The sequence below is a fragment of the Stegostoma tigrinum genome, chromosome 4, assembly GCF_030684315.1.
Source record: "Stegostoma tigrinum isolate sSteTig4 chromosome 4, sSteTig4.hap1, whole genome shotgun sequence".
Taxonomy (NCBI): Eukaryota; Metazoa; Chordata; class Chondrichthyes; order Orectolobiformes; family Stegostomatidae; genus Stegostoma; species Stegostoma tigrinum.
Window position 1 is genome coordinate 10608108 of NC_081357.1, and position 72089 is coordinate 10680196.

At 45.6% G+C, this 72089-nt stretch overlaps 2 protein-coding genes and 1 pseudogene across 2 annotated transcripts; 1 reads left to right on the plus strand and 2 right to left on the minus strand.

Annotated features, from left to right (window-relative positions):
- Nucleotides 1-5686: 5686 nt before the first annotated feature.
- On the plus strand, nt 5687-57649 carry sde2 (SDE2 telomere maintenance homolog (S. pombe)). The gene is made up of 7 exons (XM_059645160.1): nt 5687-5837; nt 10043-10160; nt 10696-10807; nt 12856-13025; nt 16037-16148; nt 22495-22867; nt 57252-57649. The coding sequence occupies exons 1-7, from the start codon at nt 5733-5735 to the stop codon at nt 57465-57467; spliced, it is 1206 nt and encodes a 401-aa protein (XP_059501143.1). The 5' UTR covers nt 5687-5732; the 3' UTR covers nt 57468-57649.
- On the minus strand, nt 5853-8012 carry LOC132209518 (basic proline-rich protein-like; annotated as a pseudogene).
- On the minus strand, nt 25377-33010 carry LOC125452166 (left-right determination factor 2-like). The gene is made up of 4 exons (XM_048530236.2): nt 32762-33010; nt 31401-31644; nt 27729-27965; nt 25377-25698 (listed from the first exon to the last, which is right to left on the minus strand). Exons 1-4 carry the CDS (start codon nt 32973-32975, stop codon nt 25377-25379), a joined length of 1017 nt encoding a protein of 338 aa, XP_048386193.2. The 5' UTR covers nt 32976-33010.
- Nucleotides 57650-72089: the final 14440 nt, after the last annotated feature.

Here is a 72089-nt window from a genome sequence, read left to right on the forward strand (position 1 = left end):
TTTCACATGTACAGGGTAGATGAAGGGAACAAGCAGATGTAATATAGAGATAATGGGAACTGCAGATGCTGGAGAATCCAAGATAATAAAATGTGAGGCTGGATGAACACAGCAGGCCAAGCAGCATCTCAGGAGCACAAAAGCTGACGTTTCGGGCCTAGACCCTTCATCAGAGCTCCCAAGGAGTTCACCGTGTTGGACATAGTGTATATGGAGGTTGGTTAATGGATAAAAGCTAGGATAAGGGAGACATTTTCAGGATGGCAAACTGTAACTCATGAATGAATGATTTATTTATTGTCACAGATGGAGCACCACAGGGTTCTTGGTCAACAATTATTTGCTATATATATGAATGACGTGAATGAGGAAAGTAAATGTACTATAGTCAGGTTTGTGAATGACACAAAAATAAATGAGAAGGCAAGAGGTAAGGCTGACACAAAGTGTATACAGAGGCATTCAGGTCAAATGAGTGGGGGAAAAACTTGGCAAATGAAATATGTTGTGGGAAAATGGAAAGTTATGCACTTTGGTTGGAACAATAGAAGAACTGAATATTATTTAAATAGAGAAAGGGTGCAGAAAGATACACATGTAGAGGGATTTGAAAATCAGGGGCAAAGTCTCCATAGTTTAGAATCATATCTAACCCAAAGGGAGATGGTTGTGGTTGTGGAGTCAGTCACCTCAGCTACAGACATCTTTGCTAAGTCTCTCAAGGTAGTGTCCTAAACCCAGTCATCTTCAGCTGCTTCATCATCTAACTTCCTTCCATCCACATGATTAGAAGTTAAACCCTTCCTCTGTTACATCGATGACTGTATTGGGACCTTTGCCTCTGCTGCATCTGCTCCCAGGATGAAGCATTCCATTACCGACCAGCTCAGTTGTCCTTGTTTTACAAGAGCCGCAACTTCCCTCCTCAGTGGTCGAGAACGCCCTCAACCGTGTCCCCCGTATTTCCCGCAACTCATCCCTCACACCCCCATCGCCGCAATAACAACCAAAACAATATCTCCCTTGTCCTCATGTGCCACCCCACCAACCTCTGGATCCAACGCATCATCGTGCGATACTTCCGTCATTTGTAATCCAACCCCATCACCAAAGACATTTTTCCCTCCCCACCCTTATCTGTTTTCTGCATGATTCCCTTGTCCGCTCCACACTCCCCTCTAGCCCCACCACACCCAATACTTTTCCCTGCAACCGCAAGAAGTGCTACACCTGCCCCTCACGTCCATCCCAGGCCCCAATAAGACATTCCACATTAAGATGTTCACCTGTACATCTGCTAATGTGGTGTACTGTATCCGCTGTTCCAAATGTGGCCTCCTCTACATCAGGAAATCAAGTGGAGGCTTGGGGACTGCTTTGTGGAACACCTACGCTCGGTTCGCAACAAAAAACTGCGCGTCCCAGTCGTAAACCATTTCAACTCCCCCTCCCACACCTTTGACAACATGTCCACCTGGGCCTCCTACAGTGCCACAACGATGCCACCCAAAGGTTGCAGGAACAGCATTTCATGTTTTGCATGGGGACCCTCCAGCCCAATGATATAAATGTGGACTTCACAAGCTTCAAAATCTCCCCTGCCCAACCACATTCTAAAACCAGCCCAGCTTGTCGCCACCTCCCTCACCAATCCTTCCTCCCACCTATCCCCTCCTCCTACCCCCATCTCCTACCTACTAGCCTCCATCCTCCCTGGACTAACCTATCGCCTCCCTAACACCCCACCTACACCGACCTTTACTAGCTCCACCCCCTCTTTGATCTGTCTGTCTCCTCTCCACCTATCTCCTCCTTTATCCATCTTCTATCCGCCTCGTCCCTCTCCCTTTTTATTTCAGAATCCCCTTCCCGTCCCCCATTTCTGAAGAACAGTCTAGGCCCGAAACATCAGCTTTCCTGCTCCTCTGATGCTGCTTGGCCTGCTGTGTTCATCCAGCTCTACACCTTGTTATCTCATGGTTAGAAGTGGGCATGTTTGCTGATGATTGCACACTATTCAGCACCTTTCAATCCTCCTCAGATAGCCAGGATTTGACTGTCAAGTCGCAAATATCATTCACATCTCCCAAGGGCCTGGCAATGACCATCTCCACAAGGGAGAATGTAACGAATGCCCCTTCACATTCAATGGTATAACCATGGCTGAATCTCTCACTACTAACATCCAGGCTCACCAAAACTAATGCACAAGTACAAGGCACACCATCCAGGGGAAAGCAACCCTGTTGATTGGTATCTGCTCCTCAACACATTCACTCCCCTCCACCACCAACTAAGAGAAGCAGCAGTGTGTGCCATTTCCAAATGCACCGTAGCAACTCACCAAGGCTTCCTTGATTACCTTACACTCCGCAAACCCAACAAACTAGAAGGGCAAGATTAGCAGATGCATTCAAACACCATCACATGACAATTTCTCTCCAAGCCTCTTACCATCCTGTTCCTTCAATGTTGCTGGGTCAAAATCTTGCAGCTCCCTTCTTAACAGCACTTGGCGAGTTCCGACATCATATGCACTATAGTGATTCAAGAAAGCAGCTCACCACCACTTTTGGTGATGGGTAATAAATGTCACTGCAGCTCAGATCCCACAAAGTACTTGAAGAACATGCCACAAAATGAAATCATTTGAAATAGCTTTAAGGCTCTAACTGAACTGTGAGCTGTGATGGCCTTGTGGTATTATCACAAGACTGTTAATCCAGAGACCCAGGTTTGAATCCTGCCATGGCAGATGATGGAATTTGAATTCAATAAATATCTGAAATTAAGAATCTAATGATGACCATGAATCCATTGTTGATTATCAGGAAAAACCCATCTGGTTCACTAATGTCCTTTAGGGAAGGAAACTGCCATCCTTACCTGGTCTGGTCTACACGTGACTACAGACCCACAGCAACGTGGTTGACTCTTAACTGCCTTCTTGGCAATTAGGGATGGGCAATAAATGCTGTCTAGCCAGCGATGCCCTCATCCCGTAAATGAATAAAGGAAAAAAAACTATTGGCAACAGATATGCTTGAGACAAATGGGATAATATCTCTGCTAAGTGAAGAAACTAACGCAAACACATTAGCACGTATGTTACTCGTTTTCAAGCAGATCTCTGCCAAAGGTAAGACTTATCTCCTGGAATAGATTTAGTCATGAAATAAAGTGTGAGAAAGTCACAAAATTGCTTCTCATCTCCCAGCTGGATCATTATAATCAACTAGTATCTGAGAACCCACAAAAAAACAAATTATAACTTTAAATGGCTTGGAAAGATGTAATGGAAGTATGAATGGGCGTACATATGATGACCTACAGTTATACTATGCCTTCATCGATTCCTAGAATACTACAGCATGGACAAAGACCAGTCAGCCTATTGTTTTGGATTTTTAAACGTGTTACCTAAATAATTCCACACCCTACCCTTTCTCCACAGACATGCAGCTTTTGCCATTTCAAGCATGTGTCCAATTCTCATTTGAAAGTTATAAAGGAACCCTCTAAGGTAAAACAACACAGCTTACTGTTCACCTCCTATTACGTTCACCAATGTCCTAACCTGAAGCACTTGATATGGGCTGTGAATTGTGGTGGAAGATTCCACAGACATATCCAAGTACATGACAGCAGAGTTTTACTTTAAAAGTAAGGGAGAGAAATAGCATGAGGTGTTGGGAGAGTTAGAGAGACTGGAGCCACAACAACAGATTAGTGGAATGAATGAGATTGGATGCACAAGATGTCCAAAATTGGCTTAGCGACAGGAGATAGATGATGATGTGGAAGGCTGCGTGTGAGACTGGAGACCATTGTTCAGTGGTGTACCACAGAGGATCAGTGCTGGATCTCTTATTGGTCGTTAAATGTATAAAATATATTGAGGATTATAATTAAGTTTGTGGATGACACAAATATTAGCCAGATGATTAATAGTGAGGAAGAAAGTCTTATGTTTCAGGAAGATATCGATGGGTTGGTTAGATGGGCAGATCAGGGCCAGATGGAATTTAACCTTGAAAAGTGTGAGGTGTTGCGCTTTGGAAAAAGGAACAAGACAACGAAGTCCTCAATGAATGGCAGGGCACCAGGAAAGCCCAGAAGAACAGAGGGATCTTAAGGTGCTTATCCAAAGATCCCCGAAGGTGGCAATACAGGTTATAAGGGTAATGAAGAAGGAACATGGGATGTTTGCCTTTGTTAGGCATAGCATAGCATAGACTATAAGAGTTGGAAAGTTATGTTGGAGTTTTACAAAACTTTGCTTATGCCAAAGCTGGAGTACTGGGTGCAGTTTTGGTCCTCTTGTCTGAAGAAAGATATACTGGCATTACAGTCAGTTCAGAGAAAGTTCACTAGGTTGATTCTGGGTGTGCAGCAACTATCTTACGGGGAATAGTTAAGTTGGTTGGACCTTTACTCATTGGAGTTTAGAAGGATGAAAGGTGATCTTATTAAGACAAATAAGATTCTTAAGGGATTTGACATGACATATGCAGAATGGTTATTTCCCCTTGTCAGAGAGTCTAAGATGAGATGGAACAGTCTCAGAGTATGGGACCATCCATTTAAGACAGAGATGAGGAATTTCCATGCTCACAGGTTACTGAACTTGAGGAATTCTTTATCACAGACAGCTGATGAGGTTGGGTCAAGGCTGAAACAGATCTTTTTGACCAAGTAACAGAATCAAGGGTTCTGGGGAAAAGACAGGAAAGTGGCTTTAAGGGGATAATTGGATCTGCCACAATCTCACTAAACAGTGGAGCAGACTTGATGGGATGAATGGCCTATTTGTGCTTCGATATCATGTTGGCGACTTACCTCTATGTGGAGCCCTCTCTCAGAAGTCTCAATGTTTGCAAGAATTCTCTTTGCAAAGAAAGATTTGATTTCCCTGTATGCCCTCCCTGTATACAGGACATGTTTTACAGCTCAGAAAGAACAAGGTGCGGATGCTGGACGAACACAGCAGGCCAAGCAGCATCTTAGGAGGAGGGAAGCTGACGTTTTCGGGCCTTGTTATCTCGGATTCTCCAGCATCTGCAGTTCCTATTATCTCTGATACAAGTTTTGCAGCTCTTATGTATTTGACTTTCGAGTTAGGACCTATCTCGCAGATTAATAAGCAATGGCCTGACACAGTCATACCTTACAGACAATGTCTCAGGCACCACCATCACTGGAAACGTCCTAAACCACTGGCAGGTCAGGAGCACAAAAGCTGACGTTTCGGGTTCATCAGGTGGTGGTGCAGTGGTTTAAGGTCAGGAGGGACTCATCCTCGCTGTTCTCAACATTGGGCTTCAGGCCCCATGAAGACCTAATCAGGGTGAACATGGGCAAGGAGTCCTCCTGCTGATTACCACATTGGCTCTTGAATCAATACTCCTCCATGTTCACTTTTGCCCTGTGTCAATAGGGTTGCTGCTAGGGAGTGGACTGCAAGCATTATTCAGGATCATTAACGAACTGATGGTTTCGTGAGAATAAAATTCTTCGTCGGGACGGAGAACTCAGAAAAGTTGCTGCTTCTCTCCGACGCCTCAAACCCACGTGACAGCTACGGCTTCTGGCACTTTCCACCGCCAGCGGTGTCACATGGCTCCGGCAGGTCAGGTGGTCGCGTGCGTCCGCGTCATCCGTTCGGTGATGTCACCGCGTCAGCCCATTGACGCCGCGCCAAGGCGTAGCAACGCCAGCCCGAGGCCGCCCCGATGGAGGTCTGGGTCCGGCCGCTGCGTCAATCCCGGCTCTCGCTCCTGGTGCTGCAGCCCGGCTCCTCCGGCCTCGAGCTCAAACAACGCTGCTGCCGTGGGCAGGTGAGCCGTTCAGTGTCACTGTCTGCCGGTGCGGGCATGGAGAGACTGTGAGCCCCCCGGGGTGGGGAGGGGAGAAGGGGCGCTGGCTGTGAGCCCGCGGGGGGTGGGGGCGGAGCAGGCCGGGGGCGGTGCGGGGGCGGAGCAGGCCGGGGGCGGTGCGGGGGCGGAGCAGGCCGGGGGCGGAGCAGGCGGGGGGCGGTGCGGGGGCCAGGCGGGGGGCGGTGCGGGGGCCAGGCGGGGGGCGGTGCGGGGGCCAGGCGGGGGGCGGTGCGGGGGCCAGGCGGGGGGCGGTGCGGGGGCCAGGCGGGGGGCGGTGCGGGGGCCAGGCGGGGGGCGGTGCGGGGGCCAGGCGGGGGGCGGTGCGGGGGCGGGGCGGGGGCGGGGCGGGGGCGGAGCGGGCGGGGGACGGGGTGGAGCGGGCGGGGGGCGGGGTGGAGCGGGGGCGGAGCGGGCGGGGGGAGGGGCGGAGCGGGCGGGGGGAGGGGCGGAGCGGGCGGGGGGAGGGGCGGAGCGGGCGGGGGGCGGGGGGCGGGGCAGGCGGGGTGGGGGCGGAGGAGGTGGGGGCGGAGCGGGCGGGGGGCGGGGTGGGGGTGGGGGCGGAGCGGAGCGGGCGGGGTGGGGGCGTGGTGGGGGCGGGGGCGGAGCGGAGCGGGCGGGGGCGGGGTGGAGCGGAGCGGGCGGGGGCGGGGTGGAGCGGAGCGGGCGGGGGGCGGGGTGGGGGCGGAGGAGGGGCGGAGCGGGTGGGGGGTGGGGGCTGAGCGGGCGGGGGCGCGGGCGGGGCGGGGGCTGAGCGGGCGGGGGGCGCGGGCGGGGCGGGGGGGTGGGGCGGGGCGGGGGCTGAGCGGGCGGGGGGGGCGGGGCGGGGGCTGAGCGGGCGGGGTGGAGCGGGGGCGGAGCGGGCGGGGGGAGGGGCGGAGCGGGCGGGGGGAGGGGCGGAGCGGGCGGGGGCGGGGCAGGCGGGGTGGGGGCGGAGGGGGCGGGGGCGGGGCGGAGGAGGTGGGGGCGGGGGGCGGAGCGGAGCGGGCGGGGGGCGGGGCCGGAGCGGGCGGGGTGGGGGCGTGGCGGGGGCGGGGTGGGGGCGGGGGCGGGGTGGAGCGGAGCGGGCGGGGGGCGGGGTGGGGGCGGAGGAGGGGCGGAGCGGGTGGGGGGTGGGGGCGGAGCGGGCGGGGGGCGGGGCGGGGGCGGAGCGGGCGGGGGGCGGGGCGGGGGCTGAGCGGGCGGGGGGCGCGGGCGGGGCGGGGGCTGAGCGGGCGGGGGGCGCGGGCGGGGCGGGGGCTGGGGCGGGGCGGGGGCTGAGCGGGCGGGGGGTGGGGCGGGACGGGGGCTGAGTGGGCGGGGGGGCGGGACGGGGGCTGAGTGGGCGGGGGGGCGGGGCGGGGGCGGAGCGGGCGGTGGGGGCGGAGCAGGCGGCGGGCGGGCGGGGGGGGCGGAGCGGGGGGGGCAGGGGCTGGGACAGGGTGGAGGGCGGCAGGGGGGGTGGGCAGGGTCAAGGGAGGCGGGGAGGGGGGGCGTGGGCGGGTGGGATTGACGCTGGCTGTGGCGCCCCTGGGGGCGGTGGGCGCTAGCTGTGAGCCCCCTGGAGGCGGAGAGGTGGCGCTAGCTGTCAGCCCCCTGGTGGCGCGGATGGGGACCGCTGGCTGTGAACTCCCTGGGGGTGGGGGAGTGCTGGCTGTGAGCCCCCTGGGTGCGGGGCCGGAGAGGGGGTGGGGGGGTGCTGGCTGTGAACCCCCTGGGTGCAGGGCTGGGGAGGGAGTGGGGGGGTGCTGGCTGTGAACCCCCTCAGGGTGCGGGTGGAGAGGCGGGCACTGGCTGTGAGCCCCGTGGGGGTGGAGAGGGGGGCGCTGGCTGTGAGCCCCCTGGAGGTGGGGGTGGGGGTGCTGGCTGACATGTTCTTGGGTGCGGGATAGCGAAAAGAGGTGGGATTCGAGCAGGAGATGTCTGAATGCTGGTCGTGTGAGCAGGTGGCTAGACTCCTGTCAACATCGCTGAAGGACCAATGTCTTTGTGACTGTCTTGTCCACACTTTCCCTTGGTATCTTGCCGTACAGAGGCAACACCTCTTTTGTCTGCTTCGCTCTAACCTGCCTCTTCGATAAAATATGAAGTGATTTACACTCGTGAGTGTGTTGTATTCACCACTCACCATGCACTCCCCGCTTCCCTTGGGGAGAACATGTGTAGGGTAGTTAGTTGCTTTGTGGAACACCTCTTAAGTGTGAAAACATGATCTTGTGCGTTCTGTTATCCAATTTTTCTTCTCTGACCCTCATGCTCTTCAACCTCCTACAGTGTTTGAATGTAACTCTACCGAAGCTTGCAGTGCACGACCTAATCTGTTGATAACATGCTCCTCAGTGTTCCAGACTCAGCATGGTGTTCTGCAATTTAAGATCACATAACGCTGCCTCATTTTTAAAAAATAGATTGGTAATTTTTCTCCCTCTTCATGGTGAAGTAAAGGTGTTGTTTGTAAAGCAGGGAATCCTACTATAAACCTTGCTTCAGTATTAGCTTCAGAGGTAGCAGGAACTGCAGATGCTGGAGAATCTGAGATAACAAGCTGGGAAGCGGGATGAACGCCGCAGGCCTTCCTGCTCCTCTGCTTCTTGGCCTGCTGTGTTCATCCAGCTCTTCAGTATTAGCTTCTTGTGATTTTACTCTTTGAATCCACATAACATTCCAGTAAACCAACACTGCACTCCCTCCAAATGTATCCTCACTAAGGTGTTGTGTTTGGAATTGTTCACAGTACTCCAGGTGGATGCCGACAAGGCCTTTGTAGAGGCAAAGCTTGACTTCAGTCCCCTTGTTCTCTTTCCCTCCATTAACCACCTACAGCCATACAGTCTCTCTCCCCTATCCTTTATCTTCTCTCTTTCTTCCCTTGAACGCCCCTCTTTTCTTGCTGTCTCGTATCTCTCAAGAACAATTTGTTTCTATTTAATGGTTTTAATATCATGAGGCAGACTTAACATCAAGGTGTCAAATAAGTGAGATATGTAGGTGACGACAGCTTGATCAAAGGAACAACTTAACTGAGGAAAGAAGGGAAGGTGATTGGAGTTTAGGTATTTTCTGATCCACCTGTTCAGAAATGTTATTACACACGTTGGAGCAGGTGGGACTCTAAGTTGAGTCTCTAGGTTCAGAGGTAGGACCACTACTGTTACATTACAAGGCCCCTTCCTGGATTTTTAAACATAGCCTGGCAGTTAACTGCCAATCAGCACTAATGGTTGCATTCTCCCTGGCAATACTTCTGCTAATCAGGGATAGCATGCCAACCAATGAACACTGCCCCCTCATGCAGTGAGTTCGTTTTCCCCTCAAATTGCGAATTGCCCAGCTGTGTGCAAGATAAAAAGCTTCAACAGAATAGATCATTTTTCAGCAATACTGAAGTTCATACTGTCATACCAAATGATAATTTAAATAGATATTGGGATATGTTTGTGTGCAGAGGCATGAGTGCCTATCTATATCGAGAGTCACACAGCACGGAAAGAGACCCTTTGGTCCAACCAATCCATGCCGACCATAATCCCAAGCTAAACTAGTCCCACCTACTTGTGTTTGGCCCATATCCCTCCAAACAGTTCTTATTTGTGTACTTAGCTAAATGGCCTTCAAACGTTTTAACTCTGCCTGCATCTACCGCTTCCTTTGGAAGGTCGTTCCACTTGTAGAAAATTAACATGCAAGTACAGAGCAATTAGGAAGGCAAGTGATATGCTAGTATTTGTTAGAAAGTGATTAGACTATAGAAGTAAAGAATGTTACTCCAGTTATGTTGGTGAGGCTACTTTTGGTATATGCAGTTTTGGTTGCCTTGTATAAAGAAAATCATATTTGCCCTTGAGAGAGTGCAATGAAGGTACACTAGATTGATATTTTCATCCCAGAAACCATTCAGTGACGTGAGATTGAGAAGAAAAGGCCCATAGTTTAGAAGAATAATTGGTTGCAACATGGCATTAAGGGATATGAGGAAAATGTGCAGGGATGGAGTTGAGATAGGTCAGCTATTATTTTGCTGAATTGTGGAGCAGGCTTAAATAGCCCACCTTGGTTATTATTTCTTATGTCCATAGCATGTTGAAGTATAGATCGGTAATCTGGAGTTTGGGAAGTGCTTTACCTTTTTGGTGCTTGTGCTGTTGTTACCTGGGTTTTAATTTTCTTTAAATTTAATTTTTGTAATATAGGGGCTCCCCATTGCAGATGTTTACCTGAAATATAATGGAAAGCTGGTCGATGAAGAAACTGAGCTGCAACATGGAGGAATTTACAGTCTGGAACAGAGACTTTTCGGAGGGAAAGGAGGTAATTCTTCCACATGTCTGTGCCTTCCTATATTTTATCATCTACATAGAGTTGGAGCCTGCTGTACGTACCCTTCTACTTAATATGGTGTCATTGTTTTTATGTATAGTCTGAGGTTGACTCCTGCATCTCTGCACCTCTCTATGTTAACGTGACTGGTAGGTGCTGCAGTGATGATCTGATCTGGGTGTGCATGTGTTTGCACACACACATCTAATCTCTTTACAAACTGTGTATCTGGTAGATGATGCCTACTCAGAAGCAATAAAATGCTTACGCTGTAATTGCTGTTTTTAATTTCAAATTATTTTGTATGACATTGCAAAACACAACATGTCAGGATAGCCATCGTTTACTTAGCTAACTTCAAGCTGTTGTATAAATATTCTCTGAATCTCTGCTTTTGTTTCCCCTCTAAGAATGTCACTGTGCAGTCTTTGAGGTTGCAAAGAAATTGAAATGAAGACCTATTGAGATTTTAGATGATGCAGACAGTGGAGTGGCTTGTAAACTTCTCAACTTTGTCATTGTTTAGGCTTTGGGTCGATGCTTCGTGCCCTTGGAGCTCAAATTGAGAAAACTACAAACCGAGAGGCTTGTCGGGATTTAAGTGGAAGGAGACTGCGGGATGTAAACCATGAAAAGGCGTAAGGCACTCGGCTCACCAACAGATGAATTGCTTTAAAGTGTACTTATTGACTATTGCACAAGTTTGTTTTCCAATGATGTGAGTTATTAGTCTAGTGAGACTGTAGGGAATCTGGCAGAGAAATTTCTCAGTGAGAACAGACAGCACTTCATTAGTGAAAAAATCAAAGCAAAATGAGTAAAAATAGTTTCCCACAACTAAGTTATGATCCGGAATGTTCCACCTGAAAAGCAGTTGGAGATTCAATTGTGCCTTTAAAAGAGAATTGAATAAAAACTAGGAGAAAGTATATTACGGATGTGCAGGGTTGCTTTTGCAGAGTGCTGGTGTAGGATGTACAGGCCAAACACTTGTCTCCTGGGAGGTAATGACTGTGTAATTTCACAAAAGACTCTCAGTATTAAACCAAAGATGATGTTCTGTAATTCGCTTAGACTGGGAACATATTGATTTATGATAGTGTTAGGCAGGTTGACCTTCAATAACTAAACAGTGTGCTGGGAATGATCTCCAGCTAATGACTTCCTCAATGGAGGAGCGGTCACACAGCCTAGTCTAGTCATAGGCTAGTTCAGTCATGGAACACAGTACCCAGCTATGAAAGTCTTCAGAAATAATACATGAGCTTGGGTTAGTTGGGCTTCCTTGTCAATTTTAATCTCCCTGTCCCTGTGTTGAGGGGCCTGACTTTGAGCTGGCATCTTGCTGTTGGACATTGAGGTGGAATGTACGGTCCATTGCTGCATTGGCAGGAAGATTTATGAAGAGCAAGCTTACCTTGTGATCCCCATAGTGCTTTTGAAGACCAGGCACTGGCCTGGTTTCCCACCAAGTGGCATAGAGATCAGAACGGACTTCTAGTCGACTGTTGATTGCACTGTGTGATCCAGTTAATATTATGCTGCTTCATATAGAAACCTTAAAAATGGATGCTGCTTCTGCATGGCCCGTTTGTAATCTGCAGAGTGAGATCAGCTTGCTGCATAGTCATGCAGCTTGAAAGGCATGTTGGTATTACTTTCAACTACACTCCGAGTTGATTAGGGAGTCAACCAGAATTCTTGCTTCTACACATACCAGCCTCTGGTTTTTAATGTGAGAGTAGACTAGGTTTAAGAATTTGCTACTAGACTGTGTTAGTGTGAGCTTTCTCACAGCTGGTAGCACTTTCATTTTTAAATTACAAAAATATATACCTTATTCATAAAATATCTTTGTGTGTATATATAGAATGTACATGCAGTCGCAAATGCAATTCTGTTCTGTACAGTAACATATCAACAAAACAAGCTTTGGAATTTGACTCCATCCAAAAACCTCTCTTACACATACAGTATTATATTTACGTACATTTGAGGCACCAGAAGGGTCTGATAACTGAACAGACCCTCAGTTACCTTCAGCAGGAAGACCTCAGACCGAGATCTTTCCCCAGTGTGCCCTAGCAGTTGCCGTCCCAAGCTTTTGACCATCCCTCGGCATGTAATCCTGGACCTTGTAATGGGCTAGTCTGCAAATCACCTGAGTCAGAAAGCTGTCAATTCAAAGACTTTGGTGTGAAATCTAGGCTGCCAATCCAGTGCAGGCTGCAGGAGATAATAAAATGTGAGGCTGGATGAACACAGCAGGCCAAGCAGCATCTCAGGAGCACAAAAGCTAAAGGCTGAAGGAGAGCTGCATCTTTGAGGCAAGACTTTAAATGAAGGCCTTGTCTACTCCTTTGTAAAGAACATGTACGACGCCAGGGTGAGCAGGGGAATTCTCCTGAGTGCCTCAGTCTTGTTAAACATATTATCACGTTGCTATTGTGACTTTACTGAATACCAATTGGTAGCTGTGTTTTTTCTCCATTATTATAATGACTCCTGTCTGATAAATACTTAATTAATAGTAACGCATTTTCTAATGTCATTCACTCATGGGACAGGTTATAGGCTAGAGGGCCACATTATGCAAAACTCGATAGGAGAAGAGGTAGCCTAAGCTGCTACTGTGACTGTAATGTTTGAGAATTTGAAACCTATGATACTTGCTGTTTTGGTACAGTATGGCTGAATGGATAAAGAAGCAAGCAGATCGGGAAGCAGAGAAAGAACAGAAGCGATTGGAACGGTTACAACGCAAGCTTGCTGAGCCAAAGCACTATTTCTCTGACCCACAGTACGAGCAACAATTGGATGAAATGTCTGAGCGCCTGGAGGATTCAGTGCTTAAAGGTTTGAGGAAACCATATCCACCCAGCAGTGTCACAGTTGTAGTTAATATTTCCTAACAGGATGCTTATATTCTGACACACATCTGGAGCAGGTGGGATTCGAACATGGACATTCTGGCCCAGAGGTAGAGGCACTACCACTGCACCACAAGGTCCCTTGCGTACTATGAGAACTGCTTTATGGAATGATTCGGCTATTCGCTCTCCCAAGTTGGGCTCTGGATCTTTGAGAGAGTAGGAGACTGTGTATAATGTTTTATAGTGGAGGAAGGGCAGTTCTTCACAAGTGATCAGAATCCGCTTCAGCCAGTCCTAAGGCCAACTGAGGACCTGGACAGATTGCTCGAGATTGGTGGATGGGATGGTCTAGCCTCCCTCCCTCCCTCCCGACTGCTGGAGTGAAACAAAATTAATTTATTCATTCATGGGATTTGGTGTCGCTGGCTGGGCCAGCACTACTTCTCAAGGGCAACAGGGGTGGGCAAGATAATGGTGAGCTGCTGCAGTAAATTTGCCATAGGTAGACCCCTAATGCCATTAGGGAGAGAATTTTAGGATTTTGACCCAGTGACACTGAAGGAACAGAGATTGTATTTCCAAGTCAGAAAGGTGAGAGCTTGGAGGATACTTGCAGACGGTGACGTTGCCATACACTTGCTGTCTTTATCCTTCCTGATGCTGGTGGTTGTGTTTGGAAGGTACAGTCTTAGGAGCTCTGGTAAATTTCTGCAGCTATCATGTAGTTGGTACACCCTGCTGCTATTGAGTGTCATTGGAGGGAATGGAGTTTGTGAATGTGGTGCCAATCAAGTGGGGAAATTTGTCCTCGATGGTACAAAAGCAGAAATTGCTAGAAAAGCTCAGTAGGACTGGCAGCATCTGTGGAGAGAAAACCGTTAACATTTCAGATCCAGTGACCCACCCTTAGAACCGGGATGGTGTCAAGGTTCTTGTGTTGTTGAGCTGCGCTCATCCAGTTAAGACTCCTTTACACTCCAGACTTGAGCCTTGTACATGATGAAGCAGCTTTGGGGAGTCAAGAGGTGAGTCACTCCCTGCAGAATTCCTAGGCTCTGACTTACTGTTCTAGCCCCTGTATTTTTATGGCTAGTAAAGTTCAGTTTCTGGCCAGTGGTAACCCCAGGATATTGATAGTGGGGCAATTCAGTGATAGTGCCATTGAGAGTCAAAGGGTGGAGATGGTCAATCCGACCCCACCACCCAAGACATTTTTCCATCCCCACCCCTGTCTGCTTTCCGGAGAGACCACTCTCTCCGTGACTCCCTTGTTCGCTCCACACTGCCCTCCAACCCCACCACACCCGGCACCTTCCCCTGCAACCGCAGGAAATGCTACACTTGCCCCCACACCTCCTCCCTCACCCCTATCCCAGGCCCCAAGATGACATTCCACATTAAGCAGTAGTTCACCTGCACATCTGCCAGTGTGGTATACTGCATCCACTGTACCCGGTGTGGCTTCCTCTACATTGGGGAAACCAAGCGGAGGCTTGGGGACCGCTTTGCAGAACACCTCCGCTCAGTTCGCAACAAACAACTGCACCTCCCAGTCGCAAACCATTTCCACTCCCCCTCCCATTCTTTAGAAGACATGTCCATCATGGGCCTCCTGCAGTGCCACAATGATGCCACCCGTAGGTTGCAGGAACAGCAACTCATATTCCGCCTGGGAACCCTGCAGCCCAATGGTATCAATGTGGACTTCACAAGCTTCAAAATCTCCCCTTCCCCCACCGCATCCCAAAACCAGCCCAGTTTGTCCCCTCCCCCCACAGCACCACACAACCAACCCAGCTCTTCCCCTCCACCCACTGCATCCCAAAACCAGTCCAACCTGTCTCTGCCTCCCTAACCTGTTCTTCCTCTCACCCATCCCTTCCTCCCACCCCAAGTCGCACCCCCATCTACCTACTAACCTCATCCCACCTCCTTGACCTGTCCGTCTTCCCTGGACTGACCTATCCCCTCCCTACCTCCCCACCTATACTCTCCTCCCCACCTATCTTCTTTACTGTCCATCTTTGGTCCGCCTCCCCCTCTGTCCCTATTTATTCCAGAACCCTCACCCCATCCCCCTCTCTGATGAAGGGTCTAGGCCCGAAACGTCAGCTTTTGTGCTCCTGAGATGCTGCTGGGCCTGCTGTGTTCATCCAGCCTCACATTTTATTATCTTGGAATTCCCCAGCATCTGCAGTTCCCATTATCTCGGGTGGAGATGGTTGTTGCTTAGCAATTGTATGGTGTAAATGTTACTTGCCAGTATTCAGCCAACTCTGGATATTGCCCAGGTCTTGCTCCATTTGGATGTGGTCCCCTTTGGTATCTGAGGAATTGTGAATGATGATGAATATTGTGCAGTCAATAAGGAGGGTAGTGCTTATATGGAGTAAAGAAACTAAGCTGCCAGATAGGGGGTAAAGAACTTTGGGTTCTGTAGTTTTAGTAACAATTTTGGAAGCTGAATTTAACATAATGCAAAATGAAGGAGGCCTTCAGTTTATTTTGGGAGAGTCCATAATTAGGATTGAACACATTGCAGATAAGCATTAATTGATTCCAATTCAGTAATAAAATGCGTATGAGGAGGTAATGATCTGGTGGCATTATCACCCATCTGTTAATCCGGAAACACACTCGGCTAATGAAGAAGGAGCAGCATTTTGAAATCTTGTGATCTCAAGTAAACCTGTTCGATTATAACCTGCAGTTGTGTGACTTCCGATTTTGTCCAGACCCACGGCAATGTGGCTGACTCCCAGTGCCCTCTGAAATGGCCCAGCAAGCCATAGTTCAAGGGCAGCTGGGGACAGGCAGTAAATGCTGGCCAGCCAGCAATGCCCCCGAGTGAATTTTAAAAAAAACTTGTTGGCAGGGAAGCAAGTGCAAATCTGCTATTTACCGGACAATTGTACTGAAAATTTTACAAAGCATTGTCTTTCTAAGAATCCTTTTTCCCTGTATAGATATTGGTGTATTCCTGTTTCTGTCCAGGTTTACAAGCATCGTCGAGTGATGTGGTGGCGGCAGAGAGTGGAGCTGTTCGAAAGCGTGCATTCCCTGCCACAAATACAGAGGCAAAGGGCAGAAAGAAGAAATGTCTCTGGTAAACGAGTAAACTTGTCTTGCCTTTCCTTATTTTCTGGGCTTCTACTGCTTCTACTTTGCATTTGTTTTCTCCACTGTCCACGTCCTTGCAGGTAGTTCCGTGTCTTTGCAGTCTTTTCCGTTTTGGACTATGGCAGAGAATGAGCAGTATAGCTCAGCCTGGATTTGTTTTATGCTGACCTGCGCAAAAGCTACAAGAGCACAGAAAGAATTGAACCAGGGATCTCCCTGAGTTAATGGCACTGCCATTAAAATATTTTAGAAACATGCTGTTTTCGAGTGCAGAGTGTAGGTAATGTGTACATCATGCCTATGTTAAATTTTTCAAGAATCAGTTAAGCCCCCTGGTAAAACTTTCCCTATTATCCTGCAAATTAGTCCTTGTGCTTTTGTGGAAGTTCCCGAAGCAATCTGATTTTCCGTATTTGCACATTTCAGATTTAATACTTCTGTGAAGAAATTTATCCTCATTTCTCCTCTTTATTTTAAATTTATGACCTTTGACTAAACCCTTTGCCGGGGGATCTCTCGAAGTCAATTTTAAATACATTAACCTGGCCTCTGCATGACTTTTTCTGCTCTAAGAACGTCCCACCTTTTCAAATCTTCACCTAACTAAACTCCCTCGTTCTTGCCATCAATTTGATGAAATACCTCCATATCTTCTCCAGGGCTTTGGTATCCTTCCTAAAGTGTGGTGCCAGGAATTATATATAATTAAGTAGTCAGTCAGACCAAATTGCAGAAATGTAGAGTGTATGAGTTTTTTTTGGCTGGGAGTTGTGTTCAAATGCCTTGTGTGTTGGACCAGTTGATACTTTTCACTGGATGGGAGCAGAAATACCATAATTTGCAGAGGCACAGTTGTTCAAATTTTTGTTCCTATCTTTACACAGGTGTAAAGATTTTTGGGCAACAGAAGTAAATTGGATTGAGATCCTTGTGTCATAATAATTTGTTGCATTAGGTTCACACATTTAAAAAATGATCAAGATAGGCATGCTGGCTCCCAGCAAAAGTTTGAAAGAGGAGGCGATATCAGATGATTTCACAATGAACAAAATGATTGTGGAAAGCATGCATATTGTTTGACAGAATAGGAATGATATGCGCATTCGTAACGTGCTTCACTTCACCTGTCCAACATTATCATTTCTCACAAAACCTTTCATTCTAAGTTGGTAATGTTGCCAATTTGAAGTGAGGATTTCTCATGTCAGATCACTGGTGGAAGTGAATGCCTTCTGAGTTTGGGATTGAAGTTGTCTGTAGGATGCCACCTCCACCCCAAAGTGAAATAATCTGCAGGCATTTACTATTGGGTTGAGTTATTCATGTATGAGACCTGTGAATGCCAGTGTGGATGTGTGTGTCCAAATGCCTTTGTGCTGGAAATGAGATGTAACAATTTGCGAACTCAGAGCTCGTGCCCCAGGTTCAGATGTAACAGCTTTCTCTCTCTCTCTCTCTCTCTCTATTTTTTGTTAAAAAGGCTTTCAGTTCCCTAAACTTGCCTACTACAGGTTGCTCTCCTATAACATGATTATTGCATTCTTGTGCAAACCCATGCTATAGAAAATTGCATTTTAGAGATATTACTATAGAAAATTGGTATACTGTGTAGTAGAAAGTTCTGTTATACAAAGTGTCCAGTATTCATCAGTTGCAGTACAGCTAATTTGCATTAATGAAACATGCATTATGGAAGAAATACCTGTAGTAATATTGAGTTACCCTAAATTAAGTACTGTTTTCCTACTATATTCATGTATTCATTCTTTTAGAACATAGAACATAGAACAGTACAGCACAGCACAGAACAGGCCCTTCAGCCCACAATGTTGTGCTGACCATTGATCCTCATGTATGCACCCTCAAATTTCTGTGACCATATGCATGTCCAGCAGTCTCTTAAATGACCCCAATGACCTTGCTTCCACAACTGCTGCTGACAACGCATTCCATGCTCTCTCAACTCTCTGTGTAAAGAACCCGCCTCTGACATCCCCTCCATACTTTCCTCCAACCAGCTTAAAACTATGACCCCTCGTGCTAGCCATTTCTGCCCTGGGAAATAGTCTCTGGCTATCAACTCTATCTATGCCTCTCATTATCTTGTATACCTCAATTAGGTACCCTCTCCTCCTCCTTTTCTCCAATGAAAAGAGACCGAGCTCAGTCAACCTCTCTTCATAAGATAAGCCCTCCAGTCCAGGCAGCATCCTGGTAAACCTCCTCTGAACCCTCTCCAAAACATCCACATCTTTCCTATAATAGGGCGCCCAGAACTGGACGCAGTATTCCAAGTGCGGTCTAACCAAAGTTTTATAGAGCTGCAACAAGATCTCACGACTCTTAAACTCAATCCCCCTGTTAATGAAAGCCAAAACACCATATGCTTTCTTAACCACCCTGTCCACTTGGGTGGCCATTTTAAGGGATCTATGTATCTGCACACCAAGATCCCTCTGTTCCTTCACACTGCCAAGAATCCTATCCTTAATCCTGTACTCAGCTTTCAAATTCGACCTTCCAAAATGCATCACCTCGCATTTATCCAGGTTGAACTCCATCTGCCACCTCTTAGCCCATCTCTGCATCCTGTCAATGTCCCGCTGCAGCTTACAACAGCCCTCAACGACACCTTCGACCTTTGTGTCGTCTGCAAACTTGCTGACCCATCCTTCAATCCTCTCATCCAAGTCATTAGTAAAAATTACAAACAGTAGAGGCCCAAGGACAGAGCCCTGTGGAACCCCACTCACCACTGACTTCCAGGCAGAATATTTTCCTTCTACTACCACTCGCTGTCTTCTGTTGGCCAGCCAATTCTGTATCCAGGCAGCTAAGTTCCCCTGTATCCCATTCCTCCTGACCTTCTGAATGAGCCTACCATGGGCAACCTTATCAAATGCCTTACTGAAGTCCATATACACCGCGTCCACAGCTCGACCCTCATCAACCTTTCTAGTCACATCCTCAAAAAACTCTAAGGTTTGTGAGGCGTGACCTACCCCTCTCAAAGCTGTGTTGACTGTATTTGATCAAGCCATGCTCTTCCAGATGGTCATAAATCCTATCCCTCAGAATCCTTTCTAACACCTTGCAGACGACAGACGTGAGACTTACTGGTCTGTAATTGCCAGGGATTTCCCTATTTCCTTTCTTGAAGAGAGGAATTACATTTGCCTCTCTCCAGTCCTCAGGTACGATTCCAGTGGAGAGCGAGGATGCAAAGATCTTCGCAAGTGGCGAAGCAATTGCATTTCTCGCTTCCCTAAGCGGCCGAGGACAAATCTGGTCCGGGCCTGGCGACTTGTCAATCTTAATGTTTGACAAAATTTTCAGCACATCAGCTTCCTCTATCTCTATCCATTCCAGCATGCACACCTGCTCTTCAAAGGTTTCATTCACTACAAAGTTCGTTTCTTTCGTAAAGACAGAAGCAAAAAACTCATTTAGGGCTTCCCCTACCTCCTCAGACTCCACACACAAGTTCCCTATGCTATCCCTGATCGGCCCCACTCTTTCTTTGACCATTCTCTTATTTCTCACATATGTGTAAAATGCCTTTGTGTTTTCCCTGATTCGTTCTGCCAAGCCTTTCTCGTGCCCCCTCCTGGCTCTCCTCAGACCATTTTTGAGCTCCTTCCTTGCCTGCGTGTAATCCTCTCTAGCTGAACTTGACCCTAGCTTCCTCCACCTTATGTAAGCTACCTTCTTCCTTTTCACAAGAAGCTCCACCGCTCTCGTCATCCAAGGTTCCTTTATCTTACCCCTTCTTGCCTGTCTCAGAGGGACATATTTACTCATCACTCGCAACAACTGTTCCTTAAACAGTCTCCACATGTCTATAGTGCCCTTACCATGGAACAATTGCTCCCAGTCCATGCTTCCTAACTCATGTCTAATCGCGTCATAGTTTCCTGTTCCCCAATTAAATATCCTCCCATTTTGTCAATCCTCTCCTTCTCCATTGCTATGTAGAATGTGAGGCAGTTATGGTCACTATCACCAAAATGCTCTCCCACCACAAGATCCGATACCTGCCCTGGCTCGTTTCCGAGCACCAAGTCTAGAATGGCCTCTCCCCTCGTCGGCCTGTCAACGTACTGAGTTAGGAAACCCTCCTGAACACACCTTACAAAAACAGCTCCATTCAAATCTTCTGCTCGAAGGAGGTTCTAATCAATATTGGGATAGTTAGTCACCCATTACAACAACCCTACTACGTCCACACTTTTCCAAAATGTGTCGACCTATGCTTTCTTCAATCTCCCTGCTGCTATTGGGGGGCCTGTAGTAAACCCCTAACGAGGTGACTACTCCCTTGCTGTTCCTAATTTCCACCCATACTGACTCAGTCGGCAGATCTTCCTCGACAATGGAAGCTTCTGTAGCTGTGATACCCTCTCTGATTAGTAGTGCTACACCCCCTCCTCTTTTTCCCCCCTCCCTATTCTTTTTAAATGTTCTAAACCCTGGAACATCCAGCAACCATTCCTGCCCATGAGAAACCCATGTCTCTGTTATGGCCACAACATCATAGCACCAGGTACTGATCCATGCTCTAAGTTCATCACTTTTATTCCTGATACTCTTTGCATTAAAGCAAACACACTTTAACCGATCCCTTGGTTCCTTCCCAGGAAAATCCTTCCCACTAGCTGGTCTACCTCTTGCTACTGCCTCACCTGCATCAACTCTCACCTCCGGTATACAGCTCAGGTTCCCACCCCCCCCTGCCATACTAGTTTAAACCCTCTCGAACTACTCGAGCAAACCTTCCACCCAGGACATTGGTCCCCTTCCAGTTCAGATGCAACCCGTCCTTCTTGTACAGGTCCCACCTTCCCCAAAAGGCATCCCAATTATCTACATATCTGAAGCCCTCTCTCCTACACCAGCTGCGTAGCCATGTGCTCAGCTGCGCCCGCTCCCTGTTCCTCGCCTCGCTATCTCGTGGCACCGGTAGTAAACCAGAGAACACTACTCTGTTCGTCCTGCTCTGCAGCTTCCATCCTAACTCCCTGAAATCACTTTTTATATCCTCAATCCTATTTCTGGCTATATCATTAGTGCCAATATGTAACACGATTTCTGGCTGTTCGCCCTCCCCTTTTAGAACCTTATACACCTGATTGGAGACGTCCCGGACCCTGGCACCAGGGAGGCAACATACCTTCCGGGAATCCCAATCCTGACCTCAAAATCTCCTGTCAATTCCCCTAACTATTGAGTCCCCTACCACGAGTACTTTTCTATTCTGCCCCCTTCCCTTCTTTGCCACAGTGTCAGGCTCAGTGCCAGAGAACTGACTACTATGGCTTTCCTCTGGTAGGTCATCCCCCCCCAGCAGTATCCAAAACGGTATACTTATTGCTGAGGGGAATGCCCACAGGGGATCTCTGCTCTGTCTGTCTGTCCCCTTTCCTCCCCCTAACTGTAAACCATCTATCCTTGTCCTGAGCCTTAGGAGTGACCAACTCCCAGTAACTCCTCTCAATTACCCCCTCTGCCTCCCGAATGATCCGTAGTTCATCCAGTTCCAGCTCCATTTCCCTAACACGGTTTTCAAGGAGCTGTAGTTGGGTGCACTTCCCGCAGATGTAGCCAGCGGAGACGTGTGCCACGTCTCCCAACTGCCACATTCTGCAGGAGGAGCAAGCAACTGCCCTGGCATCCATACCCCACTTATCTGAACACCCACTCAGTACTAAAGTAGAAAGCTTAGTTCAAGTTGCTATAAAATTAATAACAAACTTATATTCAATAGAGAAAGTTTAGAATGTACTTTACCTTATTATCTTCCAGTTTGTATCGTTAATACGATTCATTCATTAGCATTGCTTGTTCCACCTTACTATTAAAGGCTCTTTTTTGTCAAATGGAAGAGTGTCCATTTTCCAGCAATTAAATGGAGGAAAAAATTATAAACTGTGAATTGTTATTTTTCCCTCATTTTTACATTGCCTCAGCAAGTAAGCCATATTGAACAGTTATGAAATGCGCTGAAATCATCACATGGAAAGCGTTCATCTAGCCTAGCCTGTCCGTGCTGGTGTCTCTGAAAGTAATTTCTTTGAATCTAATAGCATATCATTCTGTTCCTTTATCAGTAATGGACTGATCTAGCTTACCTTTAAATACAACCTTGCTATTTGCCACAAGAGCTCCATGTGTGGCCAAACTGCCACCTAACCATTCTCTGGGAGAGAGAAGTTTCTCAAATACTTTACTGAATGTATCAAGCTGGTCTTCCTGGTTTGATCACCCACAAGTTAAAACTTCATGCAGAAATTTGCCTTTTGTGGAGGAAGATTTATGGGTTTTATTTCTTATAGGATGGGAGCAGTGGATTTAGAAGTATCTGGGAGTTCTGATGAGGAGAGCACAGCAGACAGTGAGTCCTCTGAGGTTCCATCTCACTCCAAGAGTCCTGTGGAATGCGAAAGTGTAAAGAATGGCAACGTTGACATTGTGAAGGACTTGTATCCTAGCCCCTGTGCTGACCCATCTGTGCCTGAGCCGATTTCGATACAGCAGGAAACTCTAAACCAAAAACAACTGGGAGTCAGCAGCAAAACGGAACCAACAACTTCAAGTTCGCAGGACAGCAGCGAGCTTGTAACAGAAGAGGGTGCCAGAGAGAGTTCTGAAGAGGTGGAGAAAGTCCCAACTGATACACAGGATGATGAGAATGCACCAAAAGCTGTTGTAAGTCCTAGTTTCTTTTATGGTTTCTTAATTTTTGTAATGGAGGTTATTTCAAAATAAGTGTTATGGTAAAGTAATGGATTGACGAAAATATTTTCATGCTTTTGAAAACTTCTGTAAATCACTCCTGCACTATTGGATTTGCACAACTTGAAAAACTTACTCTGACAGTTGGCTTCAGTTCTTCACTACTGATTTTGCGATAGCAAGACGACATTCATCAGCCAGCTCTCAGATAAGAGTGATCAGTGTTTTTGTGAATTGCATGAAGAACTTTTCATGTTTTCACATTTTTCCATCTAAACTTTGACATCTATTTGAGTGCTGAGTCATAAGGGTCTGAGCATCCTCCCTCCAGCAGAAGCCAGGCACTTGCATGAGTACAACAGCCCCTCATTACTGAGATAGAAAGAACTGCCAATGCTGGAATCAGAGATAAGTGTGGAGCTATAGGAGCACAGCAGGCCAGACAGCATCAGAGGAGCAGGAAAGCTGACGTTTCAGTTCGGGACTCTTCTGCAGAAGTGGGGGAGGGAGCTCAGAAATAAACAGGAGGGGTGGGGCCGTGGAAGGCAGGTGGGATGGTGATAGCTGAGTGCAGGTAGGCAGTGGTGGGGATTGGTCAGTGAGGCGGGAGGAACGGATAGGTGGGAGAGAAGACAGACTTTAGATTCAAAGTCTCCCCGTCCCTGACCTCATCCCACGAGCAACCCTCCCTCTCATCCCTACCTCCTTGACCTGTCTTCTCTCCCACCTATCTGCTCCTCCCACCTCACTGACCAATTCCCACCACTGCCTACCTGCACTCACCTATCACCGTCCCACCTACCTTCCCAGCCCCACCCCTCCTCTCTATTTCAGAAGTCCCTTTGCCCTCCCCCCATTTCTGAAGAAGTGTCCTGACCTGAAACGTCAGCTTTCCTCCTCTGCTGCCTGATCTGCTGTGTCCCTCCAGCTCCACTGTTATCTCAGCTCCTCATTACTGCCCAGTGATGTTTGCCTCAATTTCTCACAAGTTTGAATTTTAGGTGACTGAAGTGAATATTGATGATTTAGATTGTATTTATACTTAAAACATCATCAGTAAATACTTGAAATGCTTGAGTGATCAGGAACTACCTAAGGACAAAGAAAAAAAGTTCCATGCTTTTGAATTGCTACCTTTTCATCAGACAGGAAGACCCTGTTAATATACTGCAGAGTATGGTTGTTGACCTTAGCAAATTTAGCAGGGTGTTGACATAGGCTGTGACAGACTTGTGGGTTGAGTGCCAGGGACTTAGCTGAATATACAAGCAGTTCTCTGGTAAACAGAAACTGAGGTGAATGGATTGATAATTGACCTACTTCTTTGGGATAAGTACACAGGTTTGTCTTGTACAAATCTACTGGTGTTTGTCCATAAGCTTCGGTCATCTGCAGTTCACAGATGTGGAAAACTATCCCAGCACAGGGAGACGTGACCAGATGGCAGTCATAAACAAATACTTCTGAGTTGTTTTATTCCATCTCATAGTAAAAATGAAATATTTGCATTATGCATATTGGAAGTGAGAGTGTAACAATGTTGTGGTTATGGTATTTGGTTGAAAACCCAAACCCAAACTTAAAGTTCATGTTTAACTGTGGCAAGTTACTAAATTGAATTCAGTGAATCTGGTGATGTGTGGCCTAGCTCCAAGAAAGGAAATGAGAAAAGAAAGCTGTTGGGCCGTTAAATCATAATCAATTCAGTAGTTTCCTTCAAGGAAGGCAATCTACCACCCTCTGGCTTTGATTGGATATTCCATCAACTTCACGTTACAGCTAGACATGTTTTAGTAAATCATTCTGTCTTTTGGGTTGGTGTGAAAAATCCGAAGCACCTACCAATTGTGCTGTTCTATTTTGCATTAAGCTGCTGGTGCTGTGAATACACTCCAGCTGCCTTGTGACAAGAAGCTGGACTGGGGCAGGGCCGCCTAAATCGTGGAGTAATAAGCCTACCCTCGGTTTAAGCTTGTTTTATAACCCCTTTCATTGCCCCTGTGATAGTAAAATGTTATATATCTGCAAGTCATACATCCTATTGTCGTGAATTTCCTTCTGTAAATTTCTATCCACATGTTGCAAATTGTTATGCCAGCATTTCCTACTTGATGTAACATCAACTGTCATGCCTGAGGCCAGCCTAGGTTTCTGAAGCTCCCATCACTGCACTGTATGTAAGAAGACAAAAATGAGCTCAGGACATGGTCAGCAGAGGGTTTTACTGGTATTAGTACAAATTTTCACATGTCCTTCTGGTTCATTCCCCTTCACCTCCAAGGAACTATGACACAGACTAGTAACTGAGTTTAATATAATTGACATCAAATTGTTTCATCAAAGAAAAGGAAAAATAAAATAGTAAAATATACATTTTCAAGTTATGATATCTACATAAAGTGCTTCTGTATTGTGCATCTTTGCATTAAGAGTTTTAAGAGGACAGCATTCTCCAAAAAAAAGCTGGCCACAGGTGATGCTACTATATTAGTGTGACATTGTCCATAGTGCAGCCACACTTCTCAGTGATCATGTTGGGGAATTCAGCCACTTCAATCTCTGTGTAGTCCCCTTTCTTCACCAGGTACATCACAGGCAGGGAGGCACTCTCCACTGCAGCGCAGCTCCTCTCACCATAGTCAAAGGGCCACTGTGGCTGCTTGCAACTCCCCACACAGTGGAAGGCCTGGAAACCAGGGGGCTCGATGATCCAATGCTGGGTCCAAGTCAGCTCCCTGAAGTTGATGAAGTATTCCTGCCTGCAGCAGGATCCACTTTGTTTTGCACTGCAATCTCCAATACTCCTACACATTAAAACAGCAAAAATATATTGATCAGCATTGTCTGTATGAGGAAGTGGAAATAAATTGCGCAGAATTAGCTACACTGACTTGTTTTGATAGCTTGGTGTTTAAAAAGTAGAATTGTTAGTGACTACCTTTTTTGAGAAAATAACTTCCAGTTGTTTGATTTGAAGAAGTGGTCTTTTAATACCCAGAAATGCCCAATACACAGCTTAAATATTGAATAGTGACTGCTTTAAATAATCAAAAAGGCTGTAATTAAATAAGTTGTAAGAAACATCCCAAACCACAGGAGGGAAGATTTAGTAATTTGGACCTCTTAATTGGCTTGAAATAACTGAACTAGTTGCCTGCTGTTTTCTTGTGTCCAAATTTAATGTTATGTGGAAGGAAGGTAGAGATTTTGTTCTCTAGTCAGTGGCTGCTGGCAGGTGCTGAACACCAAACATGTGTGTTGTGTTCGCTCATTGTTTCAGTTGCATCTAATTGCAGTGAAATGTGTCCATGCTGCACTACAGATTAGTTATCCTAGTCAATTGTGAAAGGCTATTCCACAACACAATGGACAGACTTAGCCAACAGTCTGGAAGAATCACTTTAAAGTTAGCATACCATGTTTTATCGCTGGTATCTGTCAATTACAGATTGACCAAAGACACTCTTATTAGTGTTATTTGACCAGACACTGACTCTTATATATTTTGGCAGGAAAAGTGAGACCTTTTTTAATATTGCAGTCTCAAGTGCTAAGGATGAGGGAGGAAACAGCTGGTTTCTATCTGCAAAAATCTGACTTCATGTGTTCCATGTTTTGTTTCGACATTCCAAAATGTTTGTCCGTCAGCTGTGGCTGTCACTGGAGGTACTTATGTAGTAGTAATGTCAGTGAACTATCAATCCAGGCACCCAGGCTAATGTTCTGGAGATGAGCTCAAATCCCACTGAAATTCAAAATTTGAATGCAGTAAAAATCTAGAATTAATGACTACCATTAGGCTAGTTTTTATAATGGTCACTAATTATTGGAAAAACCATAACCAGTCCACTAAGACATAATGGGAACTGCAGATGTTGGCGAATCCAGGATAATAAAGTGTGAAGCTGGATGAACACAGCAGGCCAAGCAGCATCTCAGGACCACAAAAGCTGATGTTTCGGGCCTAGACCCTTCATCAGAGCCTCTGATGAAGTCTACGCCTGAAATGTCAGCTTTTGTGCTCCTGAGATGCTGCTTGGTCTGCTGCGTTCGTCCAGCTGCACACTTTATTACCAGTCCACTAATGTCTTTAGTTTATGTCTTAATGCAGAGACATCATGTGCCTCTGTGTGACTCTGGACCCACATCAGTGTGGTTGACTGTCAGTTGCTGCCTGGTTCTCTGGGCCATTTACAGTCAGTTCAAGGGCATCTCTGGATGAGCAATAAATGCTGGCACCCACATTCCATATACAATTTTTTAAAGTCAGACATTCATTTCCTAGATGACAGTCGAGTTAATTGCATTTTTTATTTGGACTGGAATCACCTCTAGGCCTGACCAGGTAAGGATGCCAGATTTACTCTGCTTTAGAATATTAGTGAGCCAGGTGGGTTTTTGGTTGTGTTGATTTTTTAAAAAATATATGTATCAGTCTACAGTTCTGGATTACTACTATGCCACGTATACTGAAGTGAAAAGAGTTGAACAGTAACCTAAACGTTTTCAAAGGTAAATTATTAAAACACCAGTAAAGCTGGTAGGAAAAGAAAGACACATCAATGTGAGAACATACAGTGTTCATTTCACAAGTGGGCTGTAACTGTTGCAATGAGTTAGTGAGTTAAAGGTGCATTTATTCCTGAGTTTGGTTTTATTTTGTGGTGGCTTAATGTGCTTTGCCATTCTAACAAAGTAAGACCGGATGCTATAGGAATGCACATTCTATTTAAATTCAGCAAAGTTAGTGACAAACGTGCAGGTGTAGTAATTGATTCTTTTGAAGTAGGTTGTATGGGAGGGGGAAAAAAACTGAATTTAAATGAAGGCGTACCCATATTCTTCCAGGTTGAGGGTGTAGAGGACCAATTCTGGTTTCCCTGAGATTTGATCATCAGGGCCCTGAGTTGTAAAGTGCACCAGTTTGGCCATTTCAGCTGCATAGCTCCCCATACGCTCTGCCTCAATCCAGATCTCCAGGTACATGGGCATTCCAGCAGTCTTCATCCAGTAATGCACAGCCTGAGTGACGTCCAGACTTTTCCACCCAGAGTCGAGGATCGGAATCAACCTGCAAATTGCAGCAAAAGTGAAAGCTGTTTAGTGGATTAATCCTCGTTTCTCGCCTTGCCATTTTGCTTCAAAAAAAGCATCCAGACTGCACCCAAATGCTGCACCAAATTATTGTGTCATTGAGAAGTTTCTGTCAATTAGGATTTTGCAACCGTGTGTTCCGTGACCATACCTAAAGTTGAGTAGCCGGACTACGTGGGGAAGCAAATGAGGGCAAGAAAAGATGGTTTAATTTCCACTCTTCATTCTGATTTTTTCATAGACTCTACTTAGGGAGGGCAAATGTAAAAGGGAATGCACAATAAACAGGTAAATACTGAGATGGGTGGATGAAGTGAGAAATCTTGTCGTGCAAGTGCACAGGTCCCTTAAGGTAGTAGAGCAGACGCAAGGTTTTAAAGAAGGCACTTGAAATGCTCTCCTTCCATTGGCAGAAGTATATAGTTATGGATAGGGATATAATGATGAAACTAAGACATTGGAGCCACAACTGGAGAATTGTATGCACTCCATGGCCACCACATCACAGGAAGGATGGAATTTGTTGGAGAGAATGCAGAGAAGATGTATCAGAGCATTGCCAGGGCTGGAGAATTGAAGGTAGAAGGGGAGATAGGAGAGAATGATGCTTTCTTTGGAACAAAGAAGGCTAAAAGGGCACTTTAAATACTGTAGCCTGAAGAGTAATGGGCCTTGTGCAGGAAGATGGGATTTGAAAGGACATCTAGGTGTCTTTGGGTTCACATGGACAAGATGGGCGGAATGGCCCCTGTCTGGGCTGTATCATTTCTATGGCCCTAATTTTATTGTGCAGAAGGAGCCTGTTCAAACCACTGTAAGCAGCCCACTTTGAAGATGCCACTCACTTCCCCGGTCTGTGTCGAAACCCTGCAGAATTTGTAATGTTATTCATTTCATTTTTAAATTTGTGATTTTAGTATGCTTCTAGGAGCCTTTTCAGGTGGCGAATTCAAGATCCTTACAAGAGACTAATGTTGAGAATAGATAGGTAAAAATTCCTTAGGGTAGAACAGGAAATGAGATGAGAGTTTTATTTATCTATTCTCAGTTTCTTCATCATCGGTTTACACTCACAACCTAATACCCTGCCTCATTATAAAGCAATAGTCGTAATTTACCTTGTCTCCAACTCTGTTTTTGTGGAGTTCTGCTGGACTTAGCCTCGGGCCCTTGCTGTTTGTAGTATAATACAATGATTTGGATTAAAATGTAGGTGCTATGATCAAGTTTGTGGATGAGATGAAAATTGTTTAGGTGGTAAATAGTGGCAAGCATTGCAGTAAACTGCAACGGGATAGCAACCAATTAATCAGCTGTGCAGAGTAGGTGCAAGTGAAGCTCAATGCAGAAGACTAAGAAGTAATGCTCTTATGGAGGGCTAACAAGGTGGAGATTACGCAATGAGCGGTAGGACTTTGGAAGTACCAGAGATCAGAGGGACCGTTTTTGTGAATATTTAGTACTGTGAAGGTCACATGGCAGGTAGATAGGATGGCTAACAATGCATTTGGGGTAAATTGCCTTTTAGTTAAGACACAGCACAAGAGGAATGAGATAATGATAGAACTTTGTAAAACACTGATTATGTTACAACTGATGTGCTGCTTGTAGTTCTGATCACCACTTTAAAGGATGGATGTGAGGTTTATCATGATGCAGCCTGGGCTGGAGGGTCTGAACTATGAGGAAAGAATGGAAAGATTGGGGTTGTTCTCCTTGGAGCAGCTAAGGTTTAGAAGGATAGAAGTGCTCAAGATTGAGGGGCATTGATAGGATGCACTTTTTCCTTTCTCATAGAGAGGTCAATAACCAGGGGACAAAGATTTAAGCTTAGAGGAAGAAGGTCAAGGAAAGGTTGACGTAAAAGCAACTTTTGCTAAGGATTGTAGAGTCTGGTACTCTGCCTGAAAGAGTGGTTGTGCCTGAAACCCCTTACAGCACTTGAGCAGTATTTAGTCATGGTGTTGCCATAGCCTATGGAGGTATGGGCCATGAACTTGGAAAGTGGCATGAGTGCAGTCCATGCTAGTTAATAATGGGGGCGGAATGGCCTCCCAAGTTACAAACATCTGAGTCAGAATCATATCTTGCAGTTTTAAAATCCTTGGCAAGGCCCAATAGATCATACTCATCTTTGATTTTGATTTTAAAATGAAAAGCTGTGTCTGCAAGTCTTTTGCAGTAGCTTCATGAGTGACTGTACCATCTTAAAAGAGTTGTTCGATTTGGATCAGTTAGCTGTAGGGCCACTGTTATTGGCCTAGTTTGGCACTGGGCTAGGGAGGCAAGTGTACTTGCCCAGAATTGCCATTCCTGATTGCTTTTTCATTGACTGCCCTTGGTAGGGTGGTCTTGGCTATCAGCAAGAAAGGCTGCTGTGAATCATAATCACTTGGGCAAGGTACGTCAGCCGTTCAGTTGCCTGATGAGTTGTTGCTTTCAAAGTTCAGGAGGTGAACATTGCATGTGACATTTTTAAAAAGTGTTGAGAGAACGAAATGAAACATGGAGCTTAATATCTAAGTTGTATGCAGGTAGAAGCAAAGCAGTTTGGCATTCCTGTTTTTGATCATACAGGGCTTGGGCACTCAATGGTGTTAGTTTCTTCCTTTATTGTTTTGCTTTATGCCACTGCCCCAATTTCAATGTTAGTTTCCTTGTCCAGCATACTTCCCTCTTCTGTAAATACTGGTGCATGACATCATCTAACATATCTGCTATTTTCATTGGCAATATCACCTTTATCTTTAAAGGGCTGACATTTTGCACCTCCGGGGTCCTAATACAATTGGAAAATTCATTTTTGATATCCCTGGAAACTCTGTCACGTGCCTTTTTGTAGTTTTCACTGTTATCCTTTCCTGCATCTTGTGTCTTCCCAATTACCAGAATTGTATCACTTGCTGCATTTTTGTGTATGGGTTTTATTTAGTTCAGTTTATTATCTATGGCTGCATGTTGTTTAGAAGGTTAAAGTATTGTCAGCGAGAGCACTCAAAAAATGGGGATACTACAGAAAGATAATGGGGGAGAACCTTCAATCAGCAGGCTTGAGGTCTACTGTATTTTATTGTACATTCCAGTAGCCAAGCAAATTCCTGGTTTTTAAATCGATTCCCTGCTGAAGCTGACTGTCCCCACTGCGACAACTAAGATAGGTGGCCATTTCTTTGATTTTTTTTAGGGGTGGACAGTAAATGCTACATCTGGAGAATAAATTATGTTTAAAAATGAACTTTCAAACACTGCTCAGTGCAGAATGGGAAACATCTGCTTGATCAGAATGTCCTCTGGCAGCTAAGAGGCAAAGATCATCTTTAATGTCAGTCAGTTTTTTTTAAACAAAAGTGGCCTTTAGTTAAAAGATTTACTGAAGACTAGATTATATGCCCAAATTTAGTTTAGTTTTTACCTGGAGTCAATGAGTGAGGTCCTGTTGCTGCCATCAGGCAGAGTCTTGACCCAGTGCACGCTGACCCTGGCGTTGTTGACTGGCCGACTGTGCCTCCTGAGAGGGAGCTCTCCTTTGTGAACGCCTTTCTTGAAGAGCTTGAGCTCTGCCATGGTCACCTCGCTGTTTTCAGGGATCAGCCCCTTCATATCGAAGACCAACGTCTGCCTAGCAGGGTCCGCAAAGAGGATGTCTCCCCTTGTATCTGGAGAAATGAGACAGAACACAGACAAGGCAGTTGACAATCTTGTTTCCATTTGAATGCCTGAGAATATTGGTCCTCAGAAAATTTCAGTGTATTTCAGACAGTTTGACATTGACTGCAGTCTTTATAATTTACAAAGCTGAGTCATTCATCAATTTGCAGCTGTAATCGTAAAATCCTTCCTCACCTCCCATGCCTCCACCTTGGGTGGCTCGGTGGCTCGGTGGCTCAGTGGTTAGTACTGCTGCCTCAGCACTAGGGACCCGGGTTTGATTCCAGCCTTGGGCAATTGTCTGTGTGGAGTTCACGTATTCTCCCCATGTCTCTGTGGGTTTCCTCTGGGCGTCCCACAGTCCAAAGATGTGCAGAGTAGGTGGATTGGCCATGCTAAATTGCCCATAGTGCCCAGGGGTGTTTAGGTTAGGTGGGTTAGACAACGGAAATGTAGGAGTAGGGGACTGGGTCTGGGTCTGGGTGGGGTGGACTTGTTGGGCAGAATAGCCTGTTTCCACACTAGCAATTCTGTGAAAACTGAGGAGCTCCTGAATAGCTCATTTGTTATCAACAAGTTGTAATCCTAACTGGTTTTTTATTAAAAAATGTAATCAAGTACACCCTTACTTTTGAATTTCCTTAAATTATTCCAATGTGTGGGGGCTCTCATCCTTTTATCTGTAGAAAACACGTAAGGACAGGGTTTGTTGGGATCCCTGTCACAGTAGCTGGAATGAATGGCCATGTGGGCAAGGTAACTTGGAAACTTTTTATTGCGTTGTCTAGTTCACACCACCTTTCACTTACTGATCCCTTCCTTACACTTCTTTACAGTTCTCAGAAGTGAGACATTATTGTACGATGCTAAGTGAGGGCCAGTGATAACTTTGTGCATCTGCTGAAACTGATTTTCTTACCCACGCCTTGCATTGTCAAGCTATGTCTGGGAGCCCACATCTTTATGTTGTGGAGTAGAAGTGACTGCGGGTCATGCTCCACAGCATAAACTCTAAACTGCATCCCCGTTTACTGTCTGTGCTGCTATAATACAAATCATTTCCCAGTGAGGGGGACAAGTTATTTCTTAATTTCAGAAACAAAGCAAGGAATTAAAATACTTTACCTGCAGTGCCTGTGATACCTCGTAAAATGCTGGCCAGTGTGGGTAGTGCTCTTCGCTTCCTCTCCTTCTCCTTGTGGATCTTTAGCATGGCAATGTACTTGTTCCTCATGTGAGCCGGGACCACCATGTTATCCACATCTGTCTTCTCAATCTGTGGCACTTCACTTAACCCCAGTTTGTGAAGCATGGTGTACTTAATGTTGTCCTGGGACATTGCTTCCAGCAAAGCAAGTGAATGCGCAAGCAAGACAAAGCCCAGCAGTGTGATGGTCGAGCTGTTGGTTCGGACCATATCCTTGGAGAATCCTGAGGGCTCCCCCCTCGTTTAGCTGCCAACTAAAGTGCGTGTTGCCTTCTCTTAGACTGATGGCTGCATTTGAGGTTTTTAAAGGAGCTGCTCTATTCCAGACAAAATGGATTACGAGACCAGACATAAGACTGTGAAGTCAGTCACACCTGTTAAGTTTGAATGACACCTTCTAACCTCTGGAAATCACAAACTATCCAAGGTAATGGGTTAATTTTAAAAAAACTCATTAGGCGTTTACAAAGGACCGAGAGAGCTTGTGTGAAATTATAACAAACAAAAATCTGTCTGTGTCTATTCCTTTTTTTTGTCCCTTTTTCCCTTGCTTTCATCTTTTTTTTCCCTAAAGGTGATGACTAGTGGTGAGTTAGTGATGTAGGGCCTGGCAGCCCTCCAGTCCCTTTAAGCAGCTGTGATCCATGTGTGACCTGTTTGGTGAGTGTGCAACAGCTGCTATGAAGGGGACATGGGAATCAAATTTGTCCCATCTGTATTTGATGTTAACTCACATACAGTCTCAAAACTGGTTTGTTGAAACATGTGATCAGAAGCAGGAGCTTGAGCTGTACTTGCTCTTCCCCTTGCTGACTGAGCCAGTTGTATTGTGATAGCCAAGATACGATAAACCTGGGAATTTGGTGACCGTTTCAAATTAGTGGGTAGGCACGAAGCACAGGAATGTGAGCACGCACAATTAAGAAGTTTTGATGGTGCGGAGTTCTGAAGTGGTCTCTGGCACTTGTTTATATTTTCCCTGCACAATGACTTTGTGATATTGCATTGTCAGTGGGCCGCACTGTAGAGGGGAGATAGTGGCATTGGCAAAGTCTCGGCCAGTATTTGCCCCCAACTAGAGTTCAAGCAGCATGCCCTGCTTTCTGCATAAACATTGATGTGAAAATTTTCACATCAAAGACAGTGGTTGTCCAGCCCCATCCAACACCGGCACCTTCACATCATGTCAAAGATGAATTGCAGAGCGTTCAGAATGTGCACTCTACCCGAGGTAACTGTGATCTGATGGACACTTGAAAGCTGGTTGAAGATGACAGCAGCTCGGTTGTTTTATCACTGCAGAGGACATGCAAATATCTTTCCAATCAGTGGTGAAGAAAATTCACTTCTCGTGCTGTTGGTCACTGAGGGGTTTTAGAGTTGCATGGAATTGTATTGGGTCCACAATGCTGATGTTACTGGAATTTCTACTCCACACCAGCCTCTGTGACATGTAATCCTATCAACATTACTTTTTTTTTTCCTCATGCTTATCAAGCTTCCTCTTAAATGCTAGTCATCTTAACTACTCCCTGTGATGGAAAATTCCACTGGGCAAGCCAGCTACAGATTCCATGGTGTCTGACCCTGAAGTGGAATATACAGCCACATATTCAGTCCATTGACAGCTGAATGTAGTGCTAATGTTGTCAGACTCTTAATGCTTCATTAAAATAATTAAATGTCGGGCATTGAATTAGGAAGTAGCAAATCAGTGCACTAAAATTAAAATTACTGCTTTAGACTGGCTACCAACTGTTCAAATATACATTTGTTAGAAAGGAAATGCCATCTTTTGTCAGTCAGGCACAAGTGATTGACACTGCAGTTAATGAAAGCGTAATAAAGACATGCTTAACAGTGCCAGTGGCTCTGGGTTTATCCAACAAGAGTAGATTGATTTCCAAGTCGACATTTTCTGCAGTACATGATCTCTGCTTGTGATGTAATCAGAGTGCAATGATTGACTCTGTACTGAAATCAAGAAATGCTGGAGGTCACAGCAAGTCAGGCAGCATCCATGGAGAGAAGGCAGGCTTCAGCTCTGAAGAGTCATGCAGACTCAAAACGTTAGCCTGCCTTCTCGCCATAGATGCACCTGACCCACTCTGCCAGCATTTTTTTGTTTTCAGCTCAGATCCCAGTATCTGTAATTTGCTCCTACATTGACTCGACAGCATTGAACTAGTCAGTGAGTGATCAGGTGAAGCAGTGAGGATGTGTGGAAACGAGCTCGTGTGTTCTGTATACCTCTGGTTGATCTACATTAGCTTCGAGTCAGATTTTTAAAATGCTGATCTTTTCTTTTCAAATCCTTCTATAGCCTTGCTGCACCCTGTATAACTTCCTCAATGCCCACAGCCTTCTCTGCATCCCTCTAATTCTTATCCCCTGTGCATCCCTTGATTTTTCATTCATTCCACCACCATGGCTTCAGTTGTCTGGACTGTTCAGTTTAGAATTCCTCCTCTAAACATCGTCTCCAATACCCCTCATAGTATATCTGAAACTCTACTACTTTTGCCAACCCTTTGATAATCAGCCTTGTTTCTCCTGTGTTGAATTTCATTTGAGTAACCCATTAAGGCATTTTACCATGTCAAAATGCAATATAAATTTAAATTATATGTAAATTAATGATGGTTTATGGAGGTACATCTGAAATTATGTTGCACCTGAGGTCCAAAACATTGAAAGGAAAGTATTTTTTGCAATTATAGAAGTGTGTTGGTGCAGAAGAAGTCCGCTCAGCCCATTGTGCCTGCAGCGGCTCTTAAAATGAACATCATTCCCTAATGCCAATCTCCTTTCTCCCCCATTCCCTTTCAAATTATTTTAATACAAATACCAGAGACAGACAATAAATGCCAGCCAGCCAACAATGCTGACATCCAACAGATGAAATTTTTTAAAAATTAGCCATTGCTCTCTTGAATGTCTCAATTAAACCTACCTCCCCACACTTCCACACTTCCACACAGTGCAATCATTATTTTAACTCCTTGCTGAGTGAGTTTTTCCTTACTTCACCTTACCACTTTTGCAGATGGCTTTAAATCTGACCTGCTGTTCCTTTCACAAGTGACAATAGATTCTTTGCATCTATTCTATGGGGAGGTGATGGCCTACTGATATTATCGCTGGACTGTTAATCCAGAGACCCAGATAACACTCTGGGGGATCCAGATTCAAACCCCACCATGGTGGATGATGGAATTTGAATTCAATAAATATCTGGAATTAAGAATCTATTGATTTTGTGAATCCGTTGCCAACTGTCAGGAAAAACCCACCTGGTTCACTAGTGTCGTTTAGGGAAGGAAACTGCCATCCTTACCTGGTCTGGCCTACATGTGACTCCAGACCCACAGCAATGTGGTTGACTCTTAACTGCCCTCTGGGCAATTAGGGACAGGCATTAAATGCTGCCTGGCCAGTGATGCCCTCATCCTCTGCATGAATAAAGGAAAAAACAATTCTATATTTGGTCTGCTTGTGATTTTGAAAAAAAACTCATCAAATCTCCTCTTAGGCAACGTAAAAAGTTTTTTAATTTTTTTGAAATAACTTCTTTTCTCAACCTGGATGTTATCCATTTGAATTTACCCAGCATGCAACAAGAAAAGATGGGTGAAGTAAGGTGGGAATAGTATCCTTTTAAAATATTGATCAAAGTGTCCAAAGCAAGACTGAGTATGTGGATTAGGTTTAGTGGAAATGATTTGAGGAATATCACAGCAGTATTGAGGGCATTCTGTGGTGTTAGAAGTACTGCCTTTTGGATAACATCTAATCAAGACCTTGTCCATATTTCCTGGCCAGTATTTATCTGTCAGCCATCATTTGTATTAGAATTTTAAAATTTAGGCTCATGAAAATTGGGGCGATTGTACTGACATGCATAGACAACTGGTAGACAAGAAACAAATAGTAAAAATATGTAGGTCACTTTGAGTGACAGGCAGTGAGATAGGGATCAGTGCTTGGCCCTCAATTGTTTATGATATATATTAATGATTTGGATGAGGGGCATAAATGTAAAATCTCCAAGTCTACAGACAGCCCACAACTGGGTGGGAAGGAGAGCTTTGAGGAGGATGCAGAATGCTTCAATTTGATTTGGACAAGCTGAGTGAGCAAGCAAGTACATGGCAGATGCAGTATAATGCGGATAAATAAGACATTATCCGTTTTGGTAGCAAAAACAGGCAGGCAGATTGTAGTGAATAGACTGAGTCTTATTGTGGGGGGAAAAAAACGTTCTTATTGGAGGTGGTCATTGCCTAGTTTTTGTGCAGTGTGAATGTTAGTTATCACTTGTCAGCCCAAGCCTGCATAATTAGCCACCACCTGACTCCCCAAAGCCTGTCCACCATCTACAAGGCACAAGTCAGGAAAATGATTGAATACACACTACTTGCCTAGATGACTGCAACTCCCAACAATACTCCAGAAGTCTGCCAGCATCCAGGACAAAGCAACCTGCTTGACTGGTATCACATCCAAAAACATCCACTCCCTCCACCACCAACTTGTTGTATTTGAACATGGACTGTTTGAATACCCGAGGAGTCACGAGTATCGTATTGAAAATTGTACAATCGTCAGTGCACGTTCCCACTTCTGACCTTGTTATGGAGAGAAGGGCATTGATGAAGCAGCTGAAGATGACTTATTCCTCGGACACGACCCTGAGGAACTCCTGCAGAGGTGTTTCTGGACCTGAAATGATTAACCTCCAACACCCGTAACCACCACCTTACATGCCAGGTATGACTCCACTGGAGAGTTTGCTCTCTTATTCCCATTGATTCCAGTTTTGCTAGGGCTCCTTGGAGCTCCGCATGGTTGAGCGTGGCCTTGATGTTAAGGGCTGTCACTCTCTCCTTGCCTCACCTCTGAAGTCCAACTGTTTTGTCCATGTTTAGACCAGGGCTGTAATGAGGTCAGGAGCTGAGCGGCCCTGACAGAATCCAAACTGAATGTTGCTGAGGACATGCTTAATTGCACTGTTGATAACACTGTCCACCACTTTACTGATGACAGAGAGTAAACTAATAGGGCAGTTATTGGCCAGGTTGGATGTGTCCTGCTTTGTGTTCAAGATACACCTGGGCAAGTTTCCACATTGCTCCCTCTGCCCTTGTGACCCTCAGTGATTCTATTGTGTTGTCCAACATGGAGTACTAATTCATCAGCCGAATGAGTGCGGTACATGATATTCAACTGAGGTTTCCTTGCCTATTTTTAACCTTGTGCCTCGAGGTCGGGAGTCAATTTTGAGGATTTGCAGGGTGACTCCCTCCCGACTATATATCACTGTACTGCCACTTATGCTTTGTCTGCCCTGCTAGTGGGACGGGATGTAATCCCAGAGTGTGTCTGGGTCATTGTAAGGTACGGTTCTGAGAGTATGCCTTGTCACTTGACTGGCTTGTGGGTCAGCTGCCCCAATAGCCCCCAGATATTAGTAAGGAGGACTTTGTAGGGTTGACAGGTCTGTTTGTGCTGTGTTCTCTTTCGGTGCCTAGATCGAAGTCAGGTGGTCTGTCCTGCTTCATTTCTTTGAGACTTGGTGGCATTTAATACAACAAAGTGATTTGTTGGGCTATTTGAGGGGAGATGGCTTTTAGCCACCGTGCTGTGGGTCTGGAGTCACGTAGGCCAGACCAGATGCGGATGGCAAATTTCCTTCCCTGAAGGATGTTACTTTGGTATTCTGTTATTTGAGCTAACTGACCCCTTAAGAGGTTGCTGTGTACAGATTAACTGTCACATTTTCTACTCTTGCAACAAGCCTTCAGAAAATACTTCGGTAGTCATCAGGCATTTTTGGGATATCCTGAAGTTGTGAAAACTTGATGGAAGCATAGATCTTTCTTACATGATGCTGATCTGTGTGTCTCTGAAACTGACTTGGAGCAAATTGCATTTTCTTTATCTATTTTAAAATTTTGGAAAATAATCTCCATCCATATTCATCAACTCCTGTCATTTTCTTGTCACTTGTGCCTGTGTGGCTTTTGACTGGGAGGTAAAGATGACCACTCCATGCCGTATTTTACGTGTGTAATGTATAAAAAGCATCAGTACAAACAAGCTTTTGCTAAAACAAGTGTTTTCCTAACTTGTCTAACAAATGGAATCAGAATACAAGAAGCACTAGTGGGCTTGACACTCACAGTAGGTAGGAGCTACATGATTATACATTCTTGACTTTGTAGTTTGCATTACAAACGGCCGCTTCTAAATCCTGCAATCAAAAAGGATAATCACTAGCCCGTGAAATCCTGCAATCCACATTCCTGCTGCTGGGAATTATCCCTGTCTATCTTGGAAGCTTATGGAATACACATCCACAGGCTGTACTTGTTTTTGATGAGAACCTGAGACATTAACAATTGGTCTGACATTTCAACTCTAACTATTCCTCCTTGACTTTGGGCTGCCGGGTTAAAGCTAACGTCCTGTACAAACAAGTGCCTGACAAAATAAAACAACTCTCTGACCATGGAAGGGCAGTTTCAACAGAAACCCATTGCAGTAAATAAGTTTGAAAGAATGGATAGAGAGCCTAGAGTGGGGTGGTAATGCTATTGAAGATCAAGGGGCAGTAGTTAAATAGCAATTGAATAACTATATAAAGAGAAATTTGCCTGGGAACAAGGTGGCTGGTTTGGAAATAGGTGAATTACTCCAGCAGAGAGCTCGCATCAGTCCAACAGACTGGGCCACTTCCTGTGCTGTAACCATTCTGTGATTCCATGACTTGCATAGAAATAGCTTCCGACTTGTTTGGGAGTTTTGTTGTGAAATGTCCCACATGCCTGGATATTCTTTGAGAGTCTTTTGGCAGCCATTTCAACTACTTTTGGCTACTGCAACTTTTGAGCTCAGCTCAGTCCCCTCACTTTTGCAATGGTTGAACAAATAAGAGGGTTGGGTAACTTCAACCTTGGAGCTTGCCTTTGTAATTTAAAAAAATTAATTCAGAACACCAGCAACTGTTACAGTTTGGCAGTGCTTCTAGTATCTGTAATGGCACTTGTTTGGGGGTCTGAGTTACTTACTTTCTGCCTGTACGACCTATAAATGTAATACCACAGTACATGAAAATGCAGCATCATGTTGTTAATTGCATTTGTTTTAACTGTCATGTTTGTAGGAAATGCACCAGGGCCAACTTAATATGAAAGGAAGCTACTGATAACTGCCCTTGATGTTCCATCTTGGAGATGTTTGTGATAAGTTTAGTGGCTATTCTTCCACAGTTGTGTTGGTTAGTGAGGTGTTATAAATGAACGTTTATTCATTCTTGGCATTTATGCATGTGTTTTAAGTTCCTGGGTATTGACCACTGGTTTTCATACACTATGTTTGACCTTTCTGCCTTTCAAAGCTGTAATTATTCCAGATGCCAAAATGGCCACGTGCAGGCAGGTCAGTGACTTCACTTTGCCTCAAGGGTGTGTGTGTGTGAGATTCTGTATTGGAATGACCACTGCAGCAGAATGTGAAATGGCTGAGCATTTCAGTGAGCTGTTGCTGAGGAATTTAATGCAGTGTGGTGCAAAGATTAAATGTGCTGGGATTCTACACACTGGAATTTAGGAGAATGAAAGGTAACCCCATTGAAGCATATGGGATTCTTAAGAGGCTAGACAGGGTAAATATTGATGTCTCCTGTCTGGGACAGTCTAAGACCAGATGACTGATTTAAGGCTGAGATGAAAATCTGCTTGGATGGATTTCGAACATCAGAGCATCAGGAGCAGGAGTAGCCCTTTGAGTGCACTGCACCATTCTGGTAAGATCATGGCTGATCTTTCCGTGGCCTCGGCTCCACTTACCCATCCTCTTGTTGTAACTCTCGTTCCTTTTAATGCTCAAAAAATTACCTATTTTAGCTTTTAAAAACATTCAGTGAGGAAGCCTCAACTACATACTGGGCAGGGAATTCCACAGATTCATAACCTTTGGGTGAAACAGTCCTCCTCCAACTCAGTCCCTCCTCAACTCAGCCCTAAATCCACTCCCCCCTAATTTTGAGGCTATGCACTTGGGTTCTAATTTCACCCGCTAGTGGAAACATTCTCCCTGTTTCTATCTTATCTATTCCCTTCATAATTTTATGTGCTTCTATAAGATCCCCTCACTCATTCTAAATTCCAATGAATATAATCCCGGTCTCTCTCCAAAAACGAACCTCCTCGACTCCGGACTCAACCTAGTGAATCTCCTCTGCATCCCCTCCAGTGTCATTACATCCTTTTTCAAGTAAGGAGACCAAAACTTCATGCAGTACTGTAGGTGTGGCCTCACCAGCACCAGTTGCAACATAACCCGCCTGTATTTAAACTCCATCCCTTTGGCAATGAAGGAAAAAAATTCTACTTGCCTCCTTAATTATCTGTTGTACCTGCAAACCAACCTTCTGTGATTCATGCACAAGGACACCCAGGTCTCTCTGCACAGCGGCATACTGCAATTTTTGTTGTTCAAATAATTGTCATTTTTTTTACTGTTGTTCCTTCCCAAAATGGATGACTTCACATTTATCAACATTGTACTCCGTCTGCCAGACTTTGTCCACTCATTTAAACTATATCTCTCTGCAAACTGAATTCTCTGCACACTTTGCTTTGCCGCTCATTTTTGTGTCATCCGCAAACTTTGACACACTACGTGTGATCCCCAACTCCAAATCATTTTTGTAGGCAGCACGGTGGCTCAGAGGTTAGCACTGCAGCCTCTCAGCACCAGGGACCCGGGTTCAATTCCAGCCTCAGGTGACTGTCTGTGCGGAGTTTGCACGTTCTCCGCGTGTCTGCGTGAGTTTCCTCCGGGTGCTGTGGTTTCCTCCCACAGTCCAAAGACGTGCAGGTTAGGTGGATCGGCCATGCTAAATTGCCCGTAGCGTTCAGGGGTGTGTGGGTCATAGGGGGATGTGTCTGGGTGGGATGCTTCAAGGGGCAGTGTGGACTTCTTGGACCGAAGGGCCTGTTTGCACACTGTAGGGAATCTAATCACTTGGACGAGGGAATTGAAGGATGGGTCAGCAAGTTTGCAGACGACACAAAGGTCGGAGGTGTCGTTGACAGTGTAGAGGGCTGTTGTAGGCTGCAGCGGGACATTGACAGGATGCAGAGATGGGCTGAGAGGTGGCAGATGGAGTTCAACCTGGATAAATGCGAGGTGATGCATTTTGGAAGGTCGAATTTGAAAGCTGAGTACAGGATTAAGGATAGGATTCTTGGCAGCGTGGAGGAACAGAGGGATCTTGGTGTGCAGATACATAGATCCCTTAAAATGGCCACCCAAGTGGACAGGGTTGTTAAGAAAGCATATGGTGTTTTGGCTTTCATTAACAGGGGGATTGAGTTTAAGAGTCGTGAGATCTTGTTGCAGCTCTATAAAACTTTGGTTAGACCGCACTTGGAATACTGCGTCCAGTTCTGGGCGCCCTATTATAGGAAAGCTGTGGATGCTTTGGAGAGGGTTCAGAGGAGGTTTACCAGGATGCTGCCTGGACTGGAGGGCTTATCTTATGAAGAGAGGTTGACTGAGCTCGGTCTCTTTTCATTGGAGAAAAGGAGGAGGAGAGGGGACCTAATTGAGGTATACAAGATAATGAGAGGCATAGATAGAGTTGATAGCCAGAGACTATTTCCCAGGGCAGAAATGGCTAGCACGAGGGGTCATAGTTTTAAGCTGGTTGGTGGAAAGTATAGAGGGGATGTCAGAGGCAGGTTCTTTACGCAGAGAGTTGTGAGAGCATGGAATGCGTTGCCAGCAGCAGTTGTGGAAGCAAGGTCATTGGGGTCATTTAAGAGACTGCTGGACATGTATATGGTCACAGAAATTTGAGGGTGCATACATGAGGATCAATGGTCGGCACAACATTGTGGGCTGAAGGGCCTGTTCTGTGCTGTACTGTTCTATGTTCTATGTTCTGTGTTCTAAATTATAACCAATTTGCGGTCCCAACACTGATCCCTGAGGTATACCAGCAGTCACTGATCACCAAACAGAAAAGCACTCATTTATACCCACTCTTTGCTTCCTCTTAACCGATCCTCGACTCCTGCTAATACATCACCCATAACACCATGCACCTTAATCTTATGCAGCAGCCTCTAGTGTAGCACCTTGTCAAATGCCTTTGTAAATCTAGATATGCTACATCTACTGGGTCCCTGTTGCCCACACGTTCTTAATGACTTTATAGAGTTCCAGCAAATTAGTTAAACATGACCTGACCTTCTGCAACCCACTCTGCATGTGCTGAATGGGACCGTTTCTATCTTTACGTCTTACTGTTTCTTCCTTGATAGATTTAAGCATTTTCACCACTACAGAAGTTAAGCTAGCTAACCTGTAATTTTCTGAAGGGTCTAGGCCCGAAACATCAGCCTTCCTGTTCCTCTGATGCTGCTTGGACTGGTGTATTCATCCAGCTCTACACCTTATTAACTATAATTCCCCATCTTTTGTCCACCTCCTGTTTTTAAACAGTGGCATCATGTCTGCGGTTTCCTAATCTGCTGGAATTTCTCCAGAGTCCAATGAATTTGGAACATTCCCATGAGCACATTTTGCAACTTCTCCCGTAATCTCTTAGTACCCTAGAATGCATTCCATCAGGGCCAGGAGACTTGTCTAAATTTAGCTTCATTAGCTTGCCCAACACTACCTCTTTTGTCCACCTCACCAGCCTTAGGTCTCCTTGGCATGCTGTTAGTGTCTTCCACTGTTGAGACCGACATACAATACCTGTTCAATGCCTTGGCTATTTTTTCATTTCCAGTTATTAAATTCCTCTTCTCACCCTCTAAAGGACAATGTTTACCTCAGTCACACTTTTGGTTTCGTTTTATGTATTTATAGAAATTTTTAAATTGAGCCAGTTTACACTCTCAATCTATCTTTTCTTTATAGTTTGTTTTTGTGGCTTTCTGTTGACCTTAGGTTTTCCCAATCTTGTAGTTTCCCACTTGTCTCTTACCTTGTATGCCTTAGCTTGCAATTTGATAGTCTCCCTTATTTCCTTAGACACTCATGGCTGATTACCCCTTCACCACTTTTCCTACAGTTTGTCCTTTTTCACTGGTATATACTTCTGATGAGCACTTTGAAAAATTGCTTTGAAAGTACTCCACAGTTCATCAACCGTCCCACATTAACCGCCTCAACCTCTCCACCCCTCTCACCCACTCCAACCTCTCCCCTGCAGAATGGGCAGCCCTCCGCTCCAGCCCCAAACTCACCATCAAACCCGCTGACAAGGGTGGCACAGTGGTAGTATGGCACACTGACCTCTACATCGCCGAGACCAAACGCCAACTCTCCGACACCACCTCCTACCGCCCCCTCGATCATGACCCCACACCCGAGCATCAAACCATCATCTCCAATACCATCCATGACCTCATCACCTCAGGTGACCTCCCACCCACAGCCTCCAACCTTATTGTTCCCCCAACCCCACACCGCCTGCTTCTATCTCCTTCCCAAAATCCACAAACCCGCCTGCCCTGGTCGACCCATTGTCTCCGCCTGCTCCTACCCCACCGAACTCATCTCCTCCTGTCTGGACTCCATTTTCTCCCTCTTGCTCCAGGAACTCTCCACCTACATCCATGACACCACCCACTCCCTCCACCTCCTCCAGAACTTCCAATTCCCTAGTCCCCAACACCTCATTTTCACCATGGACGTCCATGGAATACACCTGCATTCCGCATGCAGATGGTCTCAAGGCCCTTTGCTTCCTGTCCCCCTCCACCAACACCCTCATCCGCCTAGCCGAACGCGTCCTCACCCTCAACAGCTTCTCTTTCAATTCCTCCCACTTCCTACAGACAAAGGGGGTGGCCATGGGTACCTGCATGGGCCCAAGCTATGCCTGCCTCTTTGTAGGTTACGTGGAACAGTCCCTTTTCCGCACCTACACTGGCCCCAAACCCCACCTCTTCCTCCATTACATTGACTGCATCGGCGCCGCCTCTTCCTCCCAAGAGGAGCTCAACAGTTCATCCACTTCACCAACACCTTCCACCCCAACCTCAAGTTCAACTGGGCCATCTCCAACACATCCCTCACCTTCCTGGACCTCTGTCTCCATCTCAGGCAACCAGCTAGAAACTAATGTCCACTTCCCACAGCTACCCAGAATACATCCCCCACCCACCCTCCTGCAAAAATTCCATCCCCATTCCCAATTCCTTCCTCTCTGCCGCATCTGCTCCCAGGATGAGGCATTCCCACACATCTCAGATGTCCGTGTTCTTCAAGGACCACAACTCCTCTGCCACCCCCCACCTCCTCACAGTGGTCAAGAACCCCTGTGACTGTGTCTCCCGCATTTCCTGCAACGCATCCCTCACACCCTGCCCCTGCAATAACCGCCCAAAGAGAATCCCTCTAGACCTCACAAACCATCCCACCAACCTCCGGATACAACGCATCATCCTCCGACACTTCCACCATCTACAATCTGACCCCACCACTCAAGACATTTTTCCATCCCCGCCCTTGTCTGCCTTCCGGAGAGACCACTCTCTCCGTGACTCCCTTGTTCGCTCCACACCCCCTCCAACCCCACCACACCCAGCACCTTCCCCTGCAACTGCTGGACATGCTACACTTGCCCCCACACCTCCTCCCTCACCCCCATCCTAGGCCCCAAGATGACTTTCCATATTAAGCAGATGTTCACCTGCACATCTCCTAATGTGGTATACTGTATCCATTGTTCCCGGTGTGGCTACCTCTACATTGGGGAAACCAAGCAGAGGCTTGGGGACCGCTTTGCAGAACACCTCCGCTCGGTTTGCAGTAAACAACTGCACCTCCCAGTCGTGAAACATTTTAACTCCCCCTCCCATTCCTTAGACGACATGTCCATCCTGGGCCTCCTGCAGTGCCATAATGATGCCTCCTGAAGGTTGCAGGAACAGCAACTCATATTCCGCCTGGGAACCCTGCAGCCCAATGGTATCAATGTGGACTTCACAAGCTTCAAAATCTGCTCTTCCCCCCCCCTCACCTATCCCCTCCTTCCACCTCAAGCTGCACCTCCATTTCCCACCTACTAACCTCATCCTGCCTCCTTGACCTGTCCGTCCTCCCCGGACTGGCCTACCCCCTCCCTGCCTCCCCACCTATACTCTCCTCTCCAACTATCTTCTCCGCTATCCACCTTTGGTCTGCACCCCCCCCGGCCACTGAAGGGTCTAGGCCTGAAATGTCAGCTTTTGTGCTCATAAGATGCTGCTGGGCCTGCTGTGTTCATCCAGCCCCACACATTGTTATCTTGGATTCTCCAGCATCTGCAGTTCCCATTATCTCTGTCCCATCCTAAAGTCAGCTTCCAGTCTACTTCAGCTGCCCCTGCCCTCATCCTATTGTAGTTGCTTTTGTTTAAAGCATGGGACCCTAGTATTGGATTTTATCTTCTCATTTTCCATCTGTATTCTAAATTCGCCATTCTGTGGTAGCTTCTTCCGAGAGGATCCCTAACAATGAGATCGTTGATTATTCTTGTCTCATTACACAGGACCAGATCTAGGATAGCTTGCTCCCTCATCGGTTCCATTGCGTACTGTTCAAGTAAACTATCGTGTAGGTTAAAATACCCCATGATAATTGCTAAGCAATTTTAACAGGCGTTAGTTATTTCTTTGTTTATTGCTTGTCCCAATGTGATGTTATTATTTGGTAGCCTTTAGACCACACCTATCAGTGACATTTTCTTCTCAGAAATTCTAATTTCCACCCAAATGGATTCAACCTTATTTTCCACAGAGCCTATATCATCTCTCACCACTTCCCTGCTGTCAACCTCAAATATCAGAGCTACACCCTTACCTTCCTGACTGCTTGGGAAGCTGATAGGTATTAACACGTAGAACATTAGAGCACAGTACAGGCCCTTCGGCCCTCGATGTTGTGCTGACCGGTCATACCGATCTCAAGTCCATCTAACCTACACTATTCCATGTACGTCCATATGCTTATCCAATGACAACTTAAATGTACCTAAAGTTGGCGAATCTACTCCCGTTGCAGGTAAAGCGTTCCATTCCCTTACAACTCTGAGTAAAGAAACTACCTCTGACATCTGTCCTATATCTTTCACCCCTCAATTTAAAGCTATGCCCCCTCGTGCTTGCCGTCACCATCCTAGGAAAAAGGCTCTCCCTATCCACCCTATATAACCCTCTGATTATTTTATATGTTTCAATTAAGTCACCTCTCAACCACCTTCTCTCTAATGAAAACAGCCTCAAGTCCCTCAGCCTTTCCTCATAAGACCTTCCCTCCATACCAGGCAACATCCTAGTAAATCTCCTCTGCACCCTTTCCAAAGCTTCCACATCCTTCTTATAATGCGGTGACCAGAACTGTACGCAATACTCCAAGTGTGGCCGCACCAGAGTTTTGTACAGCTTCACCATAACCTCTTGGTTCCGGAACTCGATCCCTCTATTAATAAAAGCTAAAACACTGTATGCCTTCTTAACAGCCCTGTCAACCTGGGTGGCAACTTTCAAGGATCTGTGTACGTGGACACCGAGATCTCCCTGCTCATCTACACTACCAAGAATCTTACCATTAGCCCTGTACTTTGCCTTCTGGTTACTCCTACCAAAGTGCATTACCTCACACTTGTCTGCATTAAACTCCATTTGCCACCTCTCAGCCCAGCTCTGCAGCTTATCTATGTCTCTCTGCAACCTACAGCATCCTTCGTCACTATCCGCAACTCCACCGACCTTAGTGTTGTCTGCAAATTTACTAACCCATCCTTCTACGCCCTCATCCAGGTCATTTATAAAAATGACAAACAGCAGTGGACCCAACACGGACCCTTGCGGTACACCACTAGTAACTGGTCTCCAGGATGAACATTTCCCATCAACTACCACCCTCTGTCTTCTTTCAGCAAGCCAATTTCTGATCCAAACTGCTATGTCTCCCACAATTCCATTCCTCCGCATTTTGTACAATAGCCTACTGTGGGGAACCTTATCGAACGCCTTGCTGAAATCCATATACACCACATCAACCAGTTTACTCTCCTCTACCTGTTTGGTCACCTTCTCAAAGAACTCAATAAGGTTTGTGAGGCACGACCTTCCCTTCACAAAACCGTGCTGACTATCCCTAATCAATTTATTCTTTTCTAAATGATTATAAATCCTATCCCTTTATAACCTTTTCCAACACTTTACCAACAACTGAGGTAAGGCTCACTGGTCTATAATTACCAGGGTTGTCTCTACTCCCCTTCTTGAACAGGGGAACCACATTTGCTATCCTCCAGTCATCTGGCACCATTCCTGTAGACAATGACGAGTTAAAGATCAATGCCAAAGGCTCGGCAGTATCCTCCCTGGCTTCCCAGAGGATCCGAGGATAAATCCCATCCAGGCCAGGGGACTTATCTACCTTCACCTTCTGTAGGATTTCTAATACCTTTTCCTTGTGAACCTCATTCCCACCTAGTCTAGTAGCCTGTATCTCAGTATTCTCCTTGACAACATTGTCGTTTTCTAGAGTGAATACTGTTGAAAAATATTCATTTAGCGCTTCCCCTATCTCATCTGACTCCACACACAACTTACCACTACTTTCCTTGATAGGCCTAATCTTACTTTTGTCATTCTTTTATTCCTTAAATACCTATATTTTAGGGTTTACCCTGATCCTATCCGCCAACAACTTCTCATGTCTCCTCCTGGCTCTTCTGAGCTCTCTCTTTAGGTCTTTCCTGGCTACCTCGTAGCCCTCAAGTGCCCTAACTGAGCCTTCACATCTCATCCTAACATAAGCCGGCTTCTTCCTCTTGACCAGAGATTCCACCTCCTTCGTAAACCACGGCTCCCGTGCTCTACAGCTTCCTCCCTGCCTGACAGGTATATACTTATTTAGGACACACAGGAGCTTTTCCTTGAATAAGCTCCACATTTCTAATGTGCCCATCCCCTGCAGTTTCCTTCCCCATCCTATGCTCCCTAAATCTTGCCTAATCTCATTGTAATTGCCTTTACCCCAGCTATAACTCTTGCCCAGTGGTATACACCTATCCCTTTCCATCACTAAAGTAAACATAACAGAATTGTGATCGCTATCACCAAAGTGCTCACCTACTTCCAAATCTAACACCTGGCCAGGCTCATTACCCAATACCAAATCTAATGTGGCTTCGCCCCTTGTTGGCCTATCTGCATACTGTCAGGAAGCCCTCCTGCATACACTGGACAAAAGCTGACCCATCTGTAGTACTCGAACTATCGTGTTCCCAGTCAATATTTGGAAAGTTGAAGTCCCCCATGACAACTAGCCTGTCTCTCTCACTCCTATCGAGAATCATCTTTGCTATCCTTTCCTCTATATCTCTGCAACTATAACATAGTTCATACATGGATAAATCCTCTAGGCTAGATCTCCTACTGCTGAGGAGATTGTAGTCGCACTGGTGGTGATCTTTCAGGAATCACTGGAGTCAGGGACAGTCTCTGAGAACTGGAAAAAGGCAAATAATACACCCCTGTTTAAAAAGGGAGGGAGGAAGAAGACAAAACTATGACTGAGGTCAGGCTAACCAGCCTAATGGTAAGATTTTAGAGCCCAGTATTAATTGCGGCGTACTTGGAAATGCACAGTAAAATAGAGCTGAATCAGCAAGGCTTCATAAAGAGGAGATCATGCCTGACAAATCTGTTAGAATTCTTTCAGGAGTTAAGGAGCAAGTTAGACAAAGGAGAGTCAGTGAATGTGATCTGTTAGGATTTCCAGAAGGCCTTTGACAAGGGGCTGCACGGGAGACTACAAAATTAGATAGGAACCCATGGTGCCTTGGGGCAAGGTTCTGGCATGGATAGAGGATTGATGGACTGACTGGCAGAGTGGGGTTAGGAGAGCTTTTCAGGACAGCAATCAGTAACTGGGGTTCTGCAGGGATCAGTGTTGGGACCATGCTGTTCATGTTACGCATTAATGATCTGGGCAAAGGAACTGAGGACATTGTTGTTAAATTTGTAAGTGACACAAAGGTGGAGGCACAAGTAGTGTTGAGGAAGCAGGGATGCTGCAGAAGGACTTAGACGGGCTAGAATAGTGGGAAAGAAATAGCAGATGGAATACTATTTGAGAGTGTAAAGTTAAACTCTTTGGGAGGGGAGAAAAGGGGCAAAGTTTTTTTAAACTGAGAAGGCTTTGGAAATCTGAAGCACGAGGGGATTTGAGAGAATCCTCAACTAGGACTCTAAGGTTAACATAAAAGTGCATTTGCCTTCCTAACTGCCAACTGAAATGTGAGCATTCATTTCAAGAGGGCTCTAGCACAAGCGCAGAGATATACTGCATTACACTCTATTCCAAATGCAGTCCGACCATTGAGAGCAATTTTGGGCCCTGTATCTAAATGTGCTGATGTTGGGGGGGGTCTGGAGGAGATTTACAAGAAGGATCCCGGGGATGAAGGGCTTGTCAAATGAGGTACAGTTGCGGACTCCAAGTCATTGCTGGGTGGAGTTTAGAAGAATGAGAGTGTGTCTGATTGAAACTTACAGAATTTTGAGAAACCTGAACTGAGTGAATGTGGCAACGATGTCTTCTCTAGTGGAGACTAGGATCTGAGGACACAACCATGAAATTTTTTTTAGGAGAGTGGGTGGTGACCATGTGGAACTTATTGCTGCAGAGGGCTTTGGAGGCCTGGTTGTTAACTGAGAGATCCCCTTGGTAAGGGGATCAAGGATTACAGGGAAGTGGCAGGAGAATGGGATTGAGAAACATAATAGCCATGATCAAGGGTTGGGGACAGACCTGTTGGGATGAATGGCCTAATTCTGTTCTTATAATCTTTATAGCCTTATAAATTTCTTCTGAGGGTTGAGTGTCTTTCCAACTTCTTGCTAGAGAGGGCTGCGGGGGCAGAGCCCTTGTGTATATTTAAGGCTGAGCTTTGGGATCAGTTGGAGAGTAATGTAATTATGGAGAAAGGGGAGAAAAATGGACATGAGGAATGTCAGATCAGTGATGATCCTATTGAATCCTCAGTTTGAGGGGCTGAATGGCCTACTCCTCTCTATCTGTTGTGGTCACGGGCAGCTACTGCTGCCTTGCCAAGCTGTGTTCAAGCCTGTGCTGTCACTGCACCACCTAGTGGTAGCATTCACACTAAGCAGCCCATGCAACCATGTTAAGGGCCCACCCTCAGTCCAAGGCCGCATTCTTTGATTATACCTTAATGCCCAATGTCAGCGAGTGCATCCATCAGTCAGATGCCTGAAAACTGCTTTACGTTTCGTGGGGAGGAAAACTTTTTTTAAATAAATATTAATTTTAAAACATTTTCACGGAAGCCAATGATCTAGTGGTCTTATTGCTGGGCAAGTGATCCAGAGACCCATGTAATGTTCTGGGAACCTGGGTTAAAATCCCACTACAACAGATAATCGAATTTGAATTCAAAGCCTGGAATTAAAAGTCTAATTGTGACATGAAGCCATTGTCAATTCGTTCATTATTGTCCTGTAGGAAAGGAAATTGCTGTCCTTATTTGGATTGGCAAACCATTTACTTGCATCAACTGCTGTCAGCAGATCAGAGCCAGCCGAGGTGGTGGCCTGGATGGAGTTGCTCTGGGAGTTCTCAACGTTGTCTCTGTGCCCCATGAAGTCACGTGGCATTGGGTCCAACCATGGGTGCATTGAAAGTGCTGAGGGAGCATGGCAGCACCACTGCTGACCATCAGGCAAAGTCCTAAAGGATGCTTTTGCTAGATTGGGTCTGCACCAGATGATGAGGAAGAACATACTTGATGCTATCCACATCAATCTGCCAGCTGCAGATACATCTGCCCAAGACCAAGTTAGGTGGATTGGCGGAGCTAAACTGCCCATACCGTCCAGGGATATACAGAATAGGTGGACTAGCCATGGGAAATGCAGGTGTAGTTTAGGGGTGGGGGCGTCAACTCAGCATACTCTTCAGAGGGTTGGTGTGGGCTGAATGGCCTGCTTCTATACTGTAGGGATTCTGTGATAGTATAAGTGAGAGTGACCATCATGCAGTCTTTGTTGAGAGTCCTGCCTTCAGATTGAGAATACTCTCCATCCATGCTTTGTGGCACTAACACTGTGCACAGTGGGACAGACTTGGAATTGATCTAACAACCAAAGATGGGCATCCATAAGAGATAGTAGGAACTCCTAGTGCTGAAGTCTGAGATAACAAACGTGTGGAACTGGAGGATCACAGCACGCCAGGCAGCATCAGAGGAGCAGGAAAGTTGACATTTCGGTTCTGGACCCTTCTTCAGAAATGGGGGAGGGGAAGGGGACTTATAGGCGGGGGAGGTGATGAAAGAAGGTGGATAGTAGAGCAGATAGGTGAAGAGAAGGTGGACAGGTCAAAGAGTCGGGGATGAAGCCATTAAAAGTGAGTAGGGAGTTGGTATAGGGGTGATTCAGTGAGGAGGGATGGGCAGGTGGGTGGGAAGGAAGACGGACAGACCAAGGAGGCAGGGGTGAGATGTGGGGCTGGTCTTGGGATGAGGTTGGGGGTGGGGAGACTTTGAAGCTTGTTAAGTCCACATTGAGATCTTTGGGTCGTTGGGTTCCCAGGCAGTGAGGTGCTGTTCCTCCAGTTTCCGGGTGGCATCGTTGTGGCACTGGAGGAGGCCCAGAATGGATATGCCCTCCAGGGAGTGGGAGAGGGAGTTGAAGTGGTTTGCGACTGGGAGGTGTTGTCGTTTTTGTCACGAACCGAGCGTAGGCGCTCCACAAAGCGGTCTCCAAGCCTCTGCTTGGTTTCCCCGATGTAGAGGAGACCACAGCGGGAGCAATGGATACAGGATGCCACATTAGCGGATGTGCAGGTGAACATCTGTTTAATGTGGAAAGGTTTCTTGGGGGTGTGAGGAGGGAGCAGTAGAGGTAGGTGTAGCACTTCCTGCGGCTGCAGGGATAAGTGCTGGGGCTAGTGTGGAGTGGAGAGGGGCGAAGCAGAGCAAGCGGTCCCTCCAGAAAGCAGATAAGGGTGGGGAGGGAAATATATCTTTGGTAGTGGGGTCAGACTGCAGGTGGCGGAAGTGGCAGAGAATGATGCATTGGATCCGGAGATTGGGATGGTTTGTAAGGACAAGGGGAATTCTGCCCTTGTTATTGCGGGGAGGGGGTGTGAGGGCTGAAGTGCGGGAAACACGAGATGCGGTCGAGGGTGTTTCGACCACTATGGGGGTGGGGTGGGGGGGTGATATTGTGGCCTTTCCATACGGTGCTGTAAGGCCATCAGCAATCTTCACCCAGAGAGTGGTGGGTACATGGAACGCTCTGCCCCAGAAGGCAGTGGAGGCCAACTCTCTGGATACTTTCAAGAAAGAGGCAGACAGAGCTCTTAAAGATAGTGGAATCAAGGGTTATGGGGATAAGGCAGGAACAGGATACTGACTGTGGATGATCAGCCATGATCATAATGAATGGTGGTGCTGGCTCGAAGGGCAGAATGGCCTACTCCAGCACCTATTGTCTATTGTCTGTGATCAAACCTAATCTGCAGCCTCATTGCCTGGCATGTCCCATTATCATCAAGTCATGGGATCAGCCTGATTGAATGAAGAGTGCAGGTGAACATGCCAAGAGCAGCACCCTACTTAAAAATGAGGTGGCATTCTGGTGAAGCTATCATACAAGACTACCTGCATGCCAAACAGCATATGCAGCAAGTAAGAGACACAACTAAGAAATTCCGCAACCAAAGTTTTTCAGATCTAAGCTCCATAGTCCTGCCACATCCTGTTATGAATGGTGGTGGGCAGTTAGCCATGGAGAGATACAGCACAGAAACACACCCTTTGTTCCAACTTGTCCATGCCAACCAGACATCCTAAATAAATCTACTCCCATTTGCTAGCATTTGGCCCATATCTCCCTCAGCCCTTTTTGTTCATATACCGTCCAGGTCCCTCTTAATTATTGCAATTGTTCCAGCCTCCTCCACTTCCTTGAGCAGCTCATTCTGTACATGCACCGCCCTCTGTGAAAATGTTGCCCCTTAGGTCCCTTTAAAACTTTCCCTTTCACCTTGAAACCTCTGCCATCTAGTTTTGGACCCACCCCCACTCCATCTCTGGGAAAGACCTTATCTCTTTATCCTATCCATGCCCCTGCTGATTTTATAAACTTCTCTAACATCATCCTTCAGCCTCTGACGCTCCAGGGAAAATAGCCCCAGTCTATTCAGCCTCTCCCTTTAACACACACCCGCCAAGCCTGGCAACATTCTTGTAAATCCTTTCTAAACCCTTGCAAGTTTCACAAAATCATTCTATAGCAGGGAGACCAGAACTGTATGAGGTATTCTAATAGTGGCCTAACCAATGTCCTGTACAGCTGCAACATGACCTCCCAACTCTTATACTCAATGCACTGACCAATAAAGGCAAGCGTACCAAACACCACCTTCACTATCCTATCTTAGTTACTCCATCTTCAAGGAACACTGAACCTGCAGTTAAGTGACTAGCTGAAGGAGGAATCTCTAGAAATAGCCCCATCTGTGGGAATGCCCAGCACATAGAACAGCACAGCGCAGAACAGGCCCTTCGGCCCTCGATGTTGCACCGACCTGTGAACTAATCTAAGCCCCTCCCCCTACACTATCCCATCATTATCCATATGCTTATCCAAGGACCGTTTAAATGCCCCTAATGTGGCTGAGTTAACTACATTGGCAGGCAGGGCATTCCACGCCCTTTTACTCTGAGTAAAGAGGAAAAGTTAAGGCTGAAGCATTCGCAACAGCCGTCAGCCACAGGTGCCAAGTGGATGATCCAGCTCGGCCTCCTGAGCTCGTGACCATCTCAGATACCAGTCCTCAGCCTTGTTTCTGGCAACCTTTGATTTACTTAATAGTCATAAGCAAGGTTGATAAATTTTGACGTTTTGAATTGGCCTCACTTGTTGTTTTCAATAAATTGAACCATCCTAAGGTGTATATTTCTGCTCTGCTCAGCTCCCACTCATTCCATTCTTCCACAAAGCTGAATGTAATGAGTAACACTGCAGTTATTCTTTTAACTAAATCATAGAGGAAGAGGGACCAATAATATAAAATTCTGGAGCCATTTGCTTGGTATTCAGGATAGTTCCCATATGGATCGTTCACTCCTTACTATCCTTTCTGCCTTGTTAATGCACATTTGAGCATCATTTCCCTCTAGGCCTATATGCAGATTGATGCGGACAGAAGTAGACCCATCAACAATGTTCATTGAGGACCAAGAGTGGTATGTGATCATGTCCCGTGCGTCATTCTCCACACGGGGTGTCGAGGTGTTTGGTTTATTGCCAGTTCCTCTTCTGGTGTTCACATGGTTGAGTCGAGGAATTTACCCAAATGAGAGCATGTGAATTGAGTTCTGCTAAATTCTCCTCGCGTGCCTCAGCTTCTTTGACGTACCACATGGCAGAGGCACTAACAAAACTAATATGGTGCCACTCCTGTCTACTGGAAATGCAAAACAGTTCTGTGGGGGTTTCTTCCGCAGTGGAAGAGGAGAAATTTCCTGGAAGGAGACTGTTGTATGGTCCCAGGATTGTAAGAAAAGTTCCCTCTTAAATAATCAAAATACACTCTCAAAGAAATTTGAGCAGGACCCCTCAAGTCCTGTGTGTAGCTTTGCCTGTACTGTAATTTAAAGGGGCAATTTGTAGGTGACTTGCAGAGCTGTGCAACTTCGAAGGGATGTCGGTTGCAAATGCAATTTTTGTAATCTATTTACTGTTCTGAAGTTGTCATTTCCTGGGCTGCAGGAAATTATACATTGTACTCTCCTGTAACTCATTTAAACTGGTCTGTCTTCATATGAGTCTAGCCGGTGATGGTTGCTAATTATTCACATGTGGAATGCATCATACGATCTCATCTGTCATTCTGCAAGGTAAGCTTGTACAAGGTCTTATGCAAGTTTCTTTTTAAACAGGTCATTATTTAGGAAAAAGCAGCAAGTGGCCGGAATCGCTTACTTTGATTTGAAACATAACTATGGCAAACTTTTCTATATGCATCCCTGATAGACCACAGGCATCTAGACCTCTTTGTAATTGGAAAAGCAGCAGCCGATATCTTCAGGATAGAATTTGAAAGGTGCAAGATTTATTATTGGGGGAGCTTGGCAAGTTTCTTCTCGAATGAAAATAACATGCTGGCAATCAGTGGCTCTGACAGTATCCAGGAAGAGAGGACAAGCTGACATTTTGAGTCTAGATAGCACTCCAGGACTGAAGTGAAGTTTATTGTCAGTTTCCCCACTAGGTGGTGGTGTGCACTGCAAGAGCCCATAGAGAGGTCTGGCCTGGCTCCTGATGTGTGCAACTCAGCAGTAAAACCCAAACTCCTTCAAAAGCAGCTGGGCTGGAAATTTGACCTAGCTCCACAGGAACTCAGCCATACTGCCCCAATGCATTGCCTCCTATTGACACAACTGCTACATGGTTCTTTGTATAGAGCAACTGCACTCGATATTGTCTGTATTATCAACCTTTGCATTAACTGAATGGGCTTTCAGGTAAGATTGAGAGCAGGGGTCCCAGATGTGTGTTTTTAATTCATTCTCTCGTGCCCTGCAGTGTACTTCAAGTTTCCAAAAGTAGACTTGCCACCACCACGACCCTGGGTTGAGCTTGGCTAATCACCATAGGAACTGGATTGGATTTGGAGCCTTCCTGGTCCACAGGTCCAATGTTGTGTATCGTTCTAAGATTATTCCATCTATTTACATGATTCCTTTCATCAGCTGATTTCTACTGTGGGCTCAGTTCACATGAATGTGCCAGCAACCTATCTGAAACCGTGCTGACCATCGGATTGATGTTTCCGTGTTTCAGCTGGTTTAACTTCTGATACAGTTCACTGCCAAAGTATCGGCCAAGGGTCAATGGATGAGTAGCATCTCACGTCCTTGAGTCACCTGGCTTGTAGAAGTTCAAGCCCACCACACTTCCAAGCTTTTAAAAAAAAACTAGACTGAGACTCTAGTGCAGTTACAAAGGTGTGCTACATTGTCAGAGGTGCTATCTTTCAGATGAAATTTTAGAACATGTCTGGCTGGAGGATTTTTTAAAAAAATCCACTGCATCTGTAGCCTCATTGCACCACCAGTGAGCTGCTGTGTTATTCCACAGCACTTGATGGTTCTGAGGCTATGCACGAGTTTGTAGAGGTGACTATATTAATCCCTGCAAAAAAAAATCCAGGAGGCTTCCCTGTATGTTCCATTGTGCAAATGCAGATTATTTTCAGTTCTTTCAGGCAGCACTAGTGGCTTCCCTTCATTTCAATCAAAAATCCAAGGTTTTAGGATCTGATGCTTTATTTTTCCTTCCCCCAACACAGGAGCCTGCGTTGAAGATTTGGACAGCGTTTAACTCTGCGGAAGAGCTCCAGTGTTTGGGACTGGACAGACTCAAGAGTGAACTGATGGCACTTGGATTAAAATGTGGGGGTACCTTACAGGAGCGCGCAGCAAGACTTTACTCTGTGAAGGGACTGTCGAAGGATCAGATTGATCCAGCGCTGTTTGCCAAGCCAGCTAAAGGAAAAAAGAAATGAGCAAATTGCTTCTATTTTTTTTTAAAAATGTTTTCGTATTTTCTTACTGGGGTGTCCTGAATAAATGACCATTAAAGGAAGAAAATAAATCTGATTTTTTTTCTCACATCAAAATGCATTGACATTATTGGGAATTTGGAATACTCTGGTTTTCTGAATAAAGCTCAATGTTGAGAATTGGATTGATGACCATGTAGCCTGTAGTTTTGCTTGCTCTGTGTACTGGGCAGTTAGTGTGAGATTACTGAAACCCTTTGCCTATGTTACAGACAGGGCGCACAAACTGATAGCCTGTCTGAATGCTGTAACTTACTTGCTGTCATCCCAATGACCATGGTGTCTTGAACTCAATTCAGGTGAAAGCTATAGGCTAAGACTTTCATGTCACTTTTTTTTTAAATCTCGTATTAGAAAAATGCTGAAAGTAAAAGATTTTCTCGTTTCTTTTCTTTTCTTTTTTACCCATCACTGCTGCTCAGTTGATTCCTAGCAAGGTGTCCGCTATGCATATTGAAGTGTAGTCCCCTGGTCCCAACTACTAATGATTCCTTGTGGAGCATGGTCCTATAGAACAATACAGCGCAGAACAGGCCCTTCGGCCTTCAATGTTGTGCTGACCTGTGAACTAAACTAAGCCCCTCCCCCTACACTATCCCATCATCAACCTTGCTTATCCAAGGACTGTTTAAATGCCCCTAATGTGGCTGAGTTAACTACATTGCCCTGAGTAAAGAATCTGCCTTTGATATCAATGACTTGGATGCAGGCATAGGTGGATGGGTTAGTAAGTTTGCAGATGACACTAAAGTTGGTGGAGTGGTGGACAGTGTGGAAGAATGTTGCAGGGAGACTTGGATAAACTGCAGAATTGGGCTGAAAGGTGGCAAATGGAGTTCAATGCAGATAAGTGTGATGTGATTCACTTTGGGAAGAATAATAGGAAGGCAGAACACTGGGTCAGTGGAAAGACTTTAGTGTCATCTGCAAACTTACTAATCCATCCACCTATGCCTGCATCCAAGTCATTTATAAAAATGACAAACAGCATTGGACCCAAAACAGATCCTTGAGGCACACCACTAGTAACTGGACTCCAGGCTGAATATTTTTCATCAACCACCACTCGTTGCCTTCTTATGGAAAGCCAGTTTCTAATCCAAACTGCTAAATCTCCCTCAATCCCGTGCCTCCATATTTTCTCCAATAGCCTACCATGTGGAACCTTATCAAAGACTTTACTGAAGTCCATGTACACCACGTCAACTGCCCTACCCTCATCCACATGCTTGGTCACCTTCTCAAAAAACTCAATGAGGTTTGAGAGACACAGCCTGCCCTTGACAAATCCATGCTGACTATCTCCAATCAAATTGTTGCTTGCTAGATGATTATAAATCCTATCTCTTATAATCCTTTCCAAAACTTTTCCCACAACAGACGTAAGGCTCACAGGTCTATAATTACCTGGGTCATCCCTACTGCCCTTCTTGAACAAGGGCACAACATTTGCAATCCTCTGGTACTAAATCTGTAGACAATGCGGACTCAAAGATCAAAGCCAAAGGCTCCGCCACCTCCTCCCTAGCTTCCCAGAGAAGCCTCAGAAAAATCCCATCCGGCCCAGGGGATTTACCTATCCTCACGCCTTCTACAATTGATAACACCTCCTCCTTACTAACCTCAATCCTTTCAATTCTAGTAGCCCATAACTCAGTCGTCTCCTGTTCCTCAGTGAAAACACATGAGAAATATTCATTTTGCATCTCTCCGATCTCCCCAGGGTCCACGCACAACTTCCCACTTCTGTCTTTGACTGGCCGTATTCCTACCCTAGTCATCCTCTTATTCCCCACATACCTATAGAAAGCTTTAGGGTTCTCCTTTATTCTACCTGCTAATGTCTGCTCATGTCCCCTCCTTGCTCTTCTTAACTCTCTCTCTAAATCCTTCCTAACTAATCTGTAACTCTCCATCGCCTCATCTGAACCATCTTGTCTCATCATCACATAAGCCTCCCTCTTCCGCTTTACAAGAGATACAATTTATTTAGTAAACCACGGTTCCCTTACCTTATCGCTTCCTCCCTGCTGGACAGGGACATACCTATCAAGGACATGCAATATCTGTTCCTTAAACCAGCTCCACATTTCGACTGTCCCCATGCCCTGCATTTTGCTAACCCATTCTATTCCTCCTAAGTCTTGCCGAATCGCATTATAATTGCCCTTCCCCCATCTATAACTCTTGCCCTGTGGCGTGTTCCTATCCCTTTCCATCGCTAAACTAAACATAACTGAATTATGGTCACTCTCTCCAAAGTGCTCACCTACCACTAAATCAAACACTTGGCTTGGTTCATTACCAAGTACCAGATCCAGTGTGGCCTCCCCTCTTGTCGGCCCTTCGACATACTGTGTCGGGAAACCGTCCTGCACACATTGGACAAAAACTGATCCATCACAAATACTAGAGTTATAGCATTTCCAGTCAATGTTAGGGAAGTTAAAGTCTCCCATAATGACCACCCTGTTCCTTTCACTCCTGCCCAGAATAGTTTTGCCAATCCTCTCCTCCACATCCCTGGAATATTGCGGAGGCCTATAAAAAACTCCCAGCAGTGTGACCTCTCCTCCTGTTTCTGACCTCAGCCCGTACCACCTCAGTAGACAAGCCCTCGTCAAAAGTTCTTTCAGCCACCGTTATACTGCCCTTGACTAACAGAGCCACACCTCTCCCTCTCTTACCACCTTCCCTGACCTTAATGAAAGATCTAAACCCTGGAACCTGCAACATCCATTCCTGACCCGCTCTATCCATGTCTCCAAAATGGCCACAACATCCAAGTCCCAGGTACCTATCTATGCTGCAAGTTCACCTACCTTATTCCACATACTCCTGGTGTTGAAGTAGACACACTTCAAACCAGCTTGCTGTCTGTCAGCACACTCCTGTGACAGTGAGATCCTGTCCATGTCCCCCCTACTCTCTTCCTCCTGTGAGTGCTAATGAGTTATAACTCCACAAACTTGTTGTCTAGTCATTGTATTGTTAATTTCTTGGGCCCTGAGAATCTAGCTACTTTAATTCCTGTCATGACTGAATAAGCAATAGGATGCATAGTTCTGAGGAAGGTTCACCGGACTCGAAACATTAACTCTATTTTCTCCTTCACAGATGCTGCCAGACCTGCTGAACTTTTCCAGCAACTTTGTTTTTTGAGCCTGCAGGATGAACTGTGCTCCAGGTCTGCCCTATCAGAAGATCGAAGGGGTGGGGGTAGCAGTGTGGGAGTGGAATAGTGTTCGTAATCTTGGCTAATCTGTCTCTCCCTGTGCATGAGGACTGACTGCACGTCACTTCAAACAAACTAAAGCCTAAAGGGCATGGGCTCATGGTTTGGCTTGGGCTTTGGGCATGGTCGTAAGGTCAAAGACCTGGCTGCTCACCCTTTCCCACCCCTATCCCACTTCTATAGGAAAATAATGGAGCAAAATTGTGTTGTAATTCAGGAAGATATTTAACATACAAAAAGGATGTTTGCATAAGATGGAAGGTGAACGCTGTCAGCAGCGGAGAGAAGTCCAGAATAGAGCTGTTTTGGAGAAAGTTAACCTCAGGACCATGTGATTATTGTGCTAAACAAATTGTTGGATTATGAAGCTGGTTAACTCTGTATTTCAAATGACTGCAGAGAGAGATTGTATTTGTGATTGAGAGGTGTTCAGGGGCTGGGCTGTGGAGGATGAGATGTGATTAAGAATAGTGTTGATTGGCACTTCACACCTCCTTAGGAAACACTGATGATTCAGCCTTCAGTGCTTCAAGAGACTGGTCTCTCTGCTTGCAAATACTGTGCTGTAGCAAACTGTATACCTCACCAGAGATGATAAGGCACAGAGCTGAACGAACACAGCAGGCCAAACAGCATCAGAGGAGCAGGAAAGCTGATGTTTGGGTCTAGACCCTCCTTCAGAAACAGAAATTGCTGGAAAAGGTCAGCAGGTCCAGCAGCATCTGTGGAGAAAAATCAGTTAACATTTCTGGTCGAGTGACCTTTCCTCAGAACTGGAGAAATCTGTCCACAGATGCTGCCAAACCTGCTGACTTTTTCCAGCAATTTCTGTTCTTGTTCCTGAAATACTGGTCCTATATTGCTGGCAGGAGGACCTGTTTTGCAAAGTTTTATGATCATCCATAACCCAAAGAACTGCATCTGCCAGAAAGCTAAATTAATGGTCCATAGCAGCTGAGAGCCAGTTGCACTGTTAAAATAATCCTCAAAACTGCAGCACATTTATGCACCTTAACGTTCAATTAATTTCTCCCAAACCCGAAAAATAAACTCGATGGAACTACATAAGATTTGTTATCGTGTGCCAGTGTTATGCATGAGACAGGAAATACCCAATTGTAGATTAAAGAGGAATGCAGGATGAGCTCCCCTGAGCTAACTTCCATTGTTGATCTCTAAATTGGTTGATGCATTTCCCACATTCCAGCAGTGAAGGAATCTGGCTGATGATGAAATAACAATGCAGAACTTCTTTAGAATGAAGCGAAGTTTCAGGATTCAATCAGCTGAGGAGTCTTGGGAATTTCTGCAGTACAGCTTGTAGATATTACTGCGTCTGAGTGAATGTAGAAGCATGTTTCCAGTCAAACAGGGCTGCATTATCCTAGATGATAAGGTTGTCGAGTGTTGTTGGCAGCTGCTCCCATCCAGGCAAATGAGGAGTACTCCATCACATTTCTGAATTGTGTCCTCGAGGGCTGACAAGTTTTGGGAAGTGAGTTACTTGCTGCAGAATTTTTTTAAAATTATTCATTCATGGGATGAGGGTCTTGTTGACTGGGCGGCATTTATTGCCCATCCTTAACTGCCTTCTGGGCAATTAAGAATCAGTCACGTTGCTGTGGGTCTGGAGTCTCATGTAGGCCAGACCAGGTAAGGATGGCAGTTTTCTTCCCTGAAGAGCTTCAGTGAAACATCTGGGTTTTTTGACAATGGATTCACAGTCATCACTCGATTCTTAATTCCAGATATTTATTGAATTCACATTTCACCATTTGCTTGTGGTGGGATTCAAACCCAGGTCCCCAGAACGTTACCTGGGTTTCTGGATAACAGTCCAGTGATTAATACCACTAGGTCACAGCCTCTGACCTGCTCTTGTAGCCACGAGCATAGATTGTTCAGCCCCTTGAGCCTGCTCCATCATTCAATAAACAGCAGTCACAAAACACCACCAGGTTATGGTCTGACATTTGTACCCCCCCCCCCCCCCCCCCCCCGCCCCCGCCGGCCCCCCGCCTCATTTCTGATTCATTCACTAGTGGAAATAACTTACCTTTTAATCTTAACCCTTTCAGAACTAGGAATGTTTTTCAGACTAACTGCTTTATGTCATCATCCTCCAAGTGTGCTGCAGTTGTCTTGTTTCATTCCGATGTGAACTATTTCTAGTCATGTTCCTACTTGAATGTAGAGCATCACAGCACAGGCCCTTCGGCCCTCAATGTTGCACTGACCTGTGATACCAATCTGAAGCCCATCTAACCTACACTATTCCATTATCATCCATACGTTTACCCAATGACCCTTTAAATGCCCTTAAACTTGGCGAGTCGACTACTGTTGCAGGCAGGGCATTCCACGCCCTTACTACTCTCTGAGTGAAGAACCTACCTCTGACATCTGTCCTATATCTATCACTCCTCAATTTAAAGCTATGTCCCCTTGTGTTAGCCATCGCCATCCAAGGAAAAAGGCTCTCACTATCCACCCTATCTAACTGTCTGATTATTTTATATGTTTCAATTAAGTCACCTCTCAACCTTCTCTCTAATGAAAACAGCCTCAAGTCCCTCAGCCTTTCTTCATAGGGTCTTCGCTCCAGACCAGGCAACATCCTGGTAAATCTCCTCTGCACCCTTTCCAATGCTTCCACACACTTCATATAGTGCGGCGACCAGGACTGTACGCAATACTCCACATGCAGCTGCCCCAGAGTTTTGTACAGCTACAACATGACCTCATGGCTCCAAAACTCAATCCCTCTACCAATAAAACCTAACACACCGTATGCCTTCTTAACAACCCTATCAACCTGGGTGGCAACTTTCATGGACACCAAGATCTCTCTCCTCATCCACACTACCAAGAATCTTACCATTAGCCCAGTACTCTGTATTCCTGTTACTCCTTCCAAAGTGAGTCACCTCACACTTTTCTGCATTAAACTCCATTTGCCACCTCAGCCCATCTCTGCAGCTTATCCTTGACCCTCTAACCTGCAACATCCTTCCACACTATCCACAACTCCACTGACTATAGTGTCATCCGCAAATTTACTAACCTATCCTTCTATGCCCTCATCCAGGTAATTTATTAACGAGTGTCTGGCAGATCTCATTGTGTGACTGAACATTCTCAGCAATTCTTGATTAACTGAAAGGCTGCATGTAAATATCAGACAAAAATCTAGACAATTTTGAAAAAGACAGCATACAGACTTGGGCTGATAAGTGGCAAGGAACATTCCACACAAAAGCCAAGCAATGACCAACTCCAATAAGAGACAGCCTAACTAATGCCCCTTGATATTCAGTGGGGTGACCAACACTGAATTACCCCACTATCAACATTCCAGGGGTTATCATTGACCAGAAACTGAACTGGAATCGCCATATAAATATAGTGGCTACCAGAGCAGATCAGAGGGTAGGAATACTGTGGCAATTAACTCACCTCCTGCCTCCCAAAGCCTATTCACCACCTACAAGGCACAAATCAGCAATGTGAAGGAATACATCCCACTTGCCTGGATGGGTGCAACTCCAACAATACTAGACACCATCCAGGACAAAGCAGCCCAGTTGATCAGAACCACATCCACAAGCATCGACTCCCTCCACCAACGAAGCTCAGCAACAACAGTGTGCACTATCTACAAGATGCACTGCAGACACTCACCAAACATTCTTGGATAGCACCTTCCAAACCCATGACTATTTCCATCCAGAAGGACAAGGGCAGCAGATACATGGGAACATCACCATCCGCAAGCACCCCTTCCAATTCATTCACCGTCCTGACTTGGAAATACATCGCTGTTCCTTCCGTGTTGTCAGATCAAAATCCTGGAACACTCTCTCTAACAGCATTGTGCACATGCCTGCACCAAGTGGGCTGCAGTGGTTCAAGGTGACAATTGACCAACTGTGGCAGGGCAGTTAGGGATGGCTGATAAATGCTGGGCCAACCAGATGCCTGTGAAAGAATAAATTTTAAAAAGACATTAATCTTGGCTTGATAGTGCAACACTCCACGCAGTTTCATATGGTCGTTAAATCAAACCACAACTATTGCATTGGAAAATTGTGAACAATTCAGTTATGCTGTTTCTCACGTTGCACAACACTTCACGCAATTACCTAATTGACTGTATTGTTGTGACACCCTGAGGTCAGGAACGATACAGTGGAAAGCCTTTGTTTATAGCACCCAAAAACCCCGACACAGTCTGCTTTCTGCTCTACTATTTTACTGAAAAATGCTCAGAGTTAATTAAAATTAACCTAGACGCTGTACAAATACAATGCTGGTGACCACACTTAACCTACTCGTTTTTCATTCTCTAATCAGAAGGACCATCTACCATAGAAGTGGTTTGTGGTTCATACATTTGGATCCTGTCCTGCAAAGACTCCTCTCACTCTTATACAAAGAGCGGAAGTACTTGTGTATGGGTCAGGCGTGTTAGTCAATATCTCATTTGTGCCAGTGTCCCTTTCTAATTCAGTGTTTCTTGAAATTTACCCTTGCCGTGAATGACCCATTTCTTGGTCTTTTTAAGACTATCGTCCATGTGCACATCTCAGAAAGAGTGCTGGCTTAGCTCCCTGTGTGGAGCAATGGTTGCACAGTCAACACACCCAGAAAACCAAATTGGTCTAAGTCGCTTTTAGTTGCATATTGCCCAGCTTTCAGAGTCTGACCGAGGCTGTTTGTGCCAGGTCCACATGACCAGGAGACAGAGGTATAATGCAGGATAAGCTACTGTGACGAAGATGGATTCTTAATCCATTTTATAAGCAGACAGGGGAATCTGGAAAGCACAGGAGCTTGCTTTAATTTCAGGAGACTCCCACTGTTCAAAGCTGGCTTTTCAGTACCCTGTGAGCCCCACATACTGGTGTCTGAAACAGTGACTGACTACAATACAAACAAGGCAATAGTGGGATCCTGCTGTGCACACAACGAAGGAACATTGCAAAAACAATCCAAATATGCCACTGCATTTTAACAAATCAGTGGGGCACTGAGTGCTGAAAGAAATGCATACATTGTGGAGACTAAAGTTGCATTTCCTTGTGTGAAGGGTGGTCTAAATGAAGCAGTTACAGCAATTTATATTTCTAAAACATCATTAACAATAAAACATTCCAACGTACTTTTCAGGAACATTACAGAACGCATAAGGACTTATGGTCATAGGCTTTGCCAAAGCAGTAGCTTTTAAGAAGTATTTTAAAGGAAGAAAATATTGTTCTTAGATCTAAAGGAGTCAAAGAGTATGAGGAGAAAGCAGGAACAGAGTTGGATGATCAGACATGTTCATATTGAAAGATACAGCAGGCTTGAAGGACCAATAGCCTACTCCTGTTATTTTCTACATTTCTGCAAAAGAGAGGTAGGTATGCCAAAGTATTTGAAGTGTTGTAATGTTCAAGACTGTGAACCTAGTGCGGGTGTTAGTAGTAGTTTTGACAGTATAGACTTGATGGGCTGATGGGCCTTTTCTGTACAATTATCTGATCATGGAGGGAGGAAGTCAAGCTGCAGAGACAGACTGTAGAAAATGTCAGCGATTTAGGAGTCCTCTTGTATAAATCACAAAAACCTAGCATACAAGTTCAGCAGGTATCATATGGATAATAATGGAATAGTGTAGGTTACATGGGCTTCAGTTTGGTTTCACAGGTCGGCACAACATCAAGGTCCGAAAGGCCTGTACTGCGCTGTAGTGTTCTGTGTTCTATGTTCTATGTAAGACCATAAGACCATAAGATATAGGAGTGGAAGTAAGGCCATTTGGCCCATTGAGCCCACTCCACCATTTAATCATGGCTGATGGGCATTTCAACTCCACTTCCCTGCACTCTCCCCGTAGCCCTTGATTCCTTGTGAGATCAAGAACTTGTCGATCTCTGCCTTGAAGGCGTTTAATGTTCCGGCCTCCACTGCACTCCACGGCGATGAATTCCACAGGCCCACCACTCTCTGGCTGAAGAAATGCCTCCTCATTTCCGTTTTAAATTTACCCCCTCTAATTCCAAGGCTGTGTCCTATATGTTCTAGGTAACAGCAAAGGAAAATGGAATACTGGAGTACAGTAAGGAAATGAAGTACATAACTAGAGCAGTCTTGCAGAAACTTTACAAGGCACTAGCCAGACCATGGCTGGAACTCTATACAGAGCTTTGGATCCCAATGGAATTTGGCCTGGACACAGGCAGCAGAGCTTTGGGCAAGATAACAAAATGTGAGGCTGGATGAACGCAGCAGGCCCAGCAGCATCTCAGGAGCACAACAGGAGCTTTGGGCAACCTCACTTGATCCAGGGCAGAAATAGCAAGATGAGTCAGGGGTGCACAGAAATGGTTGCATCCAGTTCTAACAAAGTATGAGGTTACAGCAGCGAGGAGATAGCAAGAACTGCAGATGCTGGGGTCAGAGTCGATACTGTGTGGAGCTGGAGGAACACAGCAGGCCAGGCAGCATCGGAGGAGCGGGAACGAGATGGAGCCGAGATGGATAAAGTTTAGCCATGCCAGCGACAATCATGTTCCCAAGAACTAATACACTATTTTAGAAATACAGCCCACCTCAGAATTAAACATGACATGAAGACCAGGAACAGCATGGTTTGGCCTCACTATTATCAGGGAGAGGTATGGAATGAGGGGCTTGGGAATGACATTTGGAATAGGGACTAATGGCAATTGCTTTGGTTTTCCCAAAATTTTATATGAAGAACATGCTGCTTTTGAAGTGATGTATGTTTTGCCAGTAATTTGATGGTTTAGAAACAATGGAGGAGTCAAGAGAGGGGTTAGTGAGCTAGAGCTGGGAGATACTGGAGTTTACACATAAACTGATGCTGTGGATTTGTATTGTATCATTGAGAGCAGCCAGTTCAGTTCGGGAAATTTGGTGGCATGGACAATTAGGACCGAAGGGTCTGTTTCTGGGCAGTCTGACTCTCTAACTTTATAAGCAGGCTGTTTTGCCAGAGAGTTATACAGCTTGGTAACAGATCCTTTAGCCCAACTCATCCGCAACACCCAGACATCCCAATCTGATCTAGTCCCATTTGAGAGCATTTGCCCATACCGCTCTGAGCCCTTCCTATTCATGTAGCTTACTGAACACTCTCCATTTAATAATATTCTTCCTATAGCGGGGTGACCAGGACTGTACACATTACTCCAGAAGAGGCCACACCGACGTCCTGTATAACCTCAACAGGTCTGAGCGTTGAAGACAAGCATGCTAAACCCTTCTTAACCACCCTGTCTACTTGTGATGTAACTTTCATAGAACTAAGTACCTGAATTCCTAGATTTCTCTGTTCGACAGCTCTCCCCAAGGCCTCATCATTAACTGACCTGCCTTTGTTTATTTTACCAAAATGCAAATTTATCCAAATTAAATTCCATCAGCAACTCCTCAGCCCAGTAGCCCAATTGATCAAGATCCCTCTACAGTGCTAGATAACCTTCTTCACTGTCGACTGTATCACTAATTTTGGTGTCACCCACAAACTTACTAACCATGCCTTCTAAACTCTCATCCAAATCGTTTATATAAATTATAAACAAAAGTGGGCCCAACAATAATCCCTGCAGAATGCCACTGGTCACAGGACTCCAGTCTGAAAAACTACCGTGTACCACCTCCCCCCCACCCCCCCCCCCCCCCCCCCCGGTCTCCTACTATCAAGCAAATTTTGGTAAGATCTCCCCGAATCCCATGCGATCGAACTAGTCTACCATGTGGAACTTTGCCAAAGGCATTACTACAGGCCATACAGACAATGCCTACCGCTCTGCCCTCATCAATCTTTTTTATTGTGTCCTCAGAAAGCTCAACCAAGTTTGTGAGACACAATTTCCCACGCACAAAGCTGTGCTGACTATCCTTACTCAGTCCTTGCCTCTTCAAATGCATGTAAATCCTATCTCTCAGAATCCCCGATATCAGACTCATAGGTCTATTGTTTCCAAACTTCTCCTTACAGTCTTTCTTAACTAAAGGCACAACATTTGCCTCCCTCCAGTCCTCTGGTGCCTCACCGATGACTGTAGAAGATACAAACATCTGTGCTAGAGGCCCGGAATTTCTTCCCTAACTTCCCACAATGCCCTGGGATATACTTGATCGGGTCTCAAAGATTTATTCACCTTTATGTTATTAAGATCTCAGATTGATTGGCACGACATCCACTCCCTCTAGTAGCAACAGTGTCTACTATGTACAAGCTGCACTGCAGAAATTCACCAAAGGTCCTCAAACAGCACCTTGCAAATGCATGACCACTTCCATCTGAAGGGACAAGGGCATCAGATACATGGGAAAAGCTCCCCTCCAAGCCACTCACCATCCTCACTTGGAAATACATCACCATTCCTTCAGCGTTGCTGGATCAAAATCCTGGAATTCCCTCCCTAATGGCATTATGGATCTAGCTACAGCACATGAACTGCAGCGATTCAAGAAGGCAGCTCTCCACCACCTTCTCAAGGGGCAACTAGGGGCAGGGCAATAAATGCTGGGCCCAGCCAGAGATGCCCACGTCCCATGATTGAATAAAAAGCACAATTCCAAGCTCTTTTGGTTAGTGTTCAAAATTATTGGGCAGTTCAGAAGAATCGCACCCCCTTTCAATGTTTACCCTCAATGGAAAGGGGCTAATTCTTAACGTTAACAAAATCCCTCCAAACAATGGATTATGTGGAAACGCTATTATCCTTCTGCCTGATAGATGTGCGGTGTTTGTGGAGTATTTATTGAATCATGCTGCTTCAGGATTAGCACATGCAAGGAGACAGGCTGGTGCAACACATGCAACACAGGCTGGTTAGCACTCCCACCAACCCTCATCAGCCTCTCAGCTTTGTTTGAAGTGCACCAGCGTCAGGTGCTAAAAAGAGAAAGGTGCAAAATTAAAATTATACATGTGGAGGGTAGTGGGAGATAAAAGGAGCGCTTATGCAAGTTAAGCTGTAAGTTTCACAGTTTGCTAGTTAAAGCAGCAAGACTCTCAGCAAATTCAATGCAAACAACACCAAGGCTTGTGATGCCCTTAACCCCAGTACAGCAACAGCCAATATCCCTTCCAGTGCAACTCAATATATTTTTATCACTAAATAGGAACACAATCATTGAGTGTGCGATCTCCATACTTGCTTGGAACATGTGAACTTTATCCTTTTTGCATGTTTGTGAGTACAATGGAGAGAAGGGCAGTATGTGAGTGCTTTCAATTATCTATTTCCTTGGTCATAGAGTCACAGAGATGGACAGCTGAGAAACAGACCCTTTAGGCCAACTCATCCATGCTGACCAGATATCCTAAGTTAACCTACTCCCATTTGCCAGCATTTGGCTCATATCCCTCTAAACCCTCCCTATTCGTGTACGCATCCAGATGCCTTTAAATTAGGTAAATGCAAGATGTTGCATTTGGTGAGACTAACCAGGGCGAGACGTACACATTAAATGGTGGGGCCCTTTTCAGTGTTGTAATTGTACCTGTCTCCATCACTTTCTCTGGCAGCTTATTCCATATACCCATGTGTGAAAACGCTGCCCCTATTTTTATTCAATTTAAAACTATGTCCTCCTATGTCCAACCTAGGAAGAAGACCTTGGCTATTCACCCTATCGATGCCCCTCATGATTTTACAAGGTTACCCCTCAGCCTCTGATGCTCCAGGGAAAAGATCCCCACCTATTCGACCTCTCCCTATAGTTTAAACCCTCCAATCCCCGCAAAATCCTTGTAAATCTTTTCTGTGCCCTCTCAGGTTTAACAATATTCTTCCTATAGCAGGGTGACCAGGACTGTATGCAGTATTCCAAAAGTGGTCTCACCAATGTTCTGTACAGCTGCAACATACCATCACTGCTCCTGTACTCAATTTTATGACTAATGAAGGCAAGCGTGCCAAATACCTTCTTCACCACCCTGCCTACCTTCGATTCCACTTCACCTGCACCTCTCAGTCTCTTTGGTTTTGGCAAAACTCCTCAGGATCCTACCATCAACTAAATAAGTCCTACCCTGGTTCATCTTATCAAAATGCAACACTGAGTGTCTATCTAATTAAACTCCATCTGCCACTCCTCGGTCCACTGGCTCATCTGATGATGGTTCTATTGTACTCTGAGGTAACCTTCTGCGCTGTTGACTATACCTCCAATTTTAGTGGCATCTGCAAACTTACTGACCGTTCCTCCTATATTCACATCCAAATCATTTATATAAATAAAAAAAACTATGGACCCAACACCAATCTTTGCAGCGTACCGCTGGCCATAGGCCTCCAGTCCGAAAAGCAACCCTCCACCACCAGCCTCTGTCTCCTACCTTAAGCCAATTTTGTATCCAAATGACTAGCTTCTCTCTGGATACCATGTGATCTAACCTTGCTAACCAGTCTACCATGCAGAACCTTGTCATAGCCTTGCTGAAGCCCTCTGTAGTATGGACACTTTTCAAGATATCACTTTCTTTATAAATCTCCAGGTTCCGTCGTTTCCATATCCTTCTCCACAATAAATACTGACACTAAATACTCGTTTAGTATCTCACCCATCTCCTGCGGTTCAACACATAGATCTTTAAGTGGCTCTACTCTCTCCCTAGTTACTCTTTTTCATTCACTGTATTTGTAGAATCTCATTGGATTCTCCTTAATCCTTTTTGCTAAAACTATCTCATGTCCCCCTTTTGCCCTCCTGACTTCCCTCTCATACTCCGCTAGGGATTCACCCGATCCCAGCTATCTTTACATGATATATGCTTCCTTTTTTTCTGACCAGAGCCTCAATGTTTCCAGGCATCCCGCAATTTCCTACACCTACCAGCCTTGTCTTTTACTTTAACAGGAACATGATTTTCTCAGAACTCTCATTATCTCATTTTTAAAGGCGTCTCACTTCCCACTGTCACTTTACCTGCAAATAACCTCTCCTAATCAACTTTGAAAGTTCCTGTCTAATGCCTTTACTCCAATTTAGAACTTTAACTATTTGATCAGTTCTAGCCTTTTCCATAGCAATTTTAAAACTAATAGAATTATGACCACTTGCCCCAAAGTGCTCCCCCACTAATACCTCAGTCACTTTCTCTGCCTTACTTCTCAACAGAAGGTCAAGTTTTGCTCTTTCTCTAGTGGGTTCATACACATTTTGAATAAGAAAGCTTTCTTCAACTGTCCTGGATAGTGTCAAGTTTCTTGAGTGTTGTTGGAAGCTGCACCATACAGGCAAGTGGGGAGTATTCCATCACACTCCTGACTTATGCCTCATAGATGTTGGACAGGCTTTAGGAA

What these genes read in the sequence shown, in the direction of transcription:
- sde2 (XM_059645160.1), top strand. Translation starts at nt 5,733, where the DNA reads ATGGAGGTCTGGGTCCGGCCGCTGCGTCAATCCCGGCTCTCGCTCCTG. An exon ending in ACTTTTCGGAGGGAAAGGAG is followed by an intron (nt 10,161 to 10,695) that starts GTAATTCTTCCA and finishes GTCATTGTTTAG; the next exon opens with GCTTTGGGTCGATGCTTCGT. An exon ending in AGAATGCACCAAAAGCTGTT is followed by an intron (nt 22,868 to 57,251) that starts GTAAGTCCTAGT and finishes CCCCCAACACAG; the next exon opens with GAGCCTGCGTTGAAGATTTG.
- LOC125452166 (XM_048530236.2), bottom strand. Translation starts at nt 32,975, where the DNA reads ATGTCCCAGGACAACATTAAGTACACCATGCTTCACAAACTGGGGTTA. An exon ending in ACCTCACTCATTGACTCCAG is followed by an intron (nt 27,966 to 31,400) that starts GTAAAAACTAAA and finishes TGCAATTTGCAG; the next exon opens with GTTGATTCCGATCCTCGACT. An exon ending in CTCAACCTGGAAGAATATGG is followed by an intron (nt 25,699 to 27,728) that starts GTACGCCTTCAT and finishes TTTAATGTGTAG; the next exon opens with GAGTATTGGAGATTGCAGTG.